General features: G+C 46.6%; 1 protein-coding gene across 2 annotated transcripts; it reads right to left on the reverse strand.

Moving 5' to 3' along the window:
* Nucleotides 1-5,707: 5,707 nt before the first annotated feature.
* LOC140722611 (NACHT, LRR and PYD domains-containing protein 3-like) lies at nucleotides 5,708-43,766 on the reverse strand. Of its 2 annotated transcripts, XM_073037317.1 has the most exons (12): nucleotides 43,655-43,766; nucleotides 39,801-39,968; nucleotides 34,295-34,391; nucleotides 28,352-28,518; nucleotides 18,894-19,065; nucleotides 18,731-18,796; nucleotides 9,200-10,937; nucleotides 7,588-7,674; nucleotides 7,262-7,432; nucleotides 6,936-7,106; nucleotides 6,613-6,780; nucleotides 5,708-6,477 (listed from the first exon to the last, which is right to left on the reverse strand). In XM_073037317.1, the coding sequence occupies exons 3-12, from the start codon at nucleotides 34,302-34,304 to the stop codon at nucleotides 6,390-6,392; spliced, it is 2,838 nt and encodes a 945-aa protein (XP_072893418.1). In that variant the 5' UTR covers nucleotides 34,305-34,391; nucleotides 39,801-39,968; nucleotides 43,655-43,766; the 3' UTR covers nucleotides 5,708-6,389. The 2 variants fall into 2 exon arrangements, with proteins under 2 accessions (XP_072893418.1, XP_072893419.1); XM_073037318.1 differs by lacking the exons at nucleotides 28,352-28,518; nucleotides 34,295-34,391; nucleotides 39,801-39,968; nucleotides 43,655-43,766 and adding an exon at nucleotides 21,974-22,095.
* Between the last annotated feature and the right edge of the window lie 8,194 nt (nucleotides 43,767-51,960).

A 51,960-nucleotide genomic window follows, 5' to 3' on the forward strand; every position in this document is an offset into this window, starting at 1 on the left:
ACTGTCCTCTGCCACCTCTTCACTTTTTTCCCCTTCTCTACTCCCATCTCTCTCCTACCCACCCCCTCACTTCCTCACTCATTGTCCCCCTTCTCTTCCTCCCCGTCTAGGTCTTCCACCTCCGCCTACCCCACACTCTCACTCCCAACTCTACCCTCTCTCCCCCTCTTCTGTCTCTCTCTCTCTCTCTCTCTCTCTCTCTCTCTCTCTCTCTCTCTCTCTCTCTCTCTCTCTCTCTCTCCCTCCCTCCCTCCTCTCTCTTCCCCGGCCATCGCCACCCATGCCCCTCCCTCTCTCTCTCTGTCTCTCCTCTCTGTCTCACCGCATTTCTCTATCTCTCTCCCCCTCTCCACTCCTCTCTTTCCGTCTGGCTCTCTCCCCCCTCCCATGCTCCCTCCGCTCTGTCCCTCCGCCAAACACCGAATCTCGCAGAGGTTTGTCAGCGGGATCACGGTGATCTTGCTGGTCAACTGCCTGGTCTCGCTGGTGATGTCCGTCCTCACGGCCATCGCCAACTGCAGGGACCTCGAGTGCTGCGCCGCACAGCCTCCGGTGGTGAGTGGGATCTTCCTGTGCACGGGGGTGTGTGTGTGGGCGGCGAGGGATGGGGCATGGTAGAAGGGATGGGGAAGGTGAAAGGACGGTGGGGAGGGAGCAATAGACCTGGAGGGATAGAGAGGGAAAGGGTGGAGAGAGGAGGATAGGGTGGAGAGACAAGAGGTGGGGGAGAGATGGAGAGAGAAGAGGGGACAGAAGGAGGGAGAGAGGGGACTGAGGGAGAAAAAGGCTGAGGGAGTGGGTAGTGGATCTCATCTCCTCTTCTCGCCTCTTTCTCCCCTCCCCTCCTCAATCTGACCCCTGCCTCTCCCCCACCCTGCAGAAAATGGTGGTGATCCACGCCAACCAGCCCGCACCGCCAGACCTCGCCTCCGTCTTCTCCGGCAAGCCGACGCCCACTCCTGCCTTTGACGGGCCCCAGTGACGACACGTCCCCCTACTCCACTGGGCAGTCTGAAGGATTCGGGCCGAGCGACCTGAGGCTCGGCCTGAAAGAAAAATCAAGGCGGGAGTTTGGAGACTGAGGAGGGGAGGGGAGTGTAATGGTGCTAGCCTCTTCCCGTAGTCACATTCCTCCCCTTGGGAACCCCCCAATTCCAGCTCCCTTTTTACGAATCGCCCTCTCCCACCCTCGACATCCGGTCACTCCTGAAACACTCCGCTCTCTGTTCCCTCGCTCTCCCCTCTATCACCGCCCATTTCACCCTGGCTGGCGGCCATTTTGTGATGGTTGCTATTGACAACCGTTGTCCTCGCATCATAGAATGGGGCACAGCTTTTCCTCACCTCCACTCACTTCCCTCTCTGTTTATTCAATCTCAACTCCTCATCCCTCCTCTCCTTTCCCTTCCTCCTCGATCTCCCAACTCTCCATTTAACCTTCTACCGACAGCCATTTTGTGACAGTGTGAGACCCTCCTCCCCACTTCCTCCACCACGAAGTGTGTCACGGCCTCACACTCATCATCTTGTCACCCTCATTCCCATCCCATCACTCGCAAACCCCTTCCCTCCCTCCCCTCGCTCTCCTCTCCCCACCACCTCGATGCTCCGCATTGTATGCTGTTTGGCTGCCATTTTCCGATGCCAATCTTCGCCTCTCCTCATCGCACTCTTTCTCTCTCTATTACCAGGTGAGTCATCCCCTACTCACCTTATCACTCCTGACACCCTCCCCTCTCTGACTCCTTGCCCTGACTCCCACCATCCACCATATCCCGTGTGGTGAACATTTTCTGAAGGAAATTTCGCTCCCCTTCCCAATCCCTTCCCACCGTCGTTGAGTGAATCGCTACCCTCTCCCTCCGTTGAGAGACTCAACTCTCCGACCTATCAGCTCTGACCGCGTCCCCGACCACTCGCTCCCCCTTTACCCTTTGCCCACAACCCCCCCTTTTCTTGCCGTCCGTCTTATTTGCGAAGGAAAGTCACCACCCACCCACCACTATTGAGTAAGTCACGCCCCCCACACTCCCCATCCTGTTCCTACCCGCCCTGTCCTATCTGACCCCTCTCTCCCAGTCCGAGCACTTCACCTCCCTTCCCGTCCCATCAGTTGCCCTCCCTCCCTCCCTCTCCTTCCCATCAGATCCCGTCGCTCCTCGTCCCATCAATCCCCTCCCCCCACATCCCATTTTCCCTCGCTCCCCGCCCCATTACTCCCACTCCCTCCTAGTCCCGTCACTTCCTCTCCCTCCGCGTCCTATCATCCCCGCTCCCTTCCTGTCGTTTCACTCCTTATCACGCCGTCTTTCTCCATGTCGGCCACCAGTTTGTGACAGGGACTTTCGCCCCTCCCCTTTCCGTCCCCTATTGAGTCAGTGACTTCGCCACGCTCACCGTCTCATCAGTCCACTCCTCTTCCTCCCAAACCCCTCCTCCCCAAAACCCACATGTATATGCGTATGTGTGAATATCTGAGATATATACATTAGTTTATTCAATGAAAAACCTCATTAGAATTAACACATATATACAATACGCAAGACTATATAAAACACAAATTAAAATACCGTTATTACAATCAATAACAAACTCGATCCCGGGATTGTATCCATGGGCACCGCATGTTCCTTCGCCATAGATTCTGAGTGTGACAGTGGCCATTGTAAGTCAGTGTCTCACTCCATCCCTGGCGGCCACATTAACCAAGGATTCGCCCATTTTAAATCAGCGCGTCCCTCCCTCTCTTGTGCTCACTTCTACCAAAGCCGTCACTCCCTCCCCAGCGGCCATTTGAAGTCAACGTGTCCTTCACTCCTTCTCTGCCGCTCACTTTATCCAAGGCCCCGTCCTTATATTAAGCGACTCCCTCCTTGGTCCCGTTTCAACCCGGCCGAACGGGTTCTCGTTCAGTCACCACATCTCTCCCTTTGTCTCAACAGAATTAACGATGGTGACGGCCGTTTTCAATCGGCGTCTAGCTTCCCCCCTTCCAGACGCTCGTGTTAAACAAGGTATCACAAACCCTAAACTGCCCCGTCTGACATTTTAAGCGAAGCAGCGGCTAGTTTATGAAAGAGCGTCACTCTCTTCCAACAGATCATTTTACATCGACCCATTACCCCCTCTCTCTTCTCAATGTGCCACTGTCTTCATTTCGGCCACTTTACCCTATGCGTCTCTCCCTCCTGTTGGCCACTTGAAGTCTGTCCATCACTCTCTCCCTGCCGGCCATTGTAACCAAGGACTCAGGGACTACTTCAGGTCGGGCCGCCACTCCCTCTAATTTGTCACCTCCTGGCGTCCATTTTCTCTCAGTGTATCCCTCCCTCCCTCGTGATTATTTTCAATGTGCGCGTCACCCCCTCCCTGGTGACAACGTTATGTCGGCGCGTCACTCTCTCCCTAGTTATGATTTATATTCTGGCTTTAATCCAGAATCCTATTTTTAATTATCATGTAACTCCCACCCTGTGACAATTTTCAGTCAGTGCATCATCCCCACCCTGTCGGTCATTTTAACTCTGCCTGTCACTCCCACTCTCTTGTCAGTGTATCACTCCCTCCCTGATGGCCATGAGAAACAAGGTGACCACGGGCATCTTAATTCCGCCCACCGCCCCCTCCCTGGCGTCCATTGTCACTCAGCCCATCACTTTCTCCCAGAGACCATTTTCAGTCAACCTTTCACTCCCTCCCTAGTGACCATTCTAAATCCTTCTGTCGTTCCCTCCCTGGTCACCATTTTCAATCAGGAGCCCCTCGCAGGACAGACACTCTCGACCACCCTCCACTCGATTGCGCAGACTGTTTATCAGAAATAATAAATATATCGCAAACAATGGAGACCAATCCGACATCCTCATCTCCGGATCCTGTGCGTCATCACTCTAAGTGTCGTGGAGAGAGGAGGATACAGACACCAGGAAACGTGTGCGGTAATATTCTCGGTGTCGATACAGAGACCCGATACCGTGCGCGGTAAAACTCTCGGTGTGGAGACAGAGATCGGGAACCGTGCCTGGCAAAATTCCCAGTTTGGGATATGGAGAGCGGGAACCGTTCCCTGTATAACTTCATGTGTGTTACGTGGACACCGGGAACCGGGCGCAATGAATCACCCGGCATGGGGACACGGAAACGATAAACCTCTCTCACAGGTATTCCCCCACACCCCATCTTCAGAAAGGCGTGTGAAGGTCCTTCCGTCCGATCGTATCCGGCGTTTCCGCCAGGAGATGAGCATAATCAGTGTTACAAAGCCGTCAACATCCACACAACCCTCGACTTTCCGCGTAACTAATAAACCCATCGGCGTTCTCGTTAAATTTCGTAAACCCCGCTCCGAGTTCTGTCAAATACAAAATTCAGGCGTCCCCGCCAATTTCCAGGATCCCATTCGCGTTGGAAATGGGAGGGAGATGGTGAGTGTGAATGGGAAGGGCCAGATCCCACTGGGAGATCGGACGCCAGGAGTGAATGAGAAGCGGTGCAGATGGTGGGGTAAGTGGGAAGAGACGGGGCCCATTTGGAGTTTGGACGATGCAAGCGAATGGGTAGGGGTGCGTCCCGTTAGGAATGTGGATGGGTGGAGTGAATGGGAAGGGGTGGTGTCATTGGGAGTGTGGATCTTGGGAATGAATGGCAAATATTGGCATTGGATTGGGATTGTGGTCCGTGGGAGAGGACAGGAAGGGTGGAGTTCCGCTTTGCAAAATTATCCTCAACTTCGATTTCATCCTGGGCGACTTTTCGACCCCTGAAATCAAATGTGATTGTTAGCTGCTATGGTTATGATTCCCAACTGTACTCCCTTGCCCGTTTGTTCCCAATCACACACTCTCCTGGTCTGTGTGCACTGCATCCCTCCCCATCTCTGTGACCACTTCTACAAATATTCATCTTGTGTGTGTGTGTGTGTGTGTGTGTGTGTGTGTGTGTGTGTGTGTGTGTGTGTGTGTGTGTGTGTGTGTGTGTGTGTGTGTGTGTGTGTGTGTGCTACAGTTCCAAGGTGAACACAATGAGAGTCTCCTCTATAATCTGATTCAACTCGAGGTCTACAAACCGTTTTGTTCCTGTGTCTTACCCCGGGAGTGTGTGATGGGACGGTGTGGGGGGATATTCACTCTGTGTCTGACCCCGGGAGTGTGTGATGGGACGGTGTGGAGGGAGATTCACTCTGTGTCTGACGCCGAGAGTGTGTGATGGGACGGTGTGGAGGGAGAATCACTCTGTGTCTGACCCCGGGAGTGTGTGATGGGACGGTGTGGGGGGATATTCACTCTGTGTCTGACCCCGGGAGTGTGTGATGGGACGGTGTGGAGGGAGATTCACTCTGTGTCTGACCCTGGGAGGCTGTGATGGGACGGTGTGGAGGGAGCTTCACTCTGTGTCTGACCCTGGGAGTCTGATGGAATGATGTGGCTCAACGCCGGTATTCCTTCCCCATCCCTGTCGTATTCGGGACCCAAGTGAAATCACATCTGACATTAAGGTCGATTTTAACTGTCTGCGCAGGCAGTTAGCCACGATCGGGGTAGGGTGGAGATGAGATCCTGGGCACCCAGATTCTGAGACGCTGCTGCACCAGTGTGAGGAGCTCAGACCCATTATTGCAGTTTACCGGGGGCTGGGGGGGGGGGGGGGTCAGCAGTAACCCCAGGTCACTGTTTCTCCTTTAATGAGACTCGAGTCCGACACCAGGACAGGAAGTTACAGCAGTTTATTGATTTCATCATGACAAATGTAAATTAAACAATGTGTGAGCTGCTGACGTGCGGGAATAAATAAGCTGCTCCCGACTCACTCACAGTCACACACAATTAACTGACCGGCGACAACGAGTGACCGGTTGAATAATCAGTCCCGTTTCTCACCGTCACTCTGCATCGGTGAACCTATGATTATAAAATCACACTTCAGGGCCGTGTCCGGGATCGCTGCAGATCCAGGGTCACTGCCGAGGGATTTGTCAATTTAACATCATTACATCGACCAGTCTGCTGAATGCACTGTCCTCAGCAAAGGGAGCAAATCGATTTGCTCCCCAGATAAACTCACGCCGGGACGCCGGTGTCCCAGAAATAAAACCGCCGTCCACAGGATCTTCATGTCTGTGTATTTCCCCGGTGTGTAACGTGGGGAGTCTCGAACCCGGAAGCAGTGCTACTGGACATGAGGCCGAAATACGTCACTGCGGGGGCACAGACAACCACACAGAGTGCGAGACAGGAGCCAGTTCCGTTAAAACCGTTGGGAATTACACCTGGAGTGTGGCTACTAAAGGTAAGGGCAGGAGTTAAGGGGGAGGGCGGGAGTTAAAGGGGAGGACGGGGTATCAGCCTAAATGTCCCGATCCCGCGGGCGGGGATGTTCACACATTCAGATGTTCACACGGTCACTGTCAGTCCGGGTCTGGGTTCCTGCAAAGATCTCAGTTCCTTCCCCCCAGTCTCACTGAACCGATTCTCCACCAGCCTGAAACAGATGGAAGAATAAAGATGAAATGAATAGATTACACAACAGTGTCAGTATCAGGGACTGGGGTGAATGATTCAACAACACTCACAGACAAATTATTTTAGTACATTCAACATTAACACAAACACTCACCAGATCCATTCCAGACTCGGGAGGGTCAGTATGAGGCGTCGGAGAGCGGGGACAGATCGGTCTGTCAGCGAGTTTGAGGACAGGTCCAGACACATAAGTGATCTGTTTGTACTGAGAGCGGAGACGAGATCCTCAGTACCAGAATCTGTGAGAGTGACATTGACCAGCCTGCAGATGAGAGAGAGTGAGGGTGAAGGACACAGAGAGATAGGAGACGGTACAAATCCCCAGTGTTTATCAATAACACAATTACTGATCACATTAATGTTTAGAGTCAGGCACCCAGTGACTGTAAACACAATCTCCCACAGTCTGGTACTTACCATAGTCTCTGTATTTTACACTCTGGGTTCCTCAGAGCCGCAGACACCAGTTTCACTCCTGAATCTCCCAGTTTATTATTACTCAGGTTCAGTTTTGTCAGTGATGGGTTTGTACTGAGAGCGGAGGCGAGATCCTTGGCACCAGAATCTGTGAGACCGACTCTCTCCAGCCTGGAGATGAGAGAAAGTGAGGGGGAAGGACACACAGAGAGAGGAGACGGTACAAATCCCCAGTGTTTATCAGTAACACAATCACTGAACACATTAATGTTCAGTGTCAGACACCCAGTGACTGTAAACACAATCTCTAACAGTCTGGTACTTACCAAAGTGTCTGTATTTTACACTCCGGGTTCCTCAGAGCCGCAGACACCAGTTTCACTGCTGAACCTCCCAGTTTATCATTATTCAGGTCCAGCTCCGTCAGTGATGTGTTTGTATTGAGAGCGGAGGCGAGATCCTCGGCACCAGAATATGTGAGACCGACATTGTTCAGCCTGGAGAAGAGAGAGAGTGAGGGTGAAGGACACAGAGAGACAGGAGACGGTACAAATCCCCAGTGTTTATCAGTAACACAATCACTGAACACATTAATGTTCAGTGTCAGACACCCAGTGACTCTAAACACAATCTGCCACAGTCTGGTACTTACCCCAGTTTCTGTATTTTACACTCCGGGTTCCTCAGAGCCGCAGACACCAGTTTCACTCCTGAATCTCCCAGTTTATTCTCCCCAAGTCTAAGCACAAACAGACAAATTTATGAACAAAGTGATTCAAACCGTGGGTCTCGGGGAATTTCTCTCACTCGGATATTTCAGGAAACATTAAACCCTTCAGTAAATCACTGATAGGAGTTCCCATCACTGTCAATGTCCCTCACTGCCCATCTCCAGGGTATTCACCGAATGTCAGTAATTTAGTCTGTCGATGTGACCCTGTAAACTCCACATATTCTGTATCATTCCCTGATGGCTAGACAAAATGTTCCTGATGTGAGAGGGTCGCAACGAGTAGGGTTGAAGTGGAGGAAGTCCCACAGTGAGACAGAATTGTGAATGGGGAAATGTCGAAGGGAAATGACACCACAGGAGGAAGGGGAATGTGGATGTGAGATCTCGCAGGAGGAAGGGGAATGTGGATGTGAGATCTCGCAACAGGAAGGGGGATGAGGAAGAGAGATCCCACAGGAGGATGGGGACGGGAGATCCCACAGGAGGAAGTGGGATGGTTGAAGAGAGATCCCACAGGGGAAAGGGGGATGGGGAAGCGAGATCCCACAGTAGGAAGTGGGATCGGGAAGAGAGATCCCACAGGAGTAAGGGGGATGGGGAAGAGAGATCCCACAGGAGTAAGGGGAATGGGGAAGAGAGATCCCACAGGAGTAAGGGGGATGGGGAAGAGGGATCCCACAGGAGTAAGGGGGATAGGGAAGAAATATCCCACAGGAGGAACTGCGATGGAGAAGAGAAATTCCACAGCAGGAATGGAATGGGGAAGTGAGATCCCACAGGAGGAATGGAATGGGGAAGCGATATCACACAGCAGGAAGGGAGTGGGGAAGAGAGATCCCACAGGAGGAAGGGAGTTGGAGAAGAATATTGCCATATAAGGAAGGGGGATGTGGAAAAGTTGTCCCACAGAAGGGTCAGAGGGGAAAAGATTATCCCACAAGATAGATTGTACGGGATGCAGTAACAGATTGTATCGAAGGGGTGTTATGAACCTAGGATCATAATCGAGACAGGAGATGCACCCATTGGGTCTAGGTATCTGGTAGTGAGCAAAGTCACACAGGTGGACTGACGGTAATAGTCGCACCAATAGGAAGGGCAGGGGAGGACAATCTCACAATGTTATTTCTCTCCTCACTTGGACAGTCTGCTGACGGTCTGTTGTCCCTCACTAGGCAGGGGATGTGAATCTCTGACCCACCTGCTGCAGTCAATGTCGATCTGAGTGTCAGTAACAGTGAGAAGGAACATTGTCAATGGACGTGTCACAGGCAGCGAGAAACACGGCCATTTCTATGGTTTACTACCATTAAACCAATGGCCGTTGTTCACTGATCGGATGTAATTTCCAAAATTCGTTCACAAGAAACAAGAACACTTTCCCTTCCTTGGGGAATTACTGACTGATCCCCTGGGCATTTGTCACAATTCTTCACAATCTGATTTACTACAAATTTACCGAAATTCCTTTACATTGAAACAACGCAATGGAACAGTTTCACAGTTCAGAGTGAGAGATAAATCAAGTTACCTCAACTCCTGGCACTTGTGCAGCCCGGGTCCCAGCCGCCGGATTCCTTCACACCGAATGTGGCAGTTCTCCAGGTCAAGGTGTTTTATTGTATCACAGAGTCCGATGACATGAGACAGGACCGCGCAGTCAATCGGGGTCAGAGTCATTCCACTGAATGAAAGTGTTTCCACAGATCCCAGAGCGGCCTGAGCCAGTCCACGATTCTGAGACTCAAACAGGTAGTGCAATGTGTTCAGGAGGCTCCTTTTACCAGCTTCACTCTGGGTGTTTCCACTCTGGCGTTTAACCTCCTCCTTCACCCAGTCAATCACCCGGCAGGTTGTTTGATGAGGAAACGGACCCAGAAACTCCTCCAGGCCCCGAGCTGTCATTGGGGAGGAGAGACCAGCAACAAAACGGAGAAATACCTCAAACTGCCCATCTGTCGTGTTGTGGGCTTTAGTGAGGAATTTCAGGATATCCCCGGGAGGTGGATTCAGGAATTGTGCGACTGCAGCTACAAACTCTTGGATGGTGAGGTGTGGGAATGTGTACACAACGCTCCGGGCAGAATCCTCTCTCTCCAGAAGCTCCATCAGGAACCCGGACAGGAACTGGGAAGGCTGTAGATTGAACTTGATCAAATCTCCATCTGAAAACACAATCTTCTTCTCGGACACTCCTCTGAAGGCCATCTGACCAACCCTGAGTAACTCATCACGGGGGTTCTCAATCTCACGGCCGTGGTTTTTCAGGATGTTGTAAATATAGTAGGAGTACAGTTGGGTGATGGTCTTGGGAACTCGCCGTGGGTCCCTGACTCTTTGTGTGAAGAAGGGGCCCAGTGCCAGAGCGAGGATCCAGCAGTAGGAGGGGTTGTAGCTCATGGTGTACAGGATCTCGTTCTCCTTCACGTGTTTGAAAACAGCTTCTGCCACCGTCTGATCTTCAAAATGCCTGATGAAATATTCCTTCCGTTCCTCACCAACAAATCCCAGGATTTCTGCCCAGACACTGATGTCAGCCTTTTCCAATAAATGTAATGCAGTGGGACGGGTGGTCACCAGCACTGAACACCCTGGGAGCAGCTTGCCCTGGATTAAACTGTACACAATGTCCGACACTTCACACCACCACTCGGGATCTGGGCACTGGTGCTTGGGTTCTGTATCTCTCCGAATGTCAGCAAAATCTATTCTGTGCTTGAATTCATCCAAACCATCGAATATAAACAACAATCCCTTTGGGTTCTTCCAGACCTCTCTCAGGATATTCCCAAAGTAAGGATACTGATCTAGAATCAGTTCCTTCAGGTTTATTCGACAGTTAATAGAGTTTAAATCCCGGAATTTGAAAGTGAAGACAAACTGGAATTGTTGGTATATTTTCCCCGTTGCCCAGTCATATACAATCTTTTGTACCATTGTTGTTTTCCCGATCCCCGGGACTCCGGCCACTGCTGCCGAACTCCCAGATTTGGATTTACTTCGGGAAAAACTGCTTTGGAATAACTGATCAGTCTGGATTTTTTCCAGCTCTCCGCGGAGATGTTTCTGTCTCCACTCCTCGTGGTCTCTGCCTCTTGCCAGCAGCTCATGTTCCACCAGTTTCCAATCTCGAACAGTAGAAATGACCGTGAGCTCAGCGTATCGATCAACCAGCTGGAAAACCTTCACCTTCTCCCTCATCAGGATCGTGTTCATTCTCAGTGTTTCAGTTTGTGCCCGCAGAGTCTCCTTGTGTTTCTGTTGAACATCTTCCATGGGAATAGAGAACATTGTCAAAATGTTAAATGGTTCAATGGACAAAGAAATTCCTAAATGCATTCCAATATTCAGAGTTTGAGATTACATAAATTAATTCAATGCTTCCATTGATATTAGGACAGGAAGTACATTTCTGTTCACAGACAACCGAATTAACAGCAATGAATGTCCCTGAAAAATGTCCAATCCTCATATTCTGGTACTCATTACTTGTGATGGTAAGCTTTCCTCTGATATCCTATTGCAATCCTGACTGCACCCCCGTTACAACATCATTTCACTATATTTAAAGGATTGCTTGCATCATTAACAGATAATGTTAATACTGATCTTGTGTGGAAATACGGAGAGCAGGACACTCTGCATTTTGGCAAGTCTGCACACTGGGGAGTCACAGGTGTCCACTGCTCTTGCATCAAAACAGGAGCAGAATATGCGGGAAATACTCAAGTCGGGCAGCGTCTGGAGGAGAATCACAGTGAAGTTGCAGATCGATAACCCATCGGAACGACAAGAAAGAAAATGGCTAGTTTTCAATCGCAGTGATGGAGGATTGGTGGAAAGATGAAATCTCTGTTAATGGAAGAAATTAGAAGAGTCTGTCTCAATGATGTACATTGTGTTTGTGGCAGAGGGTGGTGAAGTCTTGGCCACTGCTACTCATCAGTCTTGCTGTGGGGGTGTAGGGCGCTGTCTTATGAGGCCTCCGTCTGTCAGAGTCGACCATGGATGTCCTGCCCCTGCAAGCTAGGACACTCCGATATGGAGAGGAAGCTTTTGCCGATGTAGCAAGCTCCCTCTCTCCGTGCATCTGATGAACACAAAGGATCGGCAGAGACTGACACTGCTCGGCACCAGAGGTGTCGCAGGATATGCCACAGTCTGTGTTGAACAGACTGCTTTAGGGGCTCCAGGTCAAGAATTTTCCCTCTGGGTTTACTCTCAATCTCTTCCCCATGAGGGGTGCAGTTGCAAGGTAGTGGAGTTTTGAGATCAGAGTTTTCTTGCTCCTGGGTGAGCTGCCAATCACGGCCAAGGAGCCCCATCTGCCCAAAGCGACTGGCTGTAAGGCACCAGTAACCCGCCTTTGCCCCTTCTCCTTTCGGAAGAAATGCTTCCACTGTGCTTAGTGGCTAAACCACATGTGAAGGCCGGGGGCTGGACTTGGTTGTCAGAGGCTATTTGAGTCACACGCCACTGGGAGCATTTCATAGGTCGTGGCAGCTTATCCCCACTGCCAAGCTCGGGTAAAACAATCTTAAGCAAACAAGGGGCGCTGTATTATTGAAAACAATAAATCAATAAATTGGTTTATTATTGTCACATGCACCACGGTAAAATGGAAAACTTTTCTGCATGCGATCCAAATAGATCATTACATCACATCGGTGCAATGAGGTTGTAGATGGAAAAACGGAAAAGAATAGTTCAGGGAAACAGTGTTTCAGTTGCCGAGAAAATGCAGTGCAGGGAGACGATAAGGTAGAAGGCCAAAGGATCATTGGCAGGTCAGGGTTTTGCTTTGGAGCTATGCTCATAAACTGTAGAATTCAACACCTAAAACCACAGTACTGTGCAGAAGTCTGAGGTGTATATTACGACTGACAACATTCTGTCTTTTATTTTCAAGTTTGCACTTTATCCCGCGGTGATGCAGTTTGTGTTGTTGTTGTTGTTGTTGTTGTTGTTGTTGTTGTTGTTGTTATCTTAGCCTAAACTGGTAAAACTTGAGGTACAGGCATAGCCAAGCGCATTCCTGATTGAATTGATAGGAAATTTCAGACTATTCTCATGGTGTATAATACTGTGTGTTTTTGAAGATTTATACAATTATTCCCGTGTGGGCCTAATTTATTAATACTATTGTTTAAAGCCTTTGGGATGATACCAGTTATCAATATTATGATAGGGATAATGAATACCCTGTTCTTGTTCCATAGTCTTTCATTTTCCCCTTTTAATTCAGCATATTTCTGGTGTTTTTCACTAATTCATTTCTGTAAGCTATGTGTGTTTGGAAAGGCTATATATAGTCAAAAAGTTGTTTTTACTTGTTTATCCTTTAAAAGTACATCCGAACGGTTATCATGGATTATCCTATCTGAAATAATGATCAGTCACGGTATGATATGAAGGACTCTAACTCTAAAAGCGGAGCAGGTTTGTACTTATAGTAAGTTTTGGTTTTTTTCATCAGTTGTAGTTTAAGCAAGATTTTTGGGAATGTTGTCCACCACTTGATAGTGCTTGTGCAAGTAATGAGATTCAGTTAAACTACAGCAAGTTCCTGTAAGGCGTTGGATTGTTTCTGGTTTCTCCTGTAATTTTCAGCATTTATCGCCGAGGACCTATTGGTCGTTTATTCTGTATTATTGATAACTATGTGTCTCAACAACCTTGTCCTGCATTGTTTCAATTATCTCTTCTGTTTCTGGGAAAAGGTCTCCAACTTTGAGCCCGGCGCTCGACGCTTCCTTGTCGACATCTAGTCAGCTCAGTCATGTGGATGTCTTCCACGGGGAGCCAGATTCTTCCATTGGTTAACATTTTCTACTATTATGTTAGTTTCTTCATTTTTATGGGTGGTGCTTTCATTTCCGTTCAGTGATGTGTACCCCTTATCAGAATTGCATATGCTTGTATGGAGTGCTGAATCCTCCTTGTGTTGATGAAAATATACCCTTAGAACTAATTGTGGATTTCAGAGAAGGCAGGATGAGGGAACACAACACACGAGTCCTCATCGAGGGATCTGATGTGGAAAGAGTGAGCAATTTCAAATTCCTGGCTGTCAATATCTCCAAGTGTCTAACCTGGACCTAATATATCCATGCAGCTGCAAAGAAGGCACAACAGTGACTATATTTCATCAGGAGTTTCCAACATCACTCGAATATTTCTACAGGTGTAACTTGGAGAGCATTGTAACTGGCTGCATCACCTTCTGGTTCATGGGAACTACTGTACAGGATCGGAGTAAGGCGCACACTCAACGATTCAGGAGCAACTTCTCCTCTGCCATCCAGTTTCTGAATGGACATTGAACGCATCGATAGTGACTCACTAATTTCTTTTTTTATTTCTATTTTTGCACTACTTATTTAATTTAATATTTCATATAATCACACAGACATGCATAGCTATATATGCTCAACTTCCAAGCCTGAAGCCATTTTGCTGCTCAGACAGCTCCACTGGACAGGACACGTGCCTCGCATGGAGAACTCGTTACCGAAAGCAGTACTCTACGGAGAACTCTCCCAAGATAAGAGAGATGGTGGTGCCCCCGCACAAGAGGTACAAGGACCAAATTAAACAGCAGCTCTCTCAGGCAAATATGGAGGTCAACGAGTGGCAGCGGCTGATCTACGGCAAAGACAAGAATTTTGAGGAACCCAGAAGAGCGGCTGCTGAAAAGAAGAGGAGATGCAAGAAGGATCCAACTACCCAAACGCCTGAATCCCAGCTACATCCGTGTCCTACTGCTCCCGGGTCTGTAGATCCAGAATTGGCCCCTTCAATCACCAACGATCATGCCGTCATCCAGTACCACACACACACACACACACACACACACACACACACACACACACACACACACACACACACACACACACACACACACAAAAGGATTTAGGGTATGCTTCCTGGTCATTAATACTTGATGGAACCCTGGAATGGGCATGTCCTGGACCCCCTACAATTCAACTACCGACACAACCGATCGACAGATGACACAATAGTTACTGCTCTGCACACCGTCTTTAAACATCTGGAGAAGATGGATGCTTATGTCAGAATGCTGTTCTTGGACTAGAGTTGAGCATTCGACACCATCATTTCCCTCCAGGTTCGACAAGAAACTCAGAGACCTCGGCCTTGACCCTGCTGTGTGCAGCTGGATCTTGGAGTTCCTGTCATATTGCCGGCAGGTCGTAAGAGGGGGCTCCCTCACCTCTGCCCCTCTGACACTCAACATAGGTGCCCCTCAGGGTTATGTCCTAAGCTCCCTCCTTTACTCTCTGTATGCCCATGACTGTGTCACCACCCACAGCTCCAATCTGCTAATTAGATTTGCTGATGATTGGCCAAATCTCAATTAATAGCGAGGTAGCCTACATAGAACAGGTCATCACCCTGACACAGTGGTGTCAAGGAAAAAACTTCTCCCTCAATGTCGCAAAAACAAAGGAGCTGGTTGCTATGTCGCAAAGACAAGAGGAATGGAGAGAGGATAACCCCCATTGACACCAATGAATCTGGGTTTGAAACAGTGAACAGCTTTAAGTTCCTCGGCATCCACATCACTGAGGACCTCACGTGGTCTGTACACACCAGCTGTGTGGTTAAAAAAGGCACAACAGCTCCTCTTTCACCTCAGATGGTTGAGGACGTTTGGTATAGGCCCCCAAATGCTAAAGATTTACTACAGGGACACAATTGGGAGCATCCTGACTAGCTGCATCATGCCCTGGTATGGAAACTGTACCTCCCTTAATTGCAGGATTCTGCAGAGAGTGCTGCGGACAGCCCAGTGCATCTCTAGATGTGAATTTCCTTCTATTCAGGACGTTACAGACACGGGGTAAAAAGGGCCCAAAGGATCATTCTGGACCCAAGTCTCACAAAACACAAACTGTTCCATCTGCTACCATCTGGGAAACGGTACCGCAGCATAAAAGCCAGGACCAGCAGGCTCCGGGACAGCTTCTTCCACCAGGCCATCAGACTCATTAATTCAAGCTGATACAATTCTACTTCTACAATTGTATACATATACTACATTTGTGCTGCTGGCGCAGAAAAACACTTTTCACAACTTATCTCCGTGATATTAACCCTGATCCTGAGAATTTTTTTCTTACTGTTGTGCCATTTGTTTTAGGTCTGTTATTCATTATATTCATACTGCCCTCGTTCATATCAATCTAAGTGTGCACCAGTGCACATGGTGTTTTCTAGAAATTGTTATTTAAGTTCTTAGTTTTCTTTGCATATTTTCCAGATCCATTTCATACCAGAAGAATACGTCAATATGGGCATAGGGAGAGTTTAGTACCTTTGTTATATTTTTACTGTTCAGCTCTGTTTGGCAGATTTCCTTCAGCCTTGATATAAATTCACCTTTCCTTCAGACTCGCAGTAAATTCAACGTTTCCTCGGCCTTGAAGTAAATTTTGTTGAAAGATTTTCCTTCATCACACGATGACCTATTTTCTTTGCTTATTGATATTCTAAATATATGTTTCATATTCATCCATCAGTTGCCTTGAATCCTGATGCTCTGTTTGATATTCTACCGGCTCTATTGCACCTCTCTTTATGTTTCATGTTCTGTACTTTTCTAGCTTAAATTTCATGTTTACATCTTTGGAGATTAGTTCCATTATTTGAATTATTTGTTTTAGCTTTACTGATGCAAGAGTAAATAATTTCAAAACATCAATGTACAGCTGTGTCAAGGTATAATTCGATTTTCTTTTCTGATTTGAAACGTGAGGTTTGTCCGTTTCTGAAAATTATGAGCGGGTTTAAAGCCAGGTAAAACCATTGTGGGCTTCGTGAGTTACACTGAAAAATCCCTACATTTATTTTTATAATGGTGGTTGTTCCTTTGTGGTTGTTAATAGGGTGATTATTGGGCGCCAATGTTTTATTAGATGTTATAGAAATTTCACAAGTATTGGATGAATCTTATATATATTTGGAACTTCTCTTAACCCTGCGAGGGAGGGAATCAAATGTCTTTGATACAATATAACATTGAAAGATTTCTGCTTTCCTGAGGGTTTGATATAGAATTACATAATCTATTATCAGTTGTTCCTTAAATCCGTTCATACCCTAATGGTATTCTTTCTGCTCTTCTGTAAGTATTGTGGTTTTCTAAATGAGTGGTTATTATTTATGAGATCCACAATGTTACAAATTTATATATAAAATTGCCTTATTATTATCAGCCATTAATAAAATAATAGGTGACCAATCAATAGTCTTATAAATGCAGAATTAAAGCTGGAGATACATACCTTCAGTTTTTTTTTATATTTTCTGCTGCATGGGAGTACGAAAGGGAGAATGTTTGAGGGTTCATCAGCAAGGTTTTGGGTGGGGTTTGCGTCTGGCTAACTTGATTGAGTTGCTCCAGGTGGTGACAAAGGTGGTGGATGAAGTTACAGATTGATATTGTCTACTTGGATATTGGTCGAGTCTTTGACAAGATCCCACATGGGAGGCTCATACAGGATATTAACATGCTTGGGAACTGTGGGGAATTGTCCCGGCTGGCGGGGACCCACATTGCGAGAAATTGCTTTCGCTGGTGTGTGATGAATCTGAAATTATTGTCATAGGCAGCTGAGGAAGACCAGTCAATGGGTATACTAAAATGCAGGTCTATGTTCCTGATTCGGAAGAGCGTCAACATTTACAGAAGGCAGGATAATAGGGTTGAAAGGAATTGCGGAGTAAATTCGCAGAGCCGAATAGCTTAATTCTCTTCCTAATTCTGATGGTTTTAGGGACCATCTGGAGATTTGTATTCATTTCCGATGGTCCAGCTCTGGGAAGGATTGGAAAGGGTACAGAACAGGTTCATCAGGATGATGCCTGGATTCGGTGGCATGTGAGACAAGTAGAGGTTTAATAAACTTGGTTTGTTTACTCTGGAGTTAGAATAGAGATCTGACTGAAGTTTATAAGATAAGGTCTGGGTAGAGAGCCTGCATTTTGCTTTCAACTTAGCCCATACTCATACCAGAGGGCATTTGGTTACGGTGAGATGGGGTAAATTTACAGCATGTTTGGGTCGTTTTTTCACAGGGTGGTGGATGCCTGGAATTTACAGCTTGGGTCGTGTTGGAGGCAACTGTGTTAAAGATGCTCCAAGATATACCTGAATGTGCAGGAAATGCGAGGTTATTGTCAATAACACGAGAGAGGATATCAAAGATTTGTTTTTCTTTCCCAGATATATAAAGAGTGGAAAAAAAGGGAGAGGGTTGATATCGGACCTCTGGAAAATGATATTGTAGATTTAGTAACGGGTGAGAAGGACATTCCGGACAAACTCTGTGGAAGTCACTAGATAGATGGATAGATAGATAGATAGATAGATAGATAGATAGATAGATAGATAGATAGATAGATAGATAGATAGATAGATAGTTAGATAGATAGATAGATAGATAGATAGATACTTTATTCATCCCCATGGGGAAATTCAACATTTTTTCCAATGTCCCATACACTTATTGCAGCAAAAACTAATTACATACAATACTTAATTCAGTAAAAGTATGATATGCATCTAAAATCACCCTCTCAAAAAGCATTAATAATAGCTTTTAAAAAGTTCTTATGTAGTTTACTTAAATACATTAACACTAGCAGAATTCCAAAATGTAAAGGGCATCCGCGGACAGAATTGAGAGTAGCTGCAATTATGAGGGGGAAGGTTGCTTCTGTATCTGAAAGGTCTGAAGATAGAAAAGTCACCTGGACTGGGACATACAGTGTATCAGGAGCCTGTCTGGGGTGTGTGGGGATTCCCAGAGTATTAGAAACTGGAGTCAAGGGTTCAGCACACCCAACAGATGGATTAACACATTAACAGCTGGAAAAATACATTTTAGAATATTCAGGCTGCAAAAAGAGATGATCTGAATTTTAACCTGAAACTAGACTCAAGCGAAAGATTAATGGTGGATTTTCATTTCCAGATTCTGCCAAGTCACAGTATAACATTTGAGATGTGGTTTGAACGGTGCATTTCGTCACTCACCTATCAGATGAGAGGGCAACTCAGATAACCCTTGGGCAATGTCTATGTATTCCAGTGGATCAGGACCTGTTTAAGTCAAAATAATGTCCATGAAAACATAGCAAAAATAACTAAAATGTTTATTTCAATATGTCTTTGTGTTCAGTGCGTGTTTTTAACGTACCGAGTTCCTTTATTTCCCTCAGAATTCTGTCCAACTTGGGTAGCTCAGTCCTCCAGGTCACAAAGGATTCCCACATCGCCCTCCGGGCCCGGGAGCCTTTGCCCATCACCAAACTGAGGAAGAGTCTGGAACTCTCTGCCCGTTTTCCCTTCTCTGTCAGTTCAGTGACTTTCTACAAAAGGAAACAATGGACCTATTGTGGAGCAGACAGACAGACATGGAGAATGTGCAGGAAAATATCTGTTCTTGGCCCCGGTAGCTTCAGAACAGATGCAGTCACTGGGCTGCTGCCTCATCCTCCCTGGGTTCAGTCATTAACAGAGAAACAGTAACTGAAGGAAATTCTAAAAGAATATTGTGAAAGAAAAAGGATTTACTGACATCCTGCGGTAGATGCAACGTGATGAATTTACTTGTCCGTCAATGTGCAACATTACATCAAAAAGATGTGACAACAAGAACGGAAGAGAGGGGAGAGCGAGAGAGCAAAAAAAAGTGGATGTTGGGCATCACTGAATCGTGGCTGAAAGAAGATCATATTTGGGTGCTTACTTCCAAGGATAAATATTTAATTGAAAGGATAAGCAGGTAGGTGAAAGGGTTGGATTGACTCTGTTGTCATTAAAAATGAAAGGTCTTGAGAAAGAAGTGATATCGGATTGAACGCTGTAGATGTTAAGAAACTGCATAGGAAACATGACCCTGCTGGAAATTATATACAGGTCCCTTAACAATAACCAGGTTGTGGGCTACAAATTCCAGTGGGAGAGAGAAGAGGCATGTAAAAAGGTCAATGTTAAAATAGTCAATGGGGAATTTCAATATGCAGGTAGCTTTGGAAAATCAGGTCAGTGCTGAATCCCATATGAGGGAATTTATAGAATGCCTTTGAGATGGTTTTTTGAGAGATGCTTATAGTTGGTCCCACTACAAGAAAGGTGGATCTTAATCCTGTGTTGCGTATTGCACAAGATTTGATCAGGGAATTTAAGGAAAATAAACCCTTAAGAGGCAGTGATCGTCAAATAGCAGAACTCACACTGCAGTTTGAGAGGGAGAAGGTAAAGTTAGATGTACCTGTATTACAGCGGAATAAAGGAATTACAGAGGCACGAGAGAGGAGCTGGGCAAAAATAAATTCAAAAATGACTAACAGGGACAATAGCAGAGCAGGAATGGCTGAAGCTTCTTGGAACAATTCAGAAGACGCAGGACAAATGATCACAAAGATGAAGAATTATTCTAAAGGGAGGATGATCAGCCGTGGCTGACGAGGTAGCCAAAGCAGCACAAAAGCAAAGCGGAGGGCACAGAATATTACAAAATGTAGTAGAAAGCTGGAGGACTGGGATGTTTATACAAACCAACAGAAGGCAAATAAAAAGCCATAAGTAGAAAAAATATGAAATATGAAGGTAGGCTAGCAAATATTGTAAAATAGCTTAACAAAACAAAGGTCTGTCCGATACATGAAGAGTGAAAGAGAGGAAAGTGGATTGTGGGCTGCCGGAAAATAACAGTGGAGTGGTACGCTCAGGGGAAAAGGAAATGGCGGAAGGTATTAGTAAGTATTTTCCACAATAGACAATAGACAATAGGTGCAGAAGTAGACCATTCATCCCTTCGAGCCTGCACCGCCATTTTGAGATCATGGCTGATCAATTCCTTATCAATACCCAGTTCCTGCCTTGTCCCCATATCCCTTGATTCCCCTATCCATAAGATACCTATCTAGCTCCTTCTTGAAAGCATCCAGAGAATTGGCCTCTTCCGAGGCAGTGCATTCCAGACCCCCACAACTCTCTGGGAGAAGAAGTTTTTCCTTAACTCTGTCCTAAATGACCTACCCCTTATTTTCAAACCATGCCCTCTGGTACTGGACTCTCCCAGCATCTGGAACATATTTCCTGCCTCTGTCTTGTCCAATCCCTTAATAATCTTATATGTTTCAATCAGATCCCCTCTCAATCTCCTTAATTCCAGCGTGTACAAGCCCAGTCTCTCTAACCTCTCTGCGTAAGACAGTCCAGACATCCCAGGAATTAAGCTCGTGAATCTACGCTGCACTTCCTCTACAGCCAGGATGTCCTTCCTTAACCCTGGAGACCAAAACTGTACACAATACTCCAGGTGTGGTCTCACCAGGGCTCTGTACAAATGCAAGAGGATTTCCTTGCTCTTGTACTCAATTCCCTTTGTAATAAAGGCCAATATTCCATTAGCCTTCTTCACTGCCTGCTGCACTTGCTCATTCACCTTCAGTGACTGATGAACAAGGACTCCGAGATCTCTTTGTATTACTCCCTTACCCAACTCTATACCATTCAGATAATAATCTGCCTTCCTGTTCTTACTCCCAAAGTGGATAACCTCACACTTATTCACATTAAACGTCATCTGCCAAGTATCTGCCCACTCACCCAGCCTATGCAAGTCACCCTGAATTCTCCTAACATCCTCATCATATGTCACACTGCCACCCAGTTTAGTATCATCAGCAAATTTGCTTATGTTATTTTCTATGCCTTCATCCAAATCGTTACGTAAATGGTAAACAGCTGTGGTCCCAATACCGAGCCCTGTGGCACTCCACTAGTCACCACCTGCCATTCCGAGAAACACCCATTCACCGCTACCCTTTGCTTTCTATCTGCCAACCAGTTTTCTATCCATGTCAATGCCTTCCCCCCGATGCCCTGAGCTTTGATTTTACCCACAAATCTTCTATGTGGGACCTTATCAAATGCCTTCTGAAAATCGAGGTACACTACATCCACTGGATCTCCCCCGTCTAACTTCCTGGTTACATCCTCGAAAAACTCCAACAGATTAGTCAAGCATGATTTACCCTTGGTAAATCCATGCTGGCTCGGCCCAATCCTATCACTGCTATCTAGATATGCCACTATTTCATCCTTAATAATGGACTCTAGCATTTTTCCCACCACCGATGTCAGGCTGTCAGGTCGATAGTTCTCTGTTTTCTCCCTCCCTCCTTTCTTTAAAAGTGGGATAACATTAGCCATTCTCCGATCTTCAGGAACTGATCCTGAATCTAAGGAACATTGGAAAATGATTACCAATGCATCCGCAATTTCCAGAGCCACCTCCTTTAGTACCCTAGGGTGCAGACCATCTGGACCTGGGGATTGTCAGCCTTCAATCCCATCAGTCTTCTCATCACCGTTTCCTCTGTTGCCCTATGTGCTTGGCCCGTCCATACATCTGGTGGCAGGAGAGAGTGTTTTTGCAATTACTGAGGATAAGATGCTCGGGAAGCTGAAAGTTCTGAAGATAGAAGAGTACAGATCAACTGCACCCGATTGCTTCTGAAGGAGGAGGCTGAAGAGATTGTGGAGACGTTAGTAATGATCGCTCAAGAATCAATAGATTTTGGAATGGTTCCGGAGGACCCACCATTTTAAATTATAGGCCATTTAGTCTGATCAGCGTTTGGGAAGATGTCAGCAGTCGATAACTGAGGATAAGGTTTCGAGGTATTTGGACGCACATGATAAAAAAAAGGCCAGAGTCCATGGAAGGGATCCTGCCTGATAGAACTTTTTGATAGAACAACATGCTGGGTCGACAACGGAGAATCAGAGCAAGTTGTTTACTTGGACATCCCGAGGACCTTTGACCAGGTGTCCCACATGACGCCATTTCACAAGACCAGGGCCAACAGTAGGACAAGAAAGATACTAGCATGGATAGAGGATCCATGTTTTTCTCCAGACAGACTTTGCTGACTGTCAGGAAGCACAGAACGGGAACAAATAGGGCTTTTGATCGTTGGATGTTGGTGACCAGAGGGGTTCTGCAGTGGTTTGTTTTGGGACAGTTTCTTTTTCCGTTATGCCAATGATTTGAAGGCTTTATAGCCAAGATTGTGTGCGTTATGAAGATATAGTGAGGAAGAGGAAGCGTTGAGGAAGCAGGGATTTCACGGGAGGACATAGACCGATGAATAAAAGGACAAATCATTGCCATCTGGCATGTAGTATAGGGAGGTACATGGCCATACACTTTGACAGAAATAATGAAGGCCTGGACTTTTTTTGAATCTGGGGGAAAATTCAGAAATCAGTGTTATAAAGAGTCTCTGGAGACCGAGTGCAGGATTCCTTGCAGGTTGAGTCGGTGTTAGGAAAGGCAAAAACAATGTTAGCGTTCATTTCGAGAGGATTAGAATATAAGAACAAGCACTGGCTAGACCACACTTGCATAATGTGAACGCTTTTAGTCCCCTGATCAGAGAAATTATGTGATGGCATTGTGGAAAGTCCAGAGAGGAATCTAAACTAACAGAACCAGTGATATTAAAACTGATTTTAATGAGAATGATTCCTGGATGCGCCTGTACTGGCTGGAGTGTGGAAGGATGAGGGGGAATCTATTGTAGCCTGTGGAATATCGAAAGGCATTGAGAAGACGTGGAGATGATGCTTCAAAGTGGGGGAGTCTACAATCAGACGGAACAGCCTTGAAATAGAGGGACGTCCATTTAGAACAGAGATGAGGAGATCCTTTAGCCGAGGCGTAGTGAATCTGTAGAATCCATTGTCACTGACAGCTGCGGTGACCAAGTCATTGGGTATATTTAAAACAGAGGTTGGTACCTTCTTGACTAGTCAGGTCAGCAAGTTTCACTGGGAGAAAGCAGGAGAATGGAGTTGAGAGGGATAGTAAATCACCCATGATGTAATGGCGGAATAGGATCTATGGGCCTAATGGCCTATTTGTGTTCCGATGCCTTATGGTATTATGATGTGTAAAGTCAACAGAACATTAAGGAATGTCAGTGCGGCTGTCTTATGATGGAGATGGTAACTGCCTGGCACTCATGCTGTAAAATGGTGATCCCTTTTTGAATGCAGGCATGAGCTTCCTCATTTACTGAGGAATTATGAATTAAACATTGAACCGTCTTCAAGCAACATCTTTCTCTCTCTCTATCTCTGGCTATCCATCCCATAGGATGATGATGGTTCCTTTCCGTCAGTTAGTGGGGTGGTACCCCACTCCTCAGAACGGAACCGTGTGCATGAGTGGATTTTAGGTGAGTAGGGCGTTGCACCGGTCCAGATCCACCCTCTCGATATCCCCTCCCGGATCCAGCAGCCTGGTTGGGTCCAAGACGGCTGGGGGAAGTTCTGTTGCAGTGAATGGCCAGACTATGCTCGATGCAAGGGATGCCCTTTCCACTCTTCTTTGCTAGATGACCGTTGATCCTACCAGAGGGGTCATCCACCCTTTGGCAGGTCTTGTCTTTCATCCTGCAGGGTGTCTAGCCACCTTCCTCACCAGGCCAGCCTGGTGGGGGAGCTGGTTTAGTCACCGACCATTCGACCATGCAAAAGGCAGTACTGGGTTACATGGTACCGGCAGCACTCAGACGAGTGACCTGACCAGAACATACACCGATGATGGAATTAAGGTAGTCGAGGATGCAACTGAACATGGATGGGCTTAGGACATTGCTCTGAGAAACAAGAGGAATGATGTCCCGGTTTGAATGATTTTTCTCCCAGAACAGTTACCAGTAGGGAATTGGAAAGGTTTTCCATAACACGAATAATGGACAATAATTATGGAATAAGTCAGCATAATTCCCTGATGGTCCACTGCACTGTAAAATAATCCCTCAGTTTCACTGCTACCAGGTCTGAGGAGTTACAGTTGTGAAAGAGATTTAACAAGAGGTTTAAGAGAACGATGAGTCAGCTAACAGAGAGGAGGTGCAGTGGCTAATGGGTTGGTGCACAGCCAACAACCTGTCTCTGAATGTGAACAAAACAAAAGAGATGGTTGTTGACTTCAGGCGGGCATGGAGCGACCATTCCCCGCTGAACATTGACGGCTCCTCGGTAGAGATCGTTAAGAGCACCAAATTTCTTGGGGTTCACCTGGCAGAGAATCTCACCTGTCCCTCCAGCTCCATAGCAAAGAAAGCCCCGTAGTGAACCTACTTTCTGCGAAGGCTGAGGAAAGTCCATCTCCCACCCGCCATCCTCATCACATTCTGAAGGGGTTGTATTGAGAGCATCCAGAGCAGCTGCATCATTGCCTGGTTCGGAAACTGCACCATCTCGAATCGCAAGACCCTGCAGCCATTACGGACATTTACACTACATGCTGCATCCGCAAAGCAAACAGCATTATGAAGGACCCCACGCACCCCTCATACAAACTCTTCTCTCTCCTTCCGTCTGGGAAAAGGCACCGAAGCATTCGGGCTCTCACAACCAGACTATGTAACTGTTTCTTTCCATCAGACTCCTCAATACTCAGATCCTGGACTGACACCAAGTTACTGCCCTCTACTGTGCCTATTGTCTGCTTATTATTTATTGTAATGCCTGCACTTTTTTGTGCACTTTATGCTGTCCTGGGTAGGTCTGTAGTCTAGTGTCGTTTTTTTTACGGTGTTTTTATTACGTAGTTCAGTGTAGTTTTTGTATTGTTTTATGTAGCACCATGGTCCTGAAAAACGATGTCTCGTTTTTACAGTGTACTGTTCCAGCAGTTATGGTCAAAATGACAATAAAACGTGGCTTGACTTGACTTGACTTAATGGTTTTCCAGTGAAGCAGATGTCTTCACATGATGAATTTATAGATGAGCATCATATTTACAGATTACTCCTCTTACCTTTGGGTAATGCCTGTCTGATTCATTACAGACAGCGCCTATGAATCCCAACGAGAACAGAGTCACTCACAGGTGTAACGCAATTGATTTTCTGATACCACTCATGGCTGAGTAGGTTAGTTATAGGACAATACAATCACTGTTTGTGAGCTCCAAGGAGAGGGACCTGAAATGGTGTGTCCCTATCTCTCATTAGTTAGATATTCAGCAAGTTATCAGATTTCTTTTTCGTTTTTTTCCCCTTCCCTTTCAGGACAACCTATTGATCTTCTTCCTTTTTAGGACAACCTGTTGATTTCTGAGATCATGAGATATCAGCCAGTCAGCAGATTTATGTTTTGTGCTTTCTTCTTCCCTTTTAGGTCAAACTATTGACTTTTGTGGTCATGAGATATCAGCTTTGTGCGTGATCTTTCACGCCTAACCTATCTTAGAGATTTTTGAGGAAGTTGCCAGGAAATTTGCTGTGGCCAAGGTTGTGGATATTGTCTACATGGACTTCAGCACGGTATTTGACAAGTTCCCTCATAGCAGGTCGGTCAGGAAGGTTCAGTTGCTCAGCATCCGAGATGACCAGGTAAACTGGATTAGACACTGGCTTTTTGGAGGAATACAGAGCGTGACTATAGACTGTTGCATTTCTGATTGGCGCCTGTAACTCGTGCAATGTCACGGGGATCGGTGCCGTGCTTGTTGTTGTTTGTCATCTATATCAATGATCTGGATGAAATTATGGTTAACATAAATTTGCGGATGACACTAACATTGGGAAGGTGCAGTGGACAAAGAGGAAGACTACAAGAGCTTGCAGTGAGATCTAGACAAAATGGAGAATGGGCATAAAAGGGGCCGATGCAATGTAATACAGACAAATTGCACTTTGGAAGGACCAAGCAGGGTAGATATTATACAGCGACCGGTACGTGTGGTAGAACAGAGTGATCTGGGAATACAGGTCCATAAGTCATTGAAAGTGACGGCAAATGTACTCAAGTTGCAGATTTGAAAGAACGTTTCTTAGCATATTAACCTTTGTAAATGAAAATATTGTGTACAGTAGATGGGATATGATGTTGTATAAGAGGTTGCAGAGGCCTAATTTGGATATTATGTGCAGTTCTGCTCACCTACCTACAGGACAGATGGAAATAAGTTTGAAAGAGTACACACACAAAAAAAAACCAAGGATATTGTCAGGATTAGAAGAAGAGTGACCAGGTTAGGACTTTATTCATTGGAACGTGGAAGATTGAGGGGAGATTTCAGAGAAGTTTACACAATTACAACGAGAAGTACAACGAGATCTAGATCTAGGTCCTCTTGGACATCAGCAATGAAAACAAGCATGCAGGTACAGCAGGCAGTGAAGAAAGCTAATGGCATGCTGGCTTTTATAACAAGAGGAATTGAGTATAGGAGTAAAGAGGTCCTTCTGCAGCTGTACAGGGTCCTGGTGAGACATCATCTGGAGTATTGTGTGCAGTTTTGGTCTCCAAATTTGATGAAGGACATTCTTGCTATTGAGGGAGTGCAGCGTAGGTTCACAAGGTTAATTCCCGGAATGGTGGGACTGTCATATGTTGAAAGATTGGAGCGACTGGACTTGTATACACTGGAATTTAGAAGGCTGAGAGGGGATCTGATTGAAACATATAAGATTATTAAGGGATTGGACACGCTGGAGGCAGGAAGCTTGTTCCCGCTGATGGGTGAGTCCAGAACTAGAGGCCACAGTTTTAGAATAAGTGGTAGGGCATTTAGAACTGAGATGCGGAAAACCTTTTTCACCCAGAGAGTGGTGGATATGTAGAATTCTCTGTCCCAGAAGGCAGTGGAGGCCAGGTATCTGGATGCATTCAAGAGAGAGTTAGATAGAGCTCTTATAGATAGCGGGGTCAAGGGATATGGGGAGAGGGCAGGAACGGGGTACTGATTGTGTATAATCAGCCATGATCACAGTGAATGGCGGTGCTGGCTAGAAGGGCCGAATAGCCTACTCCTGCACCTATTGTCTATTGTCGATACATAGGGTACAGACAGGATAAATGCAAGCAGGCATTTTGTACTGAGGTAAAGAGGTACTGCAACAAGAGGTTATCAGTAAAGGGTGAAAGATGAAAAGTTCAGGGGGTAAAAAGGTGAAACTTGTTGACTCAGAGGGTGCTATGAGTGCAAAACTAACTAGCAGCGCAGGCAGTACAAGCAGTTAAGAAAAGTCTGGATAGATCCATGAATGATAAGGGTATAGAGCACCAGGGCCTGGTGAAGGTCAATGGGAATACATAGTTAAATATTCCAGCATGGAAATAAATGGGCCAACAGGCCTGATTCTGTGCTGTACTTTTCTAGGACTATGACAGATCAGCCACACATTGTTTGAGAACTCACGGAGCCAAGACCAGATATGGTTAGCATGTTTCCCACTGTCAAGTACAGCAGTGAAGCCGGTTGTCTCAGTTTACAATCCGACGGTTTACTATTCATTCTGGATTAATGAGATGAGGTGAATCTGCCCGACGGTTCAGACAAGATTTGAAATTGGTTTCAGACTCAATGCCTGTTCAAGGTCCAGATACGCAGCCACTGCTCTGATATCACACTGATAAATGCAGCAGGTGTGAGAGAAAAAAAGTTGAGGCTGACCCTGCAGTTCCCAGTGCTCCCCAATTTAACAGCTGAAACCAGATCTGCTGGAGACAAGTCAGAGATCAAAGTCTCCATTGCCATGTAGAACGCCAAGAACGTGAAGATTAATTTTGGTCACCATACACTATACAGTTCTGTGACAATACACACACTACACTCACCTCATTCTCTTCTCTACTGAAATGTCCCTCCTTTGTCAACATCCAGCTAAGTCTTTCAACCTTTTCTTCAATTGCTTGTTTGAGTCTGTCTCTGTAGAACTTTGTCAGTTGGTACAGTCGATACTCCTCCCCCTCTGCCAGGAGGTCGGAGATTGTAAACTCTGGCTCTATGAATATAGAAAGGAAAATACAGGCTTGAACTCAGATATCCCTCGTCTCCACCGCTCTCACCCAACTCAACAGAAAAAAAGCATGACTTGAACCTGCTCACAGACACAAAAATGGATTAATTCTCCATCTCCAACACTGACCTTAAAATCGAACCAACGATGTCCTAGCCATTACTTTAATAAAGGACCATATTTAATGCAAACCAGTCCATCCCCAATCCGACCCACTCACCTATTTCAGTTTTGGATTGGCAATAAATGTTGAGACTGTCGGTAATATTCGCTTCCCAGAGATACTCTCCATCCCTGTGAGTACATTTCCCCTGATTCACATCCTGGAAATACTCTCTTATCTGGACAACTGCAAGTCCTCCAATGCACATCCTGGAAATCCTCAGATCAGGTAGTACACTTCCAGTAGTGGGGTAACGGGTACCCCACTACACCACATGTACCACACCCACACATTCCCCCTCTCTCTGACCAACCCTCCAACAAGGAATCGCATTTAGCCTCCTCCCTGCCACATTATGCAAACAAATCACCTTCATATTTCACCCACCCGCTCCTAGTTGGGGACTTGATAATTCCGTGTTTAATGAGCTTCCGGGCTGACAGGGGGTCGCCTCACTTGTGCTGGTTCCGGGGTCCTGATCGGTGCATCTGACGTCACTGTCTCTGGGCTGACAGGCGGTCGCCTCACTTGTGCCGTTTCCAGGGTCCTGCTCAGTGTCTCTGACGTCACTGTCTCTGGGCTGACAGGCAGTCGCCTCACTTGTGCTGGTACCAGGGTCCTGCTCAGTTTCTCTGACGTCACTATCTCTGGGCTGACAGGCAGTCGCCTCACTTGTGCCGGTTCCAGGGTCCTAATCGGTGTCTCTGACGTCACTGTCTCTGGGCTGACAGGCAGTCGCCTCACTTGTGCCGGTACCAGGGTCCTGCTCAGTGTCTCTGACATCACTGTCTCTGGGCTGACAGGCAGACGCCTCACGTGTGCTGGTACCAGGGTCCTGATCGGTGTCTCTGGGCTGACAGGCAGTCGCTTCACTTGTGCTGGTACCAGGGTCCTGATAGGTGTCTCTGGGCTGACAGGCAGTCGCTTCAGTTGTGGTGGTACCAGGGTCCTGATCGGTGCCTCTGACGTCACTGTCTCTGGGGTGACAGGCAGTCGCCTCACTTGTGCTGGTTCCAGGGTCCTGATCGGTGTCTCTGACGTCACTGTCTCTGGGCTGACAGGCAGTCGCCTCACGTGCAGGTTCTGGGGTCCTGATCGGTGTCTCTGACGTCACTGTCTCTGGGGTGACAGGCAGTCGCCTCACTTGTGCTGGTTCTGGGGTCCTGATCGGTGCCTCTGACGTCACTGTCTCTGGGCTGACAGGCGGTCGCCTCACATATGCTGGTTCCAGGGTCCTGATCGGTGTCTCTGACATCACTGTCTCTGGGCTGACAGGCAGTCGCCTCACTTGTGCTGGTTCCAGGGTCCTGCTCAGTGTCTCTGACGTCACTGTCTCTGGGCTGACAGGCAGTCGCCTCACTTGTGCTGGTTCTGGGGTCCTGACCGGTGTCTCTGACGTCACTGTCTCTGGTCGGACGGGCAGTCACCTCACTTGTGCTGGTTCCAGGGTCCTGATCAGTGTCTCTGACGTCACTGTCTCTGGGCTGACTGGCAGTCGCCTCACGTGCTGGTTCCAGGGTCCGGATCAGTGTCTCTGACGTCACTGTCTCTGGGCTGACAGGCAGTCACCTCACTTGTGCCGGTTCCAGGGTCCTGATCGGTGTCTCTGACGTCACTGTCTCTGGGCTGACAGGCAGTCGCCTCACTTGTGCCGGTTCCAGGGTCCTGATCGGTGTCTCTGACGTCACTGTCTCTGGGCTGACAGGCAGTCGCCTCACTTGTGCCGGTTCCAGGGTCCTGATCAGTGTCTCTGACGTCACCGTCTCTGGGCTGACAGGCAGTCGCCTCACTTGTGCCGGTTCCAGGGTCCGGATCAGTGTCTCTGACGTCACTGTCTCTGGGCTGACAGGCAGTCACCTCACTTGTGCCGGTTCCAGGGTCCTGATCGGTGTCTCTGACGTCACTGTCTCTGGGCTGACAGGCAGTCGCCTCACTTGTGCCGGTTCCAGGGTCCTGATCAGTGTCTCTGACGTCACTGTCTCTGGGCTGACAGGCAGTCGCCTCACTTGTGCCGGTTCCAGGGTCCTGATCAGTGTCTCTGACGTCACTGTCTCTGGGCTGACAGGCAGTCGCCTCACTTGTGCCGGTTCCAGGGTCCTGATCGGTGTCTCTGACGTCACTGTCTCTGGGCTGACAGGCAGTCGCCTCACTTGTGCCGGTTCCAGGGTCCTGATCAGTGTCTCTGACGTCACTGTCTCTGGGCTGACAGGCAGTCGCCTCACTTGTGCTGGTTCCAGGGTCCTGATCGGTGTCTCTGGGCTTAATTTGCTCCACTTCCTCTGCGGCCGTACTGCATTCTGAGACATTGCTCTCAATCTGACCCTGTTTTGGTACATTGCCTCCCTTGTCCTGATAATCTTTCCTCGATGATCCGCCTGGTAAAATCCTCTTCAGTACTTTCCCTACTTGTTTCGATTTCCTACCTGAAATAAGTGATGAATTGCAGGTAATACGAGTATGACTTAGAGCTGAGCAAAACTGATTCAGACTGCAATGGAGCCGTGACTCTGGCTGACCAGATTTGGAGTGGGACTGTGCTGGTTTCTGTGAACCGTACATCCTGCTTGGTGACCATCCCAATAACCCGGTGACTGGACACATTCACTCCCAGTAAAATAACAGGATAGACACAGTAATACAAATCACTGAATTCACAGTAGTTGAATGATGACCATGGGATCTTAAAGCAACGGTGTCCGGTGATACTGGGAAATGAAATAAAGATATGACGTCAAACTTACCGGCCTGTAATTTCTCGGATTACTTTTAGATACGTTTTAAAACAATGGAACAACATGAGCTATCCTTCAATCCTCACCTGGAGATACCGACATTTTAAATTTATCTGCCAAGGCCCCTGCAATTTCAACACTAGTCTCGTTCAAGCTCCGATGAAACACCCTGTCAGGTCCTGGGGACTTATCTACTCTGATTTTCCTCAAGATAGAAAGCACGTCCTCCTCTTCAATCTGTATAGGTTCCATGACCTCACTACTTGTTCGCCTTATTTCCGTTCACTCCATGCCAGTTTCCTTAATAAATAGAGATGCAAAAAACATGTTTAAGATTTCCCCCATTTCTTTCGGATCCATACATAGCCGACCACTCTGATCTTCAAAAGGACCTGTTTTATCCCTTACTATGCTTTTGTACTTAATATACCTGTAGAAGCTCTTTGGATTATCCTTCACCTTGACTGCCAAAGCAACCTCTTGTCTTCTTTTAGCCCTCCTGATTTCTTTCTTAAGTATTTTTGTGCACTTTTTATACTCCTCAAGCACCTTATTTGCTCCTTGTTGCCTATACATGTTATACATCTCTCTTTATCAGAGTTCCAATATCCCTCGAGAACCAAGGTTCCTTATTCTTATCCACTTTGCCTTTAATCCTGACAGGAACATAAACAAACTCTGCACTGTCAAACTTTCTCCTTTGAAGGCCTCCCACTTACCAGTCACACCCTTGTCAGAGAACAACCTGTCCCAATCCACGCTTTTTAGACCCATTCTCATTTCTTCAAATTTGGCCTTTTTCCAGTTTAGAACCTCAACCCGAGGACCAGATCTATCTTTATCCATGATCAAGTTGAAACTAATGGCGTTATGATCACTGGAACCAAAGTGCTCCCCTACACACACTTCTGTCACCTGCCTTAACTCATTTGCTATCGATCTAATATTGCATCCTCCCTAGTTGGTACATCTATATATTGATTTAGAAAACTTTCCTGAACACATTTTACAAACTCTAACCCATCTCGACCTTTAACAGTATGGGAGTCCCAATCAATGTGTGGAAAATTAAAATCCCCTACAATCACAACTTTCTGCCTCCTGCAGTTCTCTGTTACCTCTCTGCAGATTTGCTCCTACAAATCTCGCTGAATATTGGGCGGTCTATAATACAACCCTAATAATGTGATCATTCCTTTCCTGTTTCTCAGCTCCACCCATATGGCCTCGGTAGACAAGCCCTCTAATCTGTCCTGCCTGAGCACTGCTGTAACATTTTCCTTGACTAGCAATGCTACCTCAACACCCTTCATTTTTCTGCCCCTACCATGTTTGAAATATTGGAACTCTGGAACATTAAGCTGCCAGTCCTGCCCCTCCTTTGCCAAGTTTCACTAACGGCTAAAATATCGTAATTCCATGTGTCAATCCAGGCCCTCAGCTCGTCAGCGTTCGCCACAATACTCCTTGCATTGAAATAGACACACCTCAAAAGATTATTACCATCTCCAAAGACACTTTCTGACTTTGCATGAACTTTTAACATTATTTATTTTCATATCTGCTCTGGAGCTGTGGTTCTATAGAATGGACTTGATTAAGATGGAAAGCGTTTAGTGGAGAATGACCAGTATGTCACTGGACTAGGATGTTGGGTTTTCTGTTATATGGTTCGTCTGGGACTGTTTGCCCTGGATAATTGGAGCTTGAAGGGTGACCTTACACACATACATAAAAATAATCAGGGGCGTAAATAGGGTAGATGGTCATAGTCTTTTTTCCCGGGGTAGAGGAGTCTAAGACTTTAGTGCAGAAATTGAAAATGGGCCGAAGGGGCATTTGTTCACGTGGCGGGTGATGGGTATAAATTACATGCAGCCAGAGGAGGCAGTAAACACAAATAAATTTACAAAGTTGAGAGGATGTGGGCAGGGGAAAGGATAAAGAAGTCTATTAGGGAAATTTGGTAAAAGCTGTGGGAAAATGGAGGAAGCACAAAAGACATTTGCATCAGCGTGAATTAGCTGATCCAGGCTGTTATGTTTGTTTTATTCCCCCCGGAATCAGAGTTGAACACAATCACCTGAGACTGGGGACTGAGACATTTGGTCATTGGCTATACAGGGTTTTCCATCAGAGATCCTGGGAATTTTAAATCCAGGTAACAGATGATCTTAATAGGGAAATATTGAGAACTCACATTCACCATTTGTACACAGCCCAGACATGGATTCGAATATTAAAACACTGAAGCAAACTGCATATTTATCCAGAATGAGATGTCATCTGATCCTCAGCCATTCCCAACTCCAGCAATGCTCTCAGCTCAGCTAGAGAAAACAGATTTCAGAAACTTCCCTCATCTCCTTTCCGCAGCAGCCAAGAAAACCAGGAAGGAATTGATAGCTGCCCTTCCAAAACCTGAAATGCTAGGTTATCACACAATCTCTGAATTCCTGGAAATGCTTCTTCCATCTGGTTCTGAATTTTATAAATGAAAGTTAGATATATCTTACACATCAGGGCCTGTCTAGAGGTGAAGCAGAAACTGATCCTGGACGTTTACATAACCCTCAAGCCCGTTGTTGCACTCCTGTGTTTCACTCACAGCCACCTAATTTAGGAGTCCCTGCTCCTTTCACTCAGGTGAAGCTTTCCGTGGTGGGTGGAGTGATTCGACCATTACTGGTGTCAGGTCGCTGCGCTAGAACTGATGGATTGATCAATTACTCAAGGCTGCTTTGCCAGTGGGATCAATGACCCTGCTTGATGAAACTTTTCTATGCCCTGTTAACATCTGTGTAAGTTTGTACTAGTGTGTGCCAATAGGACAGAAGTTTAGTTAGAATGATCCCAGTGATCATACCTCTGTCCATTCTGTATCTGACTGATGATTGTTGATTGTCGTCGTCTTGTTTACACTTTGGTCTCGGTGCAGGACAGCTCCACCTGCTGGTGATGCCCTGAATTACACACAGGCAGACAGTGAGTCAGAGAGAGAACGATTACATTATAAGTATGACAGTATCTCCCTCCCCTGAATCAGAGCAGCAGCTGACTTAGGGACAAAACATTCCCTGCTACTGTCAACTCACAAACCATGTCTGTATGTCTGTCCAGTGCATCTACTGATAGAGTTACAGAGCAGCAGATAACAGATACAGACCGTTCAGCCCAACGAGACAATGCTGACCACAATGTTAACCGAGACGGTCACAATTTCCTGTGATGGGCCCATTCCCCCCCCCCCCGGCCTGTTCACTCCATCTACACATCCCAATCACCTTCTGGAATTATACAGTTGTGCCTGCCTCATCCACTTCCTCTGGCACTTCTTTCCACATCATCACCAAACTCTGCATGGAACCATTGCTGCTCGTGTTGGTTTTGCAATCTCCTCTGCCCATTTAGATCCCCTATAAGCTACGATAATCTTCACCGTGAACACCATCCACTAATTTTGTGTTATCTGCGATCTTATTAGTCAAGCCTTGTACAGTCACATCTAAATGTTTGTAGGACAGTAACTGTTCTGGAACCTGGTGGTGTGTGTCCGGAGGCATCCGTACCTTCTGCCTGATGGCAGCAGCGAGAAAAATGCATGGCCTGGGTGGTGAAGATTGTTGATGATGGATGCTGCCTTTCTACAGCACATTTCATGTAGATGTACTCAATGGTTGAGAGAGCTTTACCCGTGACATACTGGGCCAAATCCACCGCCTTTTGTAGGATTTTCTGCTCAGAGGCATTGGTGTTCCCCGACCAGTCCATAATGCAGCTAGTCATCAGACTTTCCACCACACATCTACAGAGGTTCGCTGAGGTTTTTGATGACATAGTGAATCTCCACAGACTCCTGAGGTTGTAAAGGCGCTGTCGTACTTTCTTCACAATTATAGTTATATGATGCGTTCAGGACAGGAACTCTGAGAGAGTTATACCCAAGAATGCAATGCTACTGCCCCCCTCCAACTCTGATCCTCCGATGATTACTGGTTCAGGGACCTCTGTCTTCCCTCTCCTGAATTCTACAATCAGTTTCTTGGTCTTATTGATATTGAGTGAGAGGTTGTTGTTATTACACCAGTCAGCCAAGTTTTCAGTCTCCCTCCTGTATGCTGATTCACCACCCTTTTTGATAGTGTCCACAACAGAGGTATCATCAGCAAACTTATATATGGTGGTGGAGCTGTACTTAACCACACAGTCACAGGTGTGAGGAGAGCGAAGAGAGCAGATGACTAAATACACATCCCTGTGGTGCCCCTGTGCTGATGGAGATTGTGGAGGAGATGTTTTTGCCAATCTGGACTGAGTGATGTCTACAAGTGAGGAAATGCAGGATCCAATTGCACAAGGATGTATTGAGGTCAGGGCTTGGAGTTTAATGATTAGTTTTGAGGGGATGGTGGTTATAAAGGTACTCTGATAATTTTTATCAGAGTACCTTTGATACCTCTGATACTCTAATAATCTGATAATTTTTACTTTGAACTTCCTTGGCATTCCGTACGAGGCAAACGACATCGAGCTGCAGCTCCAGTTGCTTAACTCATTCTCTGAGGAGTTGCAGCTTGGTGCACCTGGTGCAGATGTGGTCATCTGGGAGGCTGAAGCTCTCCCAGTATTTCCAGTAATTTCTCTTTTTTTATTTTAAACAATGCACAAACATTGACTGATTTCACAATGCTTGTGGCATCCTGAACAGATTTTACAGAAATCTAATGCCCCTATTTATAAGTTTTCTCTTCATTCCAATACAGACAATGTTCACAACATCCTCCCCCAACTCCCCACCTCACTGTCAATCTGTTACATCTGCTCCTGATGTCACTTGTCTCTTTCACTGAGGGGCAGTGATCAGAGAATGAAAAAAAACACGCAACATTCCTTCTTGGGCTGTTACTGAGTAATGGCTCACCAACAATAACAGAAAAAGCGAATAACAAAGCTCTGTATCATATACAGTGAGTTTAATTATGACCATGAGTAACGCTGCAACATCCTGTAATAATGAAATTAAAGTTGTAATGGCTCCATTAACCCTGCCTCATTCTGCATTTAATTCTGCCTGTGCTGGTGATGCTTTCCCCAGCTCCCCGCCCCAGGGTCTTCGACCTCCCCGAGGGTCATCTCCAAATCACGACCCCGCAGACTATCCCAACACAGAATGGAAAGGAAGCCACCGCCTATGTAGGAACAGTGGGCATGCGCAAAGAGATTGTTCAGATCAGTGCTGGGCTGAAATGAAACCGGCAGATGCTGCAGATCTGCGGTAAGATGAGAGCGGGACACAGGGTCCTGTGACTGGTGGAGTGTCTCCCGTGACAATAAACCGGATCCTTATTTTAATTGTGTGGAACTATCAGATAGACTGAAAATTCTGGAGGGAGGTTTAATTGAAGTGTACACATTTTTGATTAGCTCAGAAAAATAGAAAAGACTAAATTCTCACACAAATGGGTAATATACCCGGGAACACTGGCTGCATTTCGGCAGGTTGGAAGAGTGGAATGCAATCAGGAGAAACATATTCCCCACCTGCAACGAAAGGACATGTCAGATGTAGATCTCACTGCCTTGTCCAAACGGGCGAAAGATGGGTGTGGTCCCAGCATCACCGCCTCATCCCCACCCCTCCCGAGGAGCAGAATAACAGGGGCTGAGCGTTAGCTCATCCCATGCGGTTCGGTGTGAAGGTCCCACAACCCGGACTGACACCGGCAGGTTCCGTCCAGGAAGCGGGGCGAAGGCCGCCAGTTCGATTGAGATAACGGGTCTCACTGCCCAGCATCAGACTTCCTCACTCGGGTCTGGTCTCAATACTCACCGATGGGAAAGTTATGTCTTCTCTCCGCAGTCAGTGATCCATCCCCTGGCTCCCCGCCCAGGAGACTTTTCCCGACCCTGAAACCTATTCAGCAAAGAATACAAAGGAAAACACCGCCCTTCCGGGAATGCGAGCATGCGCAATGTGATCAATGCGTCATCAGAGGGGAGGACTGTGCAGGGTGATCTGCTTTGGGATGGAGTGGCTGCAGTCAGTGCAGAGTCTTGTTGTTTAGGATTTTCATAAACAACAGTTTTATTGATGTTAGCTGGAATTGCCAGCAGTGAAAACACAGATTGCATCAGGTAACAGAACACCTCCCGTACACAGTCTTGTCTCCTGGGAAACAAAACACTTCCACAATGTCGACCTTAGGTATCCCTTCCTCTAAAAGCGACTGAATCATTCAGATCGCTGATCACTGAGAGCAATTATGGTTTGTTGGTCATTAAAGTTCGCCCTGGGTGGTTTTGATGAAGTTGATGTGGAGTTCGGGGTGTCACAGTGAAAGAACCGAACAGCCAAACGCTCTGACCTACTGACCTTCGGCCATGGATGGTGCCGCTCAAATTATTCCTTAGATAAATTGCTAATGCAAGCAGGGACCAAGCATACTCCAAGCATCTGTCCCCACAACAGCCACTGGGACAGCCTGCTGGCCTAAGGTGAGTCTGTTTACTCCTTTTTTAAAAAACCCAGACATTAAAAAAATGGCAGCCATCGGTTCCCATTGTGTCCCATAGTATGATCGTGACTTGCTCTCAAAATCACTTCCCTCCCCACACCGCACTTGCAGAGCAAGACTTTACCAGTGTCTGCAACAGATATACTGAAGCCCTCTTCGTCCTCGCCACTTCAGAGAAGAGAAACCCCCTATTCTCCCACTTCAATGTGTCACTCTTACGGCTCCGCCAACTCCTTAGCGAGGAAAAGTGACATTCAAAAACAAGCTTGTTGGATCTTTCCCAGCAGTCAGGTAGGAAACACGTGGTGGGGTCTACGGAGGCAACTCCTGAATGACGAATGACGAAGCTCATATCCCCATTGGTTGGTATACTAAATAGGCATTTGAAATCTCCAATGAGAGACAAGTAAATCTCACGTCACTTCACGAGACATACCGGACACGTGCAGCCCGCTTAAATCGTCTCAACGTCAGCCCGGGAGTGTTAGTGTGACGAAGCTCCGTGAGAGGGCACGCACTGGCGGTAAGCGGGAGTGCGCGGTTGCGTAACAGGGAACGGGGAGCGCATCCTTCGGTCCCGTACCGCGCTGGCCAGATCACCGAATGAGTCATGGTCGATCTGCAACCCGCTGGCGTCCAACATTAACGCACAAATCTCAATGTATATTGTTAATCAATGCAGTGTTTCTTTTCAGTTCCACAATATAATTAATATGCTGAAGTTATATTGTCTTACACTAATTGAACTGTCAGAACTTTTCTAATTAACACAACAAATGCATAAGGAGACCACTCGGCTGTCCAAAACTGCCGCTGATCTGATTTAAACTTCCGTTAAGCATTCCGCCATGTTCATCTCGATAACACTTCAACCCCACTCTTTATAAAGAAACTGGGCTTTGAATGGAATCACAGGCTTTAATTTCACTGTTCAGTGAGTAGAAAGAGTTCCTAACTCCCGCGATTAACACCAGCAAAAAATAGGAAGGTGAGAGGGGGAGTGTGTGTGGGGGGAGCGGAAACTGTTGCTGCTTTTCACTACATGATGCCCTGTCCACAGCCAAACCTGTCACAGTCTCTCTGAACATTGGATATATCTTAATATCAACGGCTTCATCATCTGACCCAACACGCTGCTTCCCATCCCGAAATGACTGAGTTTAAACCGATTCCGGCAGCTCCAGCAGTCCTGGCTGCAAGAGCACTTGTTCATCTCAAGGACAGATATAACCCATGGTACAGGGTCAAATGGGAACATTGCAAAACCTATTTATGCTTATTCACAGATTCATATGTTCTGACTATTTGTTAGAAGAAAAGTGTTTGATGACGACAGGGTATGCAAATGTAAGTTATTGGTTTGCATTTTCTAGTTAGGATTCAATGAAATGTGGTGCTGGGACATTTGGCTTCAAGAGGGTTTGCTCTTAGCAGAGGCTTGCACGACGATATACTCGAGGACAAGTATATCATTGCAGCTTGCAATAGACAGAGGAGTCAATGACATGTTGCTGCAGTTCACGGTTATTCCACATTTCTGCAATCACTGGAGCAGGAAAAAACTGCGGCCTCTTATAAAGGGAGGAAATTCTCAACGCATTTTGAGATTATTGTGACGTAACACAGACAAGCAAGGAAACATCAGAACTGATAAGAGTTTCAAATGAGCAAACAATATGAGGAATGTGCGTGGCTTCACTGAGCTGATGCTGACAGCACATTAGCAGATCTGGAATGATTGCAACTGGCATAACTGGTATTTCTAGGCTTATTCAGTCGCACTCCAGCTATTTCCTGCCTTCCTTGGTACAGAAATGTAATGTCTAAAGGACCAGTGTTTGAGAAAATGAGACTCACCAAACTTTCTCCTGACTGAATCAATGGAAACTCCGAGTCAGAAGGGTTCTCTCGAATTGGTGCTCTCCGTCGTCGGGCTGGTTCATTGTTGCTGTTCCCTCGTCTTTATTTGGGATTTGCTTCCAGTCGTGGACTTGTCTTCCAATAAATCGCTCACCGCAGGTCTAACTTTAACCAGAGAGATAATGAAGTATGTTACTCAAACAAACGAGAACAAAGCATTAACCTGACATTTAAATTTTGAACGCGTATGTCATGATCCGAGTGAAGAGATCTGTAACCGTCCCTCACACTTTACAAATCCTGACATGGGATACAAAAGAACACACACAAAATGCTGGAGGAACTCATCAGGCCAGGCAGCATCTGTATGTCGACGCTACTCTCTTCCATAGATGCTGCCCGGCCTGCTCAGTTAGTCCAGCATTTTGTGTGTGTTGCTTGGACTTCCAGCACCTGAAGATTTCCTATTGTTTGTGATGGGATACAAGGAAGTCATCGTTCAGTCATGGTATAAGATACAAGTCATAATATACAGGAGTAGAATTAAGTGATTCATTCCAGTCTGCTCCATAATCAATCATGGAGGATTATTTTCCATCACCGTATTCTTGCTTCCCTGTTATAACACTCAACCTATTTAGCAACCCAGAACATGAATATACCCAGCGATCGCCTCCATCACTGTTTGTGGTGACAAATTCCACAGATCAAACAACCTTTGCCTGAAGTAATGTCTCTCATCTCAATTTTAAAGTGATGCTTCTTTATTCTGAGGCTGCACTCTCAGATCCCAGACTCTCCGTCTAATCCAGACACCCTCTCCACTCCCACTGCATCCGGGCTTGTTGTTATTCGGTTGGTGTAAATAATCTCTCCCGCCCTAACTCCCCCACCCCAACAAATCTAGATTTTATGGGCGGGGTTGATTTACTTTTCAGCATCTTGAGTTTCTGTTTGACTCCCACTGGCAGATAGACAAGTGAGAGTGAGGGGGAATGTCCAAATGTGAATTCATTTCTGAAACCCCGGTCGATTTCTACTGGTGCAAACACAAAACATCGTATTTAATCACATCCTGTCCCTGTGAGGGATGGAATGGGAACTCATTCTCTGCTTTGCTTCCAAAGGAACTTCAGAACCAAACATGTGAGCACAGAACAGAAATACTCGCTCAACGTCACATACACCCGGACAACTTGATCCCCTGATTCATTTTATCTGGATCAAGACATGTGTGGTAACCCAGGATCCAACCTCAGAGGGTCACAGCCCACACCCAGAGCCTAGCATATCTTTTCCACATCTCAGACTGGGTGTTCCCACATCTCACGTTGAAAGATTCACGCTACCAATATCCAGACACCGGAGATACCTGCTTCTGTAAAAGCACCAACGTAGACCAAAGCACAAACAATGCAAATTCCATATTCCTGGAGCCCCCATCCCAAGATTCCCCTCTGCAATGAAGATCCAGCTCGGACAAAAGCTTCCTATGACCCGGCCCTCTAGCCCAGGTAACATCTTCAGCAATCTCTTCTGCACCCTCTCCAGCTTGATAATATATTTACTACAGTCGGATGAAGTACATAATACTCTGTGTAGCCATGTACATTCCTGTACAAATCAATGGCATGAATAGTAAATTACAGAGATCTCAACACTGACACTCACATCCCACTCGTCACAGGCCTCCATTCGCTAGAACCATCTACATTCATCCCCCTCTCCTTCTTGTTCTCGAGCCTGGTGTGAATCCACCTCGCCAGTTCCCCGTGAATCCCACGTGACCGAACCTCCCCGATCAGCTGCCATGCAGGATCTTGTTACAGACTTTACCAAAGTTCAGATGAACAACATCACTGCTCAACTTCACCTAACGCCCTAGTTCATTCTTAAATAATCTCCAAAATACTTGACAGATATGATATCCTATTGGACAGTGTTGACGGTGATTTCCCCATAACCAATGCCCAACCGCCCGGGATTTCAGCTTCACTGCAGACTGAGAAAATTCCGATCACAGCTGCAGAATTACCAACCTGGACTGTAGCCGGTATACTGCCAATTCCATATCATCAGGGTCACCAGCCCAATATTATCACCCATACAAAGACGCCTTGGTGCCGGCAATTTGCCGTGGTGTTCCCACCATTTCCGATTCACAGACTAAGGTGGAATTGGAAGCTAATGACCCCCTGCCGAAGCTGGTGCTCAGGCCGTTTCCCCGGTCTGAAAGGAGGATACACTTCAGCCGGACCCCAGCAGCTAAACCGAGCACATTTGATCACAATCTTCCTGCTGTGTGGGATCTTGCCCAGCAGAGCGGGCGGCTATGTTTCCTGCAGTGTAGCAGGAACAAAATGTAAAATTATAAAGTAGAAAATGCTGGGAACTCAGTACATCAGACTACATCTCTGAAAAGAGAAATGGTGGAAGACCCAGTTTCAGAACTGAGATTGTCCAAGATGCTGCCGATCTGCTGAGTGTTTCCAGTATTTTCTCCTCCTTACTTTAAATTTCCTGCAACTGTAGTATTTTCGCCATCTTCATTTTAACGCACAAATAGTAACTGATTGCCACCCTAGACTGTAAATACCATCCCACCCCAAACAATTTGTTAGTTCTGAGTTCATTCTGACCCTGGTGTAATACATCCCACACAGTCAATGCTCACAGCATCCTTTCCTCCCAGTATCATTCTGTTACATTTGCTCCCGAGGCCACTGTCTCTACGCTGAGAGGCGGTGACCACAGAGCGATAAAAACTGCAACACTTGCTGCAGCTCTGACGGGCCGTTACCCTGGAAACAGAGGAAGTGGCTCACCGAAAATAACTGAAAAAGGAAATAACAAACTCAACATCAGATGCTATGAGTTCCATTATGACAAAGATTAACACTGCAGCCATTTTGTAACGGTGAAACTACAATTGAAATGGTTGATTTTACCCTGCCACGTGTTGTGTCCAACTAAACCTTTGGTATTCCTAGCGAACAATAACTAACTAACTAATTAACTAACTAGCTAACCAAATAAATAAATAAATAAACAGACAAATAAATAGATAGATAGATAGATAGATAGATAGATAGATAGATAGATAGATAGATAGATAGATAGATAGATAGATAGATAGATAGATAGATAGATAGATAGATAAATAGAAAGGTGCAAATACAAAACTTCACAATGAAGACAAAGTTTATAAGAGAGATTGCTGAAATATATCATTGCGGCATTGGGATACAGGCTGGACAAACATGAACAAGACTTAACTCTCGCATTAATAGGGCCAGATATCGGGAATCACTGTCAGCATTTCGGCAAGTCGTAGCAATGGAAAGAAGATGGAATGTAACTTCCCAGTCCCCGAGAGGATGTGAGAGATCTGGATCTCACTGTCCTGTCTGAACGGGGAAAGATGAAACTGCTCATACACGTGGAAGAGTCTACCGAGGGTGCGATTACTTTGTTTAACCCTCGAGTCTGCAAGAACACAATGGGCCTAACGGCCGCTTCCAGTGTGCTAGAAATATGTAAAACAATTATCGACCCCAAGCGTCGATCCAGGTGAGGTTTGGAACAGATACCGGGCCGGGTGATGGAGGTAAAATTCACCAGATACATCTTAATGAATGGGTTCAGTCTCGGGCATCACCACCTCATCCCGCTCTTGGGACCAGAACACTGGGGGCGGCTCATCTCGGTGGTTCGGTGTGAAGGTCCCATAACCCGGACCGACCACGACAGGTTGTGTCCAGGAAGCGGAACGAGGCCGCCAGTTCGGGGAAGTTGACGGGACTCTGCACAACATCAGGATCCCCTCTCCCGGGAACGGCTTCAGTACTCACCGATGGGAAATTGTCGGTCGCGTTCACTCCGAGTGACCGGCCACAATATTGACCGATGAGAACTTGATCAATTTGTCCTGCAGACAGCGATCGGTCCACCGGCTCCCCGTGACAATCCACTTCCACAGAGAACGGAAAGAAATCTACCGCTCATCCGGGGACTATGGGAGAGGAGGCGGGGCCTCGGAAGCGAGAACCTCTGATGCTGCAGATCTGCGTTTGAAATCGGAGCAAGAACCTGGATCACGTGACGGGTGGAGGGCCTCCCACCTGAACTGGTGACTCTGCTCCTCGCCCCTCACACACTGCCTGACCGATCTGCTGCATTTTGCATGTTATTTCATATTTACACCGGCTACATTTTTAATTTTTTCCCTCTGCATCTTTCCCGTCCCCAGTGCTCCACCTCCTGTTTCTCAGAGTTAGGGAATCAATTCCCGTCCCGGTCCGATACTAAATCCGCACCCGATTTGTGCAGGCTTCATTGAAATCACTCATACGTTTAGAAACACTAATTTCTATTCACATTCCTCCTGAGTCTCACTGGACAGGAACACTGAAACATCAAGTGAGAAACAGCAGGAAGAGGCCATTCAGCCCCTCAAACCATCAACAAGATGGAGCCTGCTCTCTCATCTCAGTCACATGTTCCTGCCCGATCCTCATTTCCTCCATCCCTTCGGTCTCCACACATCTGCCGATCTCTGTTTTATGTGAAAACGATCACTGAGTCTTCATCGTCCTCCGGGAATCAGTCTGGTGAATCTCTAAAACAAACTCTCTCTTACTTGTTAGATAATCCTCCATAGAATTGAATTCTAACTTCTTATAATCCTCCGTGGAATTGAATATCTTCTGCAGCCCCGTGTTACCCCAACCCCTCACCTCCCACCCCTGTCACTATTTCCACTTTCCCAACTCCCCCCTCACCTGGATCCACCTCTCATTCCCCTGCTCTTGCCCCATCCCCACCCCTCCCCTCTTTTCTCTGACTATTTCCCGTCCACTCTCAGTCCAGAGGGAGGGTCTCGGCCCGGAATGTTGACGGTCCATTTCCCTCCACAGATGCTGCCCGACCCACTGAGTTCCTCCGGCAGTTTGTTCTTTGGTCTGTATAACCCGTGTGAGTATGGGGAGCGGGATTTTACACCATATTCCAGCTACAATCTCAACAAAGCCCAAATAATTGTTACGGTTATTACCACACTTAAACACGAGAAAGCTTGCAAACGCTGGAAATTCAAAGCAACACACACAAAATGCTGGAGGATCTTAGCACAACAGGCGGTATGTATGGAAAAGAGTAAATAGTCGACATTTTGGACCACCAGCCTTTTTCATTCCTGAGGAGGAGGGGGAAGTGATCTGAATACAAAGGTCAGGATGGAGAAAGAGGCGAGCTGGGAGGTGATAGGTGAAGTCAAGTGTAGGACAGGCCAAGGACTGGAGATGAAAGAATCGGAGCGTTGTCAATAGGAGAAAGGGAAAGAGGGAACCCAGTGGGAATTAATAGGCTGGGGTGCAGAAATGAAAGTTCAGAGTGTGAAATAGAGAAGTAGGTGGGTGGGGGATTTGTTTACTGGAAGAAGAATTCAACATTCATGCAATCAGGTTGGAGTTACCCAAATGGAATATAAGGTTTTGCTCCTCCAACCTGAGGGCGCTCTCATCTTGGCACAAGAGGAGGCCATTGATCGAGACGTCGGAATGGGAATCAGAATTAAAATGTTTGGCCACTGCGAAGTCCCCTTGTGGCAGATGAAACAGAGATGCTCGACAAAACGGTTTCCCAATTTATGGCGGGTCTCACCAATGTAAATGAGGCCGCATCGGGAACACGGGTTAGAAATAGATGACCCTGGCAGATACGCAGGTGAATTTTCCTGCATTTACCCTAGCTATACTCCGCATCATTACCTCTGTCAAATCTCCTCTCGATATTCTACGTTCCAAGGAATAAAGTCCTAACGAATTCTGTATTTCCTTACAACTCAGGTCGTCTGGTCCCGGCAACATCCTGTGAATCTTCTCTGTACTCTTTTATAGAAGTGGTGTGAATGAAATCTGCATATTTACAGTATGGCTCTGAATTGTCTGTTGGACTGTGATGAGGATCGAATCCGTGACTCTGTAATCCGGAGGAGTGGAAGGGTGAAGATACGGAGGGAAAATTTAAAATTGTAGGCACTAAAAATATGAAAGAACGGGAAAATACGGCAGGTGGGTCGGCAGCCTGTGAGCGGCGAGGTGCAGAGTCATTGGTTCAGGTGGGGGACACTCCACCCATCACGTGATCCAGTTCCGAACTCCCAATTTACTGCAGGTCTGCAGCATCTGCGGGACACTACTCCACGTGCAAGTCTGCTCAGACAACACCTTGAGATCCAGATCTCTCACGTTCTCTCGCTGTGGGTGGGATTTTTTTTACTCAATTCCCCTGTTACGACGTGCCAAAGTGCAGTAAATGCTTCCCGATATATGCCCGCATTTAATGGTGAATTAAGCCCTTTCCATTTATCTGGGCTTCTCAAAAACGTTCGCACTTCAGTTCAGCCTCCCTAATCATTTATTTTTATTGTTTCGTTTTATTTTGCACTACTCATTTAATGTAGCTACATTATATATATATATAGTTACTGTAATTCGTCGTGTGTTATTATTGTTTATTATTGTAGGTGGGATCTGTACAGATTGGATGGGTTGCACCTGAACTCAAGGGAGAGCAAGATCCTTTCAAGTTGGTTTGCTAGCATGTTTCAGGAGGGTTTAAACTAACTAACAAATTTGCAAAGGGGAAGGGACCCGGAGTGATAGAGCAGTGGAAGAAGTGCATGGAGTAAAGCCAGATCTAACATATAGAGAGGCTTTGAGGACAGAGATGCAGAATAAAGGGTGTAAAGGTAGTAAGGCAGAAGGGCTAAAGTGTCTGTACTTCAATGCAAGAAGCATCAGGAACAAAGGTGGTGAACTGAAAACTTGGATACGTAAATGGGATTATGATGTAGTGGCAATTACAGAGACTCGGCTGGCACCAGGGCAGGAATGAATTCTCAATATTCCCGGATTTCAGTGTTTTAAAAGGGATAGGGAGGGGTGAAAGGGGAGGAGGGGTGGCAGTACAGTCAGGGATACTATTACAGCTACAGAAAGGGTGGGTAATTTGGTAGGATCCTCAATTGAGTCAGTATGTTTGGAAGTCAGGAACTGGAAGGGAGCAGTGACTCTATTGAGGGTATTCTATAGGCCCCTGGTAACAGCAGATATACCGAGTAGCAGATTGGGAGGCAGTTGCAAAAATAACAGAGTTGGTATCATGGGTGACTTTAACTTCCCTAATATTGATTGGCTTCTGATTAGTTCCATGGGTTTAGACGGGGCAGAGTTTGTTCAGTATGGCTAGGACAGGTTCCTGTCACAGTATGTTCACAGGCCGACGAGGACTAGTATGCCATACTAGATCTAGTATTAGGTAACGAACCTGGTCAGGTCGCAGATCTCTCAGTGGGTGAGCATCTAGGCGACAGAGAGGACAAGAAACTTTTTTATTTGGGAAGGGCAAATTATGAGGTATACGGCTAGAACTTGCGGGTGTGAATTGGGATGATGTTTTTGCGGGGAAATGTACTATGGACATGTGGGCGCTGTTTAAGGATCACTTGCAAGATGTTAGGGATAATTTTGTCCCAGTGAGGAAGATAAAAAATGGTAGGGTGAAGGAACCACGGGTGACGTGGAAAATCTAGTCAGGTGGAAGAAGGCAGCATACATGATGTTTAGGAAGCAAGGATCAGATGGGTCTATTGAGGAATATAGGATAGCAAGAAAGGAGCTTAAGAAGGGTCTGAGAAGAGCAAGAAGGGGGCATGAGAAGGCCCTGGCGAGTAGGGTAAAGGAGAACCCCAAGGCATTTTTCAATTATGTGAAGAACAAAAGGATGACAGGAGGCAAGGTAGGACCGATTAGAGATAAAGGTGGGAAGATGCGCCTGGAGGCTGTGGAAGTGAGCGAGTTCCTGAATGAATACTTCTCTTCGGTATTCTCCAATGAGAGGGAACTTGATGACGGTGAAGACAATATTAGTAAGCTAGATGTTCTGGAGCATGTTGATATTAAGGGAGAGGAGGTATTGGAATTGTTAAAATACATTAGGATGGATAAGTCCCCGGGGCCTGACGGATTATTCCCCAGGCTGCTCCACGAGGCTAGGGAAGAGATTGTTGTGCCTCTGGCTAGGATCGTTATGTCATCGTTGTCCACGGAAATGGTAGCGTAGGATTGGAGAGAAGCGAATGTTGTCCCCGTGTTCAAAAAAGGTAGTAGGGATAGTCCGGGTAATTATAGACCAGTGAGCCTTACGTCTGTGGTGGGAAAGCTGTTGGAAGAGATTCTTAGGGAAAGGATTATGGGTATTTAGAGAATTATGGTGTGATCAGGGACGGTCAGCATGGCTTTGTGAAGGGCAGATCGTGTCTAAGAAGCCTGATAGAGTTCTTTGAGGAGGTGACCAGGCATATAGCTGAGGATAGTACAGTGGATGTGATCTGCATGGATTTTAGTAAGGCATTTGACAAGGTTCCATACGGTAGGCTTATTCAGAAAGTCAGAAGGTATGGGATCCAGGGAAGTTTGGCCAGGTGGATCCAGAACTGGCTTGTTTGCAGAAGGTAGAGGGTTGTGGTGGAGGGAGTGCATTGGGATTGGAGGGTTGTGACTAGTGGTGTCCCATAAGGGTCGGTTCTGGGACCTTTACTTTTCGTGATTTTTTTAACGACCTGGATGTTGGTGTAGAAGGGTGGGGTGGCAAGTTTGCAGACGGCACAAAGGTTAGTGGTATTGTAGATAGTTGTCGAAGACTGCAGAAAGACATTGATAGGATGCAGAAGCGGGCTGAGAAGTGGCAGATTGAGTTCAACCCGGAGAAGTGCGAGGTGGTACACTTTGAAAGGCCAATCTCCTAGGCAGAGTACGATGTAAATGGCAGGATACTTGGTAGTGTGGAGGAGCAGAGGGATCAGGGGGTACATGTCCACAGATCCCTGAAGGTTGTTTCACAGGTAGATATGGTATTTAAGAGACCCTATGGGGTCTTAGCTTTCATAAGTCGAGGGATACAGTTTAAGAGTCGCGAAGTAATGATGCAGCTCTATAAAACTCTGATTAGGCCACACTTGGGGTACTGCGTCCAGTTCTGGTCGCCTAACTATAGGAAGGATGTTGAAGCATTGGAAAGGGTACAGAGGACATTTAACAGGATGCTGCCTGGTTTAGAGAGTATGGATTATGATCAGAGACTAAGGGAGCTAGGGCTTTACTCTTTGGAGAGAAGGAGGATGAGAGGAGACATGATTGAGGTGTACATGATGTTGAGAGGAATAGACAGAGTGGACAGCCAGCGCCTTTTCCCCAGGGCACCACTGCTCAGTACAAGAGAACATGGTAAGGGGAGGGATGTTCAAGGGGGATATTAGAGGAAGGTTTTTCACTGGAATGCACTGCCTGACTAAGTGGCGGATGCAGATACACTAGTGAAGTTTAAAAGACTACTAGACAGGTATATGGCGGAATTTAAGTTGGGGGGTTATATGGGAGGCAGGGTTTGAGGGTCGGCACAACATTGTGGGCCGAAGGGTCTGTATTGTGCTGTGCAACTCTATGTTTTTATTATACTGCAGTCGTAAAGACAGCAAATTTGATGTCAGCTGCCGGTGATGTTGAACTTGACTGAAATAGACCCACACGTCAGTCACGTGATCAAATTTTACCGCAGATCTGCAGCATCTGCCTGTTTGTCTCCGTTGCCCCGCCCCGTTCTATCGACCAGCCAATTGCACTGAGCATGCTCAGCCTCCGGATTGGAGGTGGTTTTCTTTCCATTCTGTGTTGAAGCGGATCCTCGGCGGGGAGCCAGGAGACGGATCTCTGCCTGCGTGCAAAGACATCAAGTTCCCACCGGTGAGTGTTGAATCCGGTCCCGAATGCAGGGGTCTGATGTTGGGCAGTGAGTCCCGTTAACTTCCCCGAACAGGCTGTCTCGCCTCGCTGCCTCCGCACCGAACCGCCTGAGATGAGCCGCTGCTCAGCCCCCGGTGTTCTGGTCCGAGGAGCGGGAGGAGGTGCTGATGCCGGGACTAAACCCACCCGTTGATTTGTACCTGGGGAAATTTACCTCCTTCACCTGGCCGGGTATAGGATTGAATCTTCACCTGGATTGATGCCAGGTGAATAATTGTTTTACATAATTCCAGGACACTGCAACGGCCATTCGGTCTGTTGTTTTCTTGCAGACAGAGAGGATTAAACAGTGTAATCGCACCTCTGGGGCACTGCTCTACGTGTATTCCTCTGTTCAGTCAAGGCAGTGGGAACCAGATCTCTCACGTCTTCACGGTGTGGATGGGCATTTTTTTTTTCTTGACTCCATTCCATTGTTACGACTTGTCGAAGTGCAGGCAATGTTTCCGGGTGGAATCCCTCTTCATGCGAGAACTAAGCCTTTTCCCATTTAGCACGGATCCTTACAAATTTGTACACCTCAGTAACGTCTCTCTCCAGAAGTTTCAAAGCAGAAGCTCAGTCTGCCTAATATTCCGACACAGTTAAAGAGGGGTATCGTTTATTGTTGCCATAAACCGAGGTTGAGTGAAAATCTCGACTTCCGTACCATCCATGAATACATTACAACAGTACATTGAGGTGATAATGCAGTGCAGGCAGACATGTGGTGCAATGTCACGTCGAGCTACATTATGAGACCAGGTGTCCAACTCATCACACTGGGGGACATCCAAAATTGGTCCCTCTGCTCATTCCGTGCCATTTTGTTCAACCTCTGTCTGGTCCGTATCCCATCGCCTCAATGACATCTATCAGCAATGTTTCTTTTAACTTTTGTCTTCATTGTGTGATATTGCCTTGCACCTTTGAGCTCATTGAGTCATCCAGGAATCGTTTTTGTGAGCTGGAACTACTGGAGCTTCAACTGAATACAGCACAAAGCAGAGTAAAATCAGCCATCACAATTTTAGTTTTGGCTGCAGTGTTAATCTTTGTCTTGATGAAACTCATAGCATCTGATGTTGAATTTGTTACTTCCCTTTGTCGGTTTATTTTCGGTGAACCACTTCCTCCGTTTCCAGGGTAACAGCCCACCAGAGCTGCAAGAAGAGCTGCACTTTTTTATCGCTCTGTTGTCACCGCCTCTCAGCGTAGAGACACATTCGCTGCCCCTCAGGAGCCGGTGTGGAAACCTGGATGCCTTGAGCGTTCACTGTGTGGGATGTATGGTGTTTATATTGGGATATAGAGATAACTGATGAATGTAGGGATTGCATTTATGCAAATCTGTTTAGGATGTCACAAACAGGGAGCACTCCCTCCACAATCCCGTTGTTCATTCATCCCTCCTCACTAATCTTCCTCCAGATAATTATCCCTGCATACGGCCTAAGAGCTACATCTACCCGTACACCTCCTTCCTCACCTCCGTTCCGAGGCCAGAACAGTCGTCCAGGTGAGGCAACACTTCACTGCAGATCTGCTGGGGCAATCTATTGCGTCCGGTGCACATGATACTGACTCCTTTAGATTGGTGAGACCACCATAAATTGGGAGACCTTTTTGTCGAGCATCTCTGTATCATCTGCCACAAGGGGGACTTTGCAGACCAAACATTTTAATTCTGATTCCCATTCCGACGTCTCGATCAACGGCCTCCTCCTGTGTCAAGACGAGACCGCCCTCAGGGTGGAGGAGCAACACCTTATATTCCATCTGGGTACCCTCCAACCTGATTGTATGAATATTGAATTCTCCTTCCAGTAAACAAATTCCAACCCCCACTCATTTCTCTATTCCCCACTCTGAACTTTCATTTCTGCTGACCACCCTATTAATTCCCCCCGGGCACCCTCCTTCCACTAAACAAGTCCCCCCCCCCCCTTCTCTGTTTCCCATATGAACTTTCATTTCTGCTGGCCAGCCTACCTACTACTTCCCCCCGGGCTCCCTCTTTCCCTTTCTCCTATTGACGACGCTCCGATTCTTTCATCTCCAGTCCTACACCTGACTTCACCTATCACCTTCCACATCCCCTCTTTCTCCTCCCCGACCTTTTTATTCGGATATCTTCCCCCTCTTTCTTAGTAATGAAAAAGGCTCATGGTACAAAATGTGGACTGTTTAATCTTTTCCATAGATAGAGCCTGTTGTGCTGAGTTTCTCCAGCATTTTGTGTGTGTTGCTTTGCATTTCCAGCATTTGCAAGCTTTCTCGTGGTAATAACCGTAACAATTATTTGGGCTTTGTTG

The sequence above is a fragment of the Hemitrygon akajei genome, unplaced genomic scaffold, assembly GCF_048418815.1.
Source record: "Hemitrygon akajei unplaced genomic scaffold, sHemAka1.3 Scf000082, whole genome shotgun sequence".
Classification (NCBI taxonomy): domain Eukaryota; kingdom Metazoa; phylum Chordata; class Chondrichthyes; order Myliobatiformes; family Dasyatidae; genus Hemitrygon; species Hemitrygon akajei.

What these genes read in the sequence shown, in the direction of transcription:
- LOC140722611 (XM_073037317.1), bottom strand. An exon ending in GAGGGAAATAAAGGAACTCG is followed by an intron (nt 18,797 to 18,893) that starts GTACGTTAAAAA and finishes TGACTTAAACAG; the next exon opens with GTCCTGATCCACTGGAATAC. An exon ending in CCGAGTCTGGAATGGATCTG is followed by an intron (nt 6,478 to 6,612) that starts GTGAGTGTTTGT and finishes CATCTGTTTCAG; the next exon opens with GCTGGTGGAGAATCGGTTCA.